This window comes from Callospermophilus lateralis, chromosome 1 (genome assembly GCF_048772815.1).
Source record: "Callospermophilus lateralis isolate mCalLat2 chromosome 1, mCalLat2.hap1, whole genome shotgun sequence".
NCBI classification, from domain to species: domain Eukaryota; kingdom Metazoa; phylum Chordata; class Mammalia; order Rodentia; family Sciuridae; genus Callospermophilus; species Callospermophilus lateralis.
Window position 1 is genome coordinate 205,703,119 of NC_135305.1, and position 65,790 is coordinate 205,768,908.

At 40.0% G+C, this 65,790-nt stretch overlaps 3 protein-coding genes across 4 annotated transcripts; all 3 read left to right on the forward strand.

The window, feature by feature from the left end:
* The first annotated feature begins 698 nt into the window (after positions 1–698).
* Positions 699–28,203, forward strand: Zkscan7 (zinc finger with KRAB and SCAN domains 7). The gene is made up of 8 exons (XM_076844454.2): positions 699–923; positions 1,940–2,477; positions 6,273–6,438; positions 8,021–8,106; positions 8,421–8,547; positions 10,352–11,722; positions 27,380–27,755; positions 28,005–28,203. The coding sequence occupies exons 2-8, from the start codon at positions 2,055–2,057 to the stop codon at positions 28,201–28,203; spliced, it is 2,748 nt and encodes a 915-aa protein (XP_076700569.2). The 5' UTR covers positions 699–923; positions 1,940–2,054.
* A 5,393-nt stretch (positions 28,204–33,596) lies between these two features.
* Znf197 (zinc finger protein 197) lies at positions 33,597–49,395 on the forward strand. The gene is made up of 7 exons (XM_076844438.2): positions 33,597–33,682; positions 37,591–37,660; positions 38,350–38,819; positions 40,033–40,192; positions 40,769–40,860; positions 41,148–41,274; positions 43,655–49,395. The coding sequence occupies exons 3-7, from the start codon at positions 38,430–38,432 to the stop codon at positions 45,973–45,975; spliced, it is 3,090 nt and encodes a 1,029-aa protein (XP_076700553.2). The 5' UTR covers positions 33,597–33,682; positions 37,591–37,660; positions 38,350–38,429; the 3' UTR covers positions 45,976–49,395.
* A 261-nt stretch (positions 49,396–49,656) lies between these two features.
* On the forward strand, positions 49,657–65,578 carry Znf35 (zinc finger protein 35). Of its 2 annotated transcripts, XR_013090289.2 has the most exons (5): positions 49,657–49,746; positions 52,350–52,668; positions 53,815–53,959; positions 57,656–60,291; positions 61,468–65,578. XR_013090289.2 is itself a non-coding variant. In XM_076844464.2 (4 exons), exons 2-4 carry the CDS (start codon positions 52,477–52,479, stop codon positions 58,900–58,902), a joined length of 1,584 nt encoding a protein of 527 aa, XP_076700579.1. In that variant the 5' UTR covers positions 49,657–49,746; positions 52,350–52,476; the 3' UTR covers positions 58,903–65,578. The 2 variants fall into 2 exon arrangements, 1 of the variants encoding a protein (XP_076700579.1); XM_076844464.2 differs by having other exon boundaries at positions 57,656–65,578.
* Positions 65,579–65,790: the final 212 nt, after the last annotated feature.

The window sequence follows — 65,790 nt, forward strand, 5'->3', positions numbered from 1 at the left end:
TCCTTCTCTCCATGCCATTGCACCCAGCGATTGTGCCTCCAAGGCCTGCTCCATCATGTTAACAGCAAGGACGTGTTTACATCCCTAGTTTTATATGTCAACTATTCTTCAAGGTGAAGAGTACATCTGGGTTAACATTTGTCCCCCAAAACAAGACAACTGCATCTCAGATTATAGATTGTCCTCATACCTTCCTACTTTTTATCTGCTCTTTGTCCTTCTCAGGCACTGCCTCAGGAAAACATTAACCACATTTCTGGGCCTATGTCTTTACTTATAGCACACAGTCTAACTGGTCATGCTGAGAATATGCCAGCCTTTCTGTTTTGTCGCGAGTGTACTTGTGCACTACTCCCTGCCCCGTAAGGCATGAGTTATGTTTTGCACTTTTCAGATAGGGTGAACAGACCCAGCGACTCTTTCACCAAGGTCATCAGGAGAGGAAGGGCCACAACTGGGGTGAGCAAAGGTCTGCCCTACACTGAATTCCTGAGAACCGGATGTGGGCAGCCTGACGCCTCAAGTGAGCCAGGTTCTGGCTCCAGTCGCTGGCGGCCCCGCCCCACTCCACCCCGCCCAGGACTCCCCCAACTCTCGCCTGGGAGGGCGCGCACACCTCTCAACTAGACTTCCGGGATCGCTTAGAGGCCGGAAGCGGGGCTGTCTCACTTCCGACTCGGCCATTATTTTCACTTGTTTGGGCCGGGGAAAGTGTACCGTGTCCGCGCTTAGTAGTCGCGTATGTGGACCGGTGCGGAGACAGAGGGTCGGCCGCCGGGGTCGCCGGACCCGCGCTGCGGTGGCGAGAGCCTGGGGCGGCGCGATCCCTGCGGCGCTCCGGAGGCGCCTCTTTGTCGCGGTCTTCTGACCAGCCGCGTCTGGCTTGGAGCCGGCGGAACGATGAGCAGGGCAGACGTGGCCAGGTGAGCGGCGCTGCAGAAGCCTGGTCTAACACGAGATGTAGGTACTGTGTGTCCAGCCCTGCACCGCGAGACGTTAAGGAGCGTCAGAAATGGGTCCGACCCAGCCTTGGCATTTCAAACGTGAATTGTGACTTGGAAACGCAAAAGCCCAATTTGAGATGCGCTGCTGAGCATTCGAACAGTCAGGGAAGCAGGAAAATGGCCTGCACTTCCTACCTGTGTGGAATCTCAGTAGACTTCACAGATAAGTCCATCTTTGTCTTTTTGAGGAAATTGAAGTCCAAAGAAAAATAGCTCACCCAGGGATTCGGGAGCTGTTGATTGGGCAGCAGAACATCCACACCCTAGATATCACCCGGGTGCTGGTTTTCAAATAGCCATTTTACAGTGTATAAACTGGACAAACGTTTTCCCCAAACTTCAAAATCAGCTAAATGAACCTCATTCTTTGTTCTACCAGATATGCGCTCCTATGAGAAAAGGAAAACAGGGAAAGTGTATGTGGCTTCAATTTGTTACTCCACAGTGTTAGCCCCAAATTTTAGTGGGCACCTCTATCAGTAAGTTTTAACATGCACTCCCAGCAGGCTTATTCATAATTTAAAGATATGTACTACTATACAAATTTCAATACATATTATAAAGCTTAAATAAATAGAGGAGTTAAATTACATTTTAGCTTCCCCCCCACACACACACACATCCTTTGGGATATCTTGCATATCCCACATTGGGGACCATTGCTGTTTTTCTAGTCTGCCTACATGGGGAAAAGGCAGGGAGTTGGCTGGGCTGCCAAGAGTTGTGAATGCCAGGCATAGACATTGAGATTTTATCCTGTAGATGATGAGATTAAAAGTTTAATAAGGTAAGTAGGTCCCAAGAGATGCACAGAGAGATGGCTCTCATTGTGCTCTTTTTCCTGGAACTTTGTTTTTTAACTATGTGGAGGATCTGTCATCATCCTGGAATTAAATACTCTGAGAACTCTGATTTCTTTCTTGATGTTTTTGTAGGTGACACTCCACCTTCTTCCCCAACCCTGAAGAAATATCTCCTGAGATCTGAACTGTAGTCTGTCATTTTAATTGGACTACCTGCAACTGGAACAAGCTTCTCTTTGGAATCATAATGACCACAGAAGGCAGGGGAACTTTAGGCCTCATCCCCAGGAGCTCTGTTTTCCAGAAGCAGGCTGGGTGTCTGACTGTGAAGCAGCAGCCAGGGAACCAGACCAGGAGACTGAGCTGCAGTCTCCCGAAGAACCACCCTCCTGTCTGTGAAATCTTCAGGCTGCACTTTAGGCAGTTATGTTACCATCAGATGTCTGGGCCTCAGGAGGCACTAAGCCGGCTCAGGGAGCTTTGTCGCTGGTGGCTAATGCCAGAAGTTCACACCAAGGAGCAGATCCTGGAGCTACTGGTGCTGGAACAGTTCTTGAGCATCCTTCCTGTGGAGCTCCAAACCTGGGTGCAGCTTCATCACCCTGAGAGTGGTGAGGAGGCTGTGGCTGTGGTGGAGGATTTCCAGAGACACCTCAGTGTACAGGAAGAGGTAAACAGAGGAATCTAGAATAGCATCTGGAAACCATTCTCTAGTGCTTGAGTTAGCTTGGGGAATAGGCATCCTCTGTTCCTTAGGTTCTAGGCTGATTTGCCTTTAGGATTTCCAAACCTATTCCATGGAGAAAGGATAAATAATTTTGTGATCCAGTCCATAAACAAAAATGCAAATCCCAGCTAAGCCCTGAATGACTTTGTGAAATACTATGCTGTGAGCCTGGCTATAGCCTAGAGATCACACAGGACTCCTGGCAGGCAGGGGCTCTGCACAGTGGTTAGAATATGGGGATAGATGAGAAGGGGCCTTCATTTGAGAAGTTCTCATTAGTTTTGTGAACTTCTCAAAGTCAGTTCTCTCTCTTCCTGCCTCTTAGGTCCTTTATGAGAAATGACGTTTCAGGGCCTCCTGATTAGTTCTTCCTTTTGCTAGCTTTTCCCAGCCCAACTGGGGACTTTTTTCTTCAGTACTAGGGATTAAATCCAGAGCCTCATGCATGTTAGGCAAGCACTCTACTACTAAGTTACATCACCAGCCCTTTTAAAAATATTTGAAACAGGGTCTCACTAAGTTGTCTAGGCTGGCCTCAAACTTATTATTCTTCTGCCTTAACTGGGATTATAGCTGGAATTATAAGTGTGTACCAGTGTACCTGGCCCAACTGGCATCTTTTTACCTCTTTAATTCTAATTTCAGTTTTCTTTATTTCCTGGAGTTCCCTCAAATTTAAGGCCAAGGTAGCTTGAACCAGAGGAATAGTTGGAAAGAGTCAGAAGTATGGTACATTGGAAAATCTGACTTGTACATCTGTAACCGTGTGTATTAGTTAGGGTTCAGCCAGAACAGCAGAACAAGTAGAAGATGTTTGTGTGTCTGTGAAGAGATTTATTGCTGAAAAGTTGCTAATGTGATTGTGGCTGGCTAGATAAGTCTGAAATTCACAGGGAACCTATCAACAAGGGCAAGCTGGAACTCTCCGGTATAGGCTGAATGAAGCTGCAGTGCACAGGCAGAGATTTTCTTCATGAAACCTTCAGCTCTGCTTTTAAGGCCTTGGAACTGATAAAGTCAAGCCCATTCATCCATCATCTAGGGTAATCTCCCTTATTTAAAGTAAACTGAGTGTGGACTTTAATCAGATCTATAAAATACTTCACAGCAACACCTGGATTAGTGTTTGGTGAATGCCATGTTGACATATGACACCATTAAGTTAGTTTCTCCTATTGAGCTTCTAGCTGCTACCCTTCATCCCTTCAACATTACCTCTTTGTACTTTACCAGGGAAAACTAGTACAAAAAATTTCCCAAATATCCAGCAGGCCATTTTAGTCAGTGCTTTTTAAAAAATAATTGCATATCTATAAATATGTCTACCTAATCATCCCAAGTGATTGGAGTCCTGGGACTACATGTTGTCCAGTCAATTCATATTTGATTGAATTTATTGTCAGCTGTCATTTCCTTTGTGTAAACAAGTAAGCATACATGAATAAACCAATCATCACAGCTCAGGTTAACAGGTAAGGAGCAAAACACTCATGGCTCCAGCCTAAGCCTGGGGTCCCTGGTCAGTGTTATATTTTCTGACATGAACACATGAGGGCAAGACTGTCTTTCTTAGCAGGCTTTCATAAAATGTTTATAGAATGACTAAAGGAATAAATACACTTTTCTAGGGTAGTTTGCCAGGAGGAGATTAGGGAAGTTTAGGGCAAATTAGAGCCATTCTTCCCATCAGGAGCAAGTCACTTTATTGCTGGAGGAAGAGCATGGACATGAATGTCCCTGGAACCTGGAGAGAGTTATAGAGTAATTCCTGTGGAGCAGCAGAATCATGCAATTAACAAAATGTTTTTGTGTCTTGTATCTTATTTCAGCTCCTACGAGGCTTACAAAATTGGTGTTGTAGCAGTCATTATCTCCATTTGAAAAATGAAGTAAGCCCAGGGAGATTGATTGGCTTATCCAGATTAAGCATCTAGTAAGCATTGATTTTAGCCAAAGTATTGTTATTGCTGATTACCACCAAGTGTCAGGACCAAGATTTTCTGCCTCCCTACATTCTAGGCCACTACATCTTCTCTAGTCTCTTGCTGTAGAATACCAGTTTAGAATGGAAATTGAAGTGAGATTTTCATGCTTTCAAGGAAAGAAAACCAATTCATCCCTGATAAGGAATTGGATGTGTACTAGAATTTAATTGTCAGCAAATCACAAGGTTGTGTTTTACACAGTGCAGTTAAGTTCTATCATCTGCCCATACCCATAGCTACTGTACTGAAAAGCTGTGAATCCTATTTGTAAGAACCTTCCAGTGAAGAACTTGGGAACCACACTGTTGAGATGTATTAAAGGACAAGTCCCTTGACATCTCAGCAGATGTTGCCAAGAAGCTAATCTGGCATGGTTCATTAAAGAAGTTATTTTCATTTCATGCTGTCTCATACATGTCAGAGCAAGTGAATTTCACTTTTTAAAAAATTCACTTTTCATTACTGGGTATCAAACCAGGGCAGTTAACCACTAAGCTACCTCTCCATTCCTTTTTACTTTTTATTTTGAGACAGGGCTTCACTAAGTTGCAGAGGCAGGCCTTGAATGTGTGATCCTCCTGTGTCTACTCCCAAGTCAGTAGGATTATAGGCATACACAACCACACTCAGCATAAATGTATTTTTTTTTTTATAGATAATGATTTGTGTTTTCTGCTCCAAGTACTGCTAAAAATAGTAACCATGAGATTGTGGGGAGCTGGTTTGGTGACTAGTGCAGGTTAGAAATAAAATGGCTACGTTCTAAGGTGTCTTCAAGATCTCTAAAGATGGATGTTATCTGACCTTATTTGACTTTTTAATATCAATTTTTGGTGAGAGGTAGAATATATTGAAAACTGAGTTTGTAGATAACCCTAAAGACCCTTAGCAACATTTCAAGGGGAAGTCAGTCAGCAAATATTAATTGAACACTAGTGTTGGGCCAAGCATTTCTTTAGGAGCTAGTGATCAAGACAAAGTTCTTTTTTTTTTTTTTTTAAAGAGAGAGGGAGAGAGAGAGAATTTTAACATTTTAGTTTTTAGTTATCAGCGGACACAACATGTGGTGCTGAGGATCAAACCCAGGCCGCATGCATACTAGGCGAGCGCGCTACCGCTTGAGCCACATCCCCAGCCCCAACTCACAAAACTTAATATTCCAGTGGGTAAAAATGACAGTAGGGATGTAAATAAGATAAAGAGTATTACATATATCTGGAAATTATAACTGGGTAATTTAAGAGAGAATGGCTATCCCTGCTTTGTTAATGTGTTCAGGGAAGACTTCTCTGAAGAGGAAACACTTTGAAAGAAGTTGGAAAAGCTTTCTTAAGGTTTGTTGTCCAGTGTTCTGGGGAATTGTTTCATCTGTCAGCTTCAGTAACTATTTTGCGTAAACAGGTGTCATATGCCTGTTATTTCTTACTTCTTCTGTACTTCTTATTGTTCTCTTATGTGGTCTAAGGCCCTAGAGAATGTACTGCTCACATTTCTGGATGGTTCTTTGTAAGCAAATTTGTGTCTGAAGACCTAATACCGAGTGGAAATGGTTATAGAATCTGTTCCTCAAGCTCGTACCAAGAGGCTCAACAGAGGGATGGCAAGTAGGAGTGCAAGCTTCAGATTTTGTCAGAAGAACACCGTGGCTTTTCTTTCCCTGGGTTTCTTCCTAGAGGGGGCTTCATAAAGGTTTTGGGTTCTGTACCTTCAAGGATGCTTTTTTTGAACCCAAATTATATTTCCTTATCTCTAGGTTTCAGCCTCAGCACAGGAGCAAGAAGTACATATGGAGGAGACAACAGTTCTGGGTCCAACAGTGGAATCTCCTACTTCACCTCTCAGTGGGGGTTCAGCCCCTGGAGCCCACCTGGAACCTCCTCATGACCCAGGGGCACACCACCTCCCCAATGGGCATTTCGGTACTCATATCCCAAACTCAGACCTCAAGCTACACTTCTCATCTGTCCTCTGGGGTCTCCTTTCCTTCATCTTTATGTCTCATACCTACTGGAATCCTGCATTGCCCTGCTATCTGGCCTCCTTCCTCTAATGACCTCATCTGATCCTTTTACTTATTCTCCAATCATGTGTGCATTTAGCAAGTTTTTTCAAGCATATGGGAAACACACTGCTGGGGACCAAAGAGATACAGTACTCTATCTTTAAAGAATTATGTATACTGTCATGTGTAACTAATTAAAACAAATTAAAAAAAAAGAAGAGTTATTATGTAGCTAGGCGTGGTGGTGCACGTCTGTAATCCCAGCGCCTTGGGAGGCTGAGACAGAGGATCAGGAGTTCAAAGCCAGCCTCAGCAGAAAACAAGGTGCTAAGCAACTCATTGAGACCCTGTCTCTAAATAAAATACAAAATAGGGCTGGGGATGTGGCTCAGTGGCCAAGTGACCATGAGTTCAATCCCCACTACCCCTCCCCTCAAAAAAGAGTTATTATGTATGTAGCAAGGAGTTAATCGAATGTGTAAAAAAAGTCAACCTTATAAGATATATATGAATGATATACATGAGTGATATCTCTGGCATTTGATCCTCTCACAAATGAACAATGAAGGCAAGAGGAAAGTGGAAGACTGTTAGTAGAGGATTTAGGCACAGACCCTTCAGCAGTCATTGAGGTGGAGTCAAGGAGAGCTGTATTTGGGATTCAAAACCCTGCTTATATCGGAATTTTGACATCGAGGCTAGCAAAATTGAGGGGTGGTTGAAGAAATAGTTTCTCAGGAGGATTACACAGCTGCAGGGGAATATTGTGTATTGAATTATATGGAGCCTCAATAGAGGACTAGTGCAGTAAAATATGCAAATAACTACCTGAACATGGTGGGTAACATGGAAAAGGATAGGTCTGAGAAATACAGGAATGGACAAATTCATAGATGGGGGAATAGTAGGCTTTTTCTCAATGAAGAACTTATGGACACAATGTGGGAAATCAGGAAAGGAAGGTGGTAAGAAACTGCATTTTAGAAAATCAATTTAAGGTATCTTCAGAGATCAAAGTAAAATGCCCAATACATAGCTGCGATAGGGGTCTAAAAGGAGAAGTGAGAAGTATGAGAGCCAGTGAGCTCATGGACAAAATGAGAACACTGGGCTGGGCTTCCAAGCGTGTCCATAATGACATGGCAGGAACAGGAAGAGACAGCTGGACATGAGGAACCAGAGACCTGAGGGGAAATCAGGTTTGGCCAGTGATAGGGAAGCCATTGCAGAGAGAACATGGTCAGACACGGCTTCCTTCAGAGAGATTGAGGAGAGTGCAGTCTAAGAGCAAACCCAGTTCTTAGTTTGACTAGGGACTTCTCACTGTGCCCTCCAGGGAACAGCCACAGCACACTTGGGATAAAGCCTTTAGGAGGAGGGCCAAGAGTCAGTGTGCATGGAGCTGCTTGGGTTCTCTTGAATCCTCTCCTTGGGAATATAGTTCTTATGGGAGCTGAGGGCTGGGGTCAGCCCACTCAGTGCTTTCTTTCCTCCCTCAGCTCAACTTGCATCTATAGTTCCGGCTCATTCCCAGATGGGAAACTCAGAAGACCAAGCAATGGCCACTGTGATGGTCAAGGCCCAGGTGAGTGTAGCTCTTTCTCTTTTTCCCAAGTTCTGTGCCTTTGGCCCAAGAATGTCTAGAGCTTATCTGTGAGACTGCCACATAAGAGCCAGCTACTATAACTCTTGCCTAACTTGTTATATTGGAGCTGGGTTCCTACTTGTAGTTAAGGAATTTTTGTCTTGCCCTGGACTTGGCCTTTCCAATGAGTCATCCAAACTCCTTTCCCCTGCCCCTTTCCCCACCAAGAACCAGTACCCTGTGACATCTACACCCTGATGACTCTGCCCTTCAGCCTGGGACTGTACCTGAGCAGTAGAAGCTTGTTATTCCAGGAGACTGCCACAAATGAGGACCTGTCAGTGGACTGTATACAGAAGAAGTGGAAAGGCCCTGCTGTCAGGCAGAGAGCCCTGTACCGGAACACAATACTGGAAAACTACAGCATCATGAACTCACTGGGTAATGATTTTCTTTCCTATTAACTTAAGAGTCTGCATTTTGTACATTTTCTTGGCTAGGTTATTTTTCTTTTATTTGGACTTTTATTACAAACATTTACATTTCCAAACAAAGTATAGTGAACCTTGCTGCACTTACCACCTAGCTTTAACAATGATCAATATTTCCGTTATATCATGTTTGATGTCTATATGGTGGCTAGTTTGGATTTTCTAAGTTGTAAGGAAAGGAGAGTCACTCAGTCTATGGTCAGTAAAGAGCTATGTGTTTTAAGGCTTACAGTAATGGGAACCTAGAACAAATTGATCAGCTAGACTAGAACGTAGGAAACAGCCTCAAGAAGAATGAGCTACATCCCAGGACAGCCCAGAAGCCTCAGCATCCAGGCAAATAAATTTTACACGAGTGTTCCAATATGAATGTAACATAGCTGCTCCCAGTGTCTGGTTCCTCTCTGCTTCTCCCACTATTACCCATTTATTTACTCTAAAACTTTCATCCCCATCATAGTTCCTCAATTCTATTTTTGATTTCCTCAAACATTCTTATTGTGGCTTCTAATGGTTTGACTTGGCCCATGCATCATTTCAGCCTTAGGTCTTACTTCTAATTGCTATAATTTTGCCCAGTTTCCAGGACAAAATTTACTTAGAGAGGGTTCTAATTGCTACAGCCACTAAATAGCATCTGTACTTTGGTAGTCTGGCCCAGCCGCAGCAGAATCTAATGACTAACCTACAGACAGATTATACTTGGGCCTAGTGCCTGGCCTTGGTCCGATCATCTGGGGTGGAATGCACAGGGTCACTTGCTGCAAAGTATGGTTGCATGAATTTCTCTCTCTGCAAAGACCAGGGAAGGTTAGATCCTGTGATTTACAAACTTATGACACTAGCCAACTTGTCCGAGGGTGAACATGAGAATCATCTTGTGATTTTCTATATGCTAAATGGTGTTATAGCCTAACCATAGCTAAAAGAGGATTGAAGGGAACCCACCTAGTTTTTAGTGATAACCTATACTACTGTGCCTTTCCCAAGATTTCAAGGCAAATGCTCAACTCTTCAGTTTCCTTATTCTAAAAAATCAAGATCTTTAAGACATTTAATTCATATTTGAAATTATTGATAATTTTTGGTTTTATGGGAGTACAGAACTTTCTCCTAGCATTCACTGCTTGGGGACCCAGCCTATCCACTTTTGAGTTCTGCCATCTCCTTCAACACTGTTCCACAGTATTTCTGAACCCATACCCACATCTTGTCACTGTCCTGTCATACAGAATCTCTCCTTTTTATAAACTTTCCTAGTCATATTCTCACAACATAATCTCTCACCAACTCACTCCGATCTTTGCCCTCTCTCTTGTATTTAACTTGAAGTGTTTGCTAGCTTTCTCTCTCCCAACATCTTTTCTGCTAGCCATGGTTGGAAAGGAATGTAGTGTTTGTCATTTTACCCAGGAGACAGTATCATAGTAACTTCTGGAAGAGTGCACTTTGCTTTGCCACCTCAGCCCTTGCTTTTTGATTGTCTATCTATCTGTTCTGGCTCAACATCTTGTCTGTCCTGGTATCTCTTTTTCTACTCTCTTCCACTTTTGTTTATCTATCCTGAATTTAAAAAAAATTAACAATTGAGATATTTCCTATTTCCTCTTCCCTTCTCAAGTTGTTCTTTTGTTCCTTAACCATAAAGGTGACTTTTTTTTTTTTTTTTTTTTTTTGACACTAAGCTCTTGGTTCTGTTTCCAGAACAGGACATGAAGTGAGTAAAGGTTGTTTTCTTATTTCTTTTGGCACAGGTGAGAACAGGATGGAGAATTCTGAATTCACTCCAAAGCAGACCATTTCTAAAGGATCAGAGTCATCTGATAGGTCATCAGGGGGACTCTTTGGGGTCACTTCTATGGGACCAGAAGTTGAAGATGTCTGTGAAGATATTTTGAGGAAGTTGGAAAGGCAGCCCTCAGATGAAGAGGGGAACAATTTGAAAATCAATTTCTTGGAAATAACAGATAAGGATAAGAAGAACTCCACAAAAGACAGATGTGAAGATTATAAGGAAGTAGAGGAACATCCAAATCTGTCCCCCAGTCCTGAGGAATATCAAGGAGTCCAAAAGGGACAGAAATTCTTTCAGTGTGACGAATGTGGCAAAGTGTTCTATCGGAGTTCACACCTCATTGGCCACCAGAGAATCCACACTGGTGAGAAACCCTGTGAGCGTAATGAGTGTGGTAAGACCTTCAGGCAGACCTCCCAGCTAATTGTTCACCTCAGAACTCACACTGGGGAAAAACCCTATGAATGCAGTGAGTGTGGGAAGACCTATCGGCACAGCTCCCATCTCCTTCAACACCAGAGACTTCATAATGGGGAGAAACCCTATAAATGTAATGAATGTGCAAAAGCTTTCACTCAGAGTTCTCAACTCATTGATCACCAAAGAACCCATACTGGGGAGAAACCTTACGAATGCAATAAGTGTGGAGAAGCATTCATTCGGAGCAAAAGTCTTGTCCGACATCAGGTCCTTCACACTGGTAAGAAACCTTACAAGTGTACTGAGTGTGGGAAAGCCTTCTGTTCTAACAGAAATCTTATTGACCATCAGAGGATCCACACTGGAGAGAAGCCTTATGAATGTAATGAATGTGGCAAGGCCTTTAGTCGGAGTAAATGTCTTATTCGACATCAGAGCCTCCACACTGGGGAGAAACCACACAAATGCAGTGAATGTGGGAAAGCCTTCAGTCAGATTTGTCAGCTTGTTGACCATGAACGAATTCATACTGGAGAAAAGCCCTTTGAATGTAGTGAGTGTGGTAAGGCTTTCAGTCTAAGTAAGTGCCTTATTCGGCACCAGAGGCTTCACACAGGTGAAAAACCCTATAAATGCAATGAGTGTGGAAAATCCTTCAATCAAAACTCTCACCTCATTATACACCAGAGAATCCACACTGGTGAAAAGCCCTATGAATGTCATGAGTGTGGGAAGGTGTTCAGTTACAGCTCCAGCCTTATGGTACATCAGAGAACCCATACTGGGGAAAAGCCCTACAAATGCAATGATTGTGAGAAAGCCTTTAGTGACAGTTCACAGCTTATTGTGCACCAGAGAGTTCACACTGGAGAGAAACCTTATGAATGTATTGAGTGTGGGAAAGCTTTTAGTCAGCGTTCCACTTTTAATCACCACCAGCGAACTCACACTGGAGAGAAACCCTCAGGTCTGCCTCACTCAGCATCGTAAGGCATGGTTTTCTTGAAAAAGAGATTAAGGAACTTCAGTGAAATTTTTTTTTTTTTTACCTTGGTGATACTGGGGATTGATAATGATAATAGGCCTTTCACATGCTAGTCAAGCATTCTGCTACTGTGCTGTGTCCCAGCCGTTTTTCAAAATTTTTATTTTTGAGACAGAATCTCACTAAGTTACTCCCACTGGCTTTGAACTTTCAATCCTCCTTCCTCAGCCTTTTGATTAGCTGGAATTACAGGTATGCACCACTGTGCCCAACTTGAAGCTTTCTTTTATAAGAATCATGTTCATCCTGATCTCCCCTGGAACCTTTGTCAATTTTCATTGAGTCACCAAATTGGGAATAACTTATTGCAGTCCCTCTCCATTATTGGAAATAACTTACTGCAGTCCTTCTCCATTATTGGGAAAGTAAGGACTGTGCATTTCATTTACTTGTTGGTTTCCCTATTCCTTTATTATTTTGAAACTGTTTTAATGTCTATCTCATTTTTTATTTATCCATCCCACAATCAGAAACTGTGTGCTTCTCAAGGACAAAGGTAATATCTGTGTATTTTAGGTCCCCCATTTCACCATTTCCCAAAGGCATTCTTCAAGCTATGATTCCTTCTCTTCCTCTTGGCTGTGGTCTCCATGTACTGTTTAAACTTTCTGCCATCTGTAGCTTATCATCTGTGTTCTCTGCCTAGAAAACTTTTTTCTTCCTGTTTGATAATCTAAAATTCTTTCATAACCTTCAAAAATCTATCTCATGTCTTAAGGAGTTTCTTCACCTGCTTCTTTATTCCTCTTAAACATCTATTGATTTGACCTCAGTGCTTTAAATGACTGGTGCTATCAGGTGTAACTGTGTTAAATCTTTTTGTAAATGTTTTCAATGCACAGTGTTTACTTTCATATCCCCTTACTTTTGGCTCACTGAGGTCAAGTATACATCTATATCTTTCAGCATATAAATAATAGTTTGTATATACAGGTGTTAAATAAATAATTTTTAAACCTCAACTCTGAATTGAGTTATGCAGTTTCTTCTCTCCTTCAAGCTTCTAAAGGTGGAAGGGCATCCTGTCATGGACTATTATATACAAAGGTCTCACTGATATCTCTGTATATGTTCCTAGAAATCTTATTATTACTGGTATTTCTGCCTCAAAATTTTGTGTGTGTGTGTGTGTGTGTGTGTGTGTGTGTGTGTATGACAGAGTGTCTAGGTGTTGTCTAGGGCAGTCATGTCCCACTGAGATATATATTGCCCTACATTCTGACTGCAGTTCCAAACTGTTGACTGCATCCTACTTCCTCAATAAACAGGTTAAGAACAATACAGAGAATTGAAAATTCAGTGAGATGCATTCCTAGATGATTGGAATTCACAATGAAGAGTTTTTGTGGTAAGATTATATAGTAGAGTCAAATGGATAAATTTTTTCCTTATCAACCAGACCTGTTTAAATTCAGTTGCCATCCTCATTTCAAGATGAAAGCTATACATTCAGACAATTTTAGGTCCATCTTTCATTCCTCAAAGACATAAGAAACAAAAAGTCTCAGAACTTTTTTCTGTAGTCATTTACCAATCATGAACTTTATTGTCTTTTCCTTTCAACTGTTACCCTGGGGCCCTAGTGCCAGAAGACTTTCACCTCCAGTGTCTCTTTCAATTTCCATCCTCCAAATTTCTTCTTAACAGAAAGAGAGTACTGGCAATATAGCAGAAATGGCTGAAGAGGCTAGACGTACAGTGTCAGATATACAGTCTGAAGGGGAGATTTTGTGAACTGTGGTTTATGTCTAATACTGGAAAAGAAAGGGAAGAGTTGATGTTTAAGAAAATAATCAGATGTGATTCTGGGGGAGACATCTCAGACAAACTTAAAAAAGATTCTTGGAAGTATAAATTTTTTTGGGGGGGGGACTTAAAAAGATTACTGAATTCAGGATAAAACTTGAAATATATAATTTGTGAATTATATTTGTTTTTTTAATATTTATTTTTTAGTTTTCGGTGGACACAACATCTTTATTTTATTTTTTTTATGTGGTGCTGAGGATCGAACCGAGGATGGAACCCAGCGATCCTCAGCACCACATACCAGGAGAGTGCGTTACTGCTTGAGCCACATCCCCAGCCCATTGTGAATTATATTTGTTTTCAACTTTTTTTTTTTTTTTTGCAAGCAGGAATTTTCTTAAAAAGCAAAGTGAACGAAACAATCAGAGCTCCCAGTGCAGTGCCAGGGAGGGGCAAGAGTGCCTCAACTATATTTTTGGTATTTGTTTCCATTTTCCTTTGAAAGTTATGAAAGAGTTCTGCACATAGGAATGTGTGTGTCAAGAGAGTTACTTTGGGAGCTTCCAGATCCAAAGAAGAGCTGACCCTGTACCACTACATAGCCACGTGGGCTGCACATGGGCAACCTTCCACCTCGAGTTGGCCTTATTGGTTCTGTCATCCGTAGAACTGCCCTGCTTATTGAATACTGCAATTTTATCATCTGGTTCTTATCTATTCATCCTCTATCACACTAAGTCTCTTGGGGGTGAGGAACAGTTCTAGTCATAATGTTATTTGCCCACTACCACCATCCTGGTGTCATTGTTAAATAGAAATGAATGTCCTAACTTCCTGGGAAAGCCTCAGGCTTTTGGGAGGGGAAGGGATGAAAAGTGGCTACATTTAAAAGTCATTCCTCTCCCTATTAGTTATTGCTAATGTAAATAAAATTACTGTTATAAGTTGTTTGGATCCAGTTATTTGACTATATTATCTTTTCTCAGTTTTATTTCTTAGTTTTGTAGGTATACAATTTGTTAAATATTCATTTATCTCATTTTCCAATCCATTGCTTATGCATCAGTAAGAACTTCAAAATGTTGAATAGTGCATAACAGGTATTCCATGTCTTCCTGTTAGAGGTAATGTTTTTAGCATTTTACAGTTCATTTTGGGATTCATTTTGGGTTGATTTTTTTCTTTTAATTGAATTTAGTAAGTTTCCTTCTGTTTCTATTTTTAGAAGGAGCAGTGTAGTGGTTAAGAGCATAGGTTTGGTTCCTGGCATCATGCATTCAAATCCTGGCTTCATTGCTTTTTTAGGTGTGTGATCCTGGACAGATCACTTTGCTTCCATGTTTCTCAGTTCCTCCATCTATAAAATGAAGCTATTTCATAGGATTGTAAAGTTTAAATTAGTTAATACGTGTAAGATACTTAAAACAGTGCTCGGCACACAGTATACAATATAGCAATTATTATACTTTGAATTTTTTCTAGTGGTGCTCTATCTAAATTTTGCTAATATATAACAAGGAATCATCATGTTTACTGTCATGTGAAACAGGCATAAATTTGCACCTAGTAAACTGTAAAATCCTTTATTTCCATATATGTGGTTAAAATTCCTTTTTCATATATGGTGTTTTTCATCTTTGTTTCCTTTCAGTTTCTTCTCTGTTGGGATTTCCAAGTGCCACTCCTTTCTTATTTTAAATTGTATTTTTTCTTGAATGTATTTTTTAAATATGTTCTCTTTTTGCCTCAAGTTGAAGAATATTTTTATTGGCCTTGCATTACATTTGTTGTTTCCTCATTAGTGAATGATGAGAGCTTTCCCATCCCGAGGTTGGCCATAAAACAGGGAAAATAGATTTTCTTTGAATCCCTTCATAGTCTAATTGGATGTTTAGATTTGAAGCTAGAAGATTTAGTGGTGAATTTGCATAATTATATGCTTCAGCAATGAAATGGTTTCCCATTTGGTGAGTTGGCTAAAAACCATCTAGGACCAGCTTTTATATCTAGCATGCTTTTGGCTCAGCCTCTACACTAGCTATCCAATGGAGCCTGTTTCCAAGTTCTCTACCTCAGTGGGAATAAATAGCTTTATTGTGAAAGAGCTCAATATGCAAAAGCCTTCAGTTAGACTTTATTTTGCTTTTGTGGCTGTACATTGGGAAAATAACCTATTCTTAGTGTGTGTGTGTGGGGGGGGGCATTTGATTATAGCAGATATCATCCACCAAAGACTACACCTACAAGAAAGTCTTCTCATTTGTGGCTAGCAAAGCCTTTGGTTGTAGGTCGTTTCTTACTTGACATGGGAATATCTATGGACCTTTTTGATTTTAAGAAACCACTCATCACGGGGCTGGGGTTGTGGCTCAGCAGTAGAGCGCTCGCCTAGCACGTGTGAGACCCTGGGTTCAATCCTCTGCACTACATAAAAATAAAATAAAGGTATTGTGTCCATCTACAACTAAAATAAATATTTTTTTGAATATAAAATTCCATCTTCCAATATACAATGGCACAGACTAAACATTCCCATTCTAAAAGTGAGGAATAGGGGTATGAAAAGAAGGGATTTTTTCCAACACAAATGTAATCTAGCAAAGCAAACACTAAATTCTGTAGATCCATGTTTAGATCCATGCCACAAGATGGCATGAGGTGGCTCCAAAGGACTATAGCAGCCCACCCCTATGGCCATGTTGGCTATCCCACATGACTTCTCTCTTGGGCTAGCTCCACTTTCTGCCTGTAACTTTCCTCTGCAGACATTCCATATTCCTGGCATCCCTAACTTCTTGGAGTCTTCATTGCATCATTGTCAGCACTTTCAAAGCTTCACACATTGCTCTCTCAAGGGCTGCAGGGATTTCTGACCCTGAAACACATTGCTTGGCCTCTCAGACCCTCCTTTGAAATCTTGGTGGAAGACTCCATGACTCCCAAATCTCAATAATTTGCATTCCTACAAAACCAGCACCAGAATAAAATAGACATTATTATTGCTGTGGGTATATACGTGACTGCATGACCAATGGAATTCTGCAGACTGTACTCTCAGAAAAATGAGAAATTATATCCCATCTGATTCAAATGTATGATATATCAAGATCATTGTACTGTCATGTGTAACTAATTAAAATTTTAAAAAATATAAATTAAAAAAAAAAAAACAGCACCATGTGAACAATGCCAAGGTATCCCACCAACTCAGGAAGTAGCCAGGCCCCATCAGATGATGGCTGCAGCAGCCTCTGAATACCTGCGGGGCTTAGCATTGTGAAACAAATTCTGTGGAAGCAGCTTCCTAGTCTGTCCTGTGTGAGCAGGGCTTCCTAGTGCTCTCTTCTCAAAGGGATGTCTTTAAAGTGAACTTTCACTTTTACTTCTTTAAGATTGTGATGGGTAGAATCTTGCTGATTCCTGAGATGCCCTGAAGGCATTTCTTCTATGGTCTCTTTGCAGAGTACTTGGTTTCTCCTTAATGGTGCTAATCTTCTCAGGGCCACATCTTTATTAGCCTGTTTCACATTGGCTTTTTTTTTTTTTTTTTTTTTTTTTTGTCTACACTGTTAAGTTTTTCAATTTTTTTCTGCTCTGCTTTTTGCTTGTGGTTATCATAGAAATTCTGACTAAAAGCTGCCAGCAATAATCATGCCACTGCCCAAATGCTGTGGTGCCTTGAAATTTTCTCCACTAGAATAATTATTCTGTCACCTTTCAATTCAGTCTCACACAAAGTATCAGGGCATGGATAAAATGTAAAAAAGTTCTTTGCCAGAAAGTGGCATATATGGCCTCTATAGCATTTCCCAATAGAATGCTCATTCCCGTCTGAAACCTTATAAGCATGGTCTTTACTGTCTTTATTACTTTTGGCACTATGGTCTTTTGAAATTACATCAGAATTGTCCAGTAAGCTGTTTACAACATGTTAAGTCTTCCCTATCCTGCACCTCAAATATTTTCCAAACTCCTCCCACACACTAGTTCCATATGCTTCTGAACCACATTGTCAGGTATAATCACAGCAACAACCCCATTTCCTGGTACTAATTTCTTGTGTTAGTCAGCTCTTTGCCACTGTGGCAAAAATATTTGACACAGCTTCAAGGAAGAAAGGTTTATTTTGACTTACAGTTACATAGGCAGAATATTTGGTTTCCCAAATGGTACTATTGAAAAACCAGCCTCTACCTCAGAGCAAAGCCTGTCCAAGGAAGGGACATGACCTTTGTCCTTGGAAAGACCCACAGAGCACTCCTAGGCACATTCCCACCCTGCTAAGTTGTTTATCTATGAATAACAGGAGAGATCTGCTGCGCCAGGTGTCCCTGACTCAGTCAGGCTAAGTGGAGACCCATAGTAACCCCCTAGCAGCCACCAATCAGCATGAGACAGGGAAATACCTGGGATGCCAAATGACCCTCCCAGTAGTTTATGGTGGTTTATAACGTGTTGGGAAACCATGTAATTCAGCATGAACACCCCTGTTGGCTTAAACCAATTAGTTCAAATGAATCCCCCTTCTGTAGTAACCAATCACCCCTACCCAACTTGTTCCCACCAGTGAATGTGCTAATCATGTTTTAGAGTTGTTATTTGATTTTCCCATGGTGTGTGATGATTTGCTAAGAGATGCTATGAGGTATGTGGGGGTCCCTGCCTTCTCCAAAGAATGTATAAAACTGCTGCAAACCCTGGACTCAGGGCCTTTCAGCGTCACCAGTTACTGTGTGTGCGCGCGTGGAGGACCGAGCTAGCTCGCAATAAACACCTCTTTGCTGTTTACATCAATCTTGGTCTCTGGTGGTCTTTTGGGGGTCCTGAATTTGAGCATAACACTATGTGGATTGTAGATAGAGTTGCAAAGAGGCTAATTATTTCTCATGGTTTGGATTAAATGAAATCACTGAAGAGTAATCCCAGGACAATATATACTTCCCTTAGACTGAATAAGGAATGACAGCTACGACTTCATGTTTTAGGCCATTTGAACATATCTAAACACCACATGGAATACATTAAATATACACTTTAATTCCCATTTTGAGAGATTGAAAAATGCTCTATCCCTCCTGTAAGACTATATAAAGCTCACCAAAGGAGGAGCGGTCAGAACAATTGCAAGGATACTATACCCATAGCAGCCCTGGTAAGTCCTGATGTCAGGAAGAGACCATCAGTGAAACCTCTCCAGTCAGCATTCAGGCTGCCTTGATAATGAGGAGAAACTGACATTGCTTAAGCTGTCAAAAGGGAACCACTAGTGTCCTTAAGTTTGAGATGTAAGTATTCTATTATAGGGGCCACATTTGGAGAAGGTATTCAAGGCAGTTGCTACCATGCTAAGCTTAAAACCACCAGTAATTGTATTCATTCCAGTTTAAGCTCTGCATTTAATAATGGCTATCCATTGTCAGCATCTATCCTTACAAAGTGACTCAGAACAATGAGATAGTTATAGTTACTTTTAGAAAGTCTTTCCAAAGACAGCCACATTTGGTCTTCTCTCTCTTTTTTTTAATGATTATTTTTTTTAAAGAGAGAGAGAGAGAGAGAATTTTTTAATAAAATTTTTTTAGTTTTTTCGGCGGACATAACATCTTTGTTTGTATGTGGTACTGAGGATCGAACCCGGGCCGCACGCGTGCCAGGCGAGTGCGCTACCGCTTGAGCCACATCCCCACCCCCGGGTCTTGTCTCTCTTGACAGAACTGTGGGTCGCAGAGGCTCTTCGAGGACTCCACAGCCTCTGAGTGTTTGGCTCTAATCACCAGTGGGATCCCAGCTATTATCAATGACTTCACTGGGACCTAAAGAAGAGGTTAGAGGCACAAGGTCATTTGTTTATTTGCTCACTCAACAAATATTTATTGAACACCTACCCAGGAGTGTGCCAGAGCCTGGAATTCAGTTATGTACAAGGCAGAACTGTGTTCTGGGAGGGAAGAGATGAGACATGCTTGAAGGGTTAGAAGCAGAGCTTGGGCATCTGGAGGGGGAAACAAAATATATTTTGAGGCCTAATAATTATAAGAAATGGGTAATCAGAAAAAAAATTTTCTCCTTATCTAGCAGTAATATAAATTGGTGTTTCTCAAGCGACTCTCTTTTGAAAGACTTAAAAATGAATTTCTGTGCAAACCACAAGAGTTGCTTTGTTATGGCAACCCTAGCAAATAACGCCTGATTTCCATTGAGGAACTACTATTTGGTGGTGACTACTTTATGATTCTCTCAATGAGAGGATAAAAGTTGGTCTAGAACCTGGGGATGCAGAGAAAGTGGCATGTCGGAGCATGGCTTTGCCCTTGCTATCAAATTCAGACAACTTCTTGGGGGAAGGTTAGGTAGAGCATCTTTTACCTCTGTCCCAAATACAAACTATCCATAACTCTCTTTCGGGTGGAACACTGTGGCCTCTGGCTACTGGGCTGTATTCCAAATGGATAGCCAACATGTTAAGTCTATATATTTTACTCTCAATGTCTTAGGTGAATTTTTCAGCACCATGTCATGAATGGCTCTCCAATGGGGCATGGTAGGCTCCCAGTACATATTTTATATACTATTGACAATCGATAGCTAACCCTGGATTTGAGATTGAAAGACGTAGTGTGTGGACAAAAATTTAAACTCAGCTCAGCAGCCAGAGCCCACCGTCGGTGCGACTTCAGGGAGGGGGCAGTCCCAGGAGCTAGCCAGCGGAGCAATTGACAGGTTATTCTTCCCGCGCTGCTGGAGCTGCTCCCAGGGTTCCACCCTTTCCAAGCTCTCCTCTCATTGGCTGTCCTCCCGTCCTCGCAACCAATAGTAGCGCAAAGCCTAGTCTGGAGGCGGAGTCGTAGTGCGGGTGGGCTCCGCAGGGCTTCGCGGCCCCGGAGGACTCCGGCCTGGGGGCACTGAGACGCGGAAGCCTCCCAGAGCCTAGAAGGGCCAGAGGGTCGGAGGGTAGTTAGTGGATAGTCCTTGACGCAGTTCCTTCGCTACGGTGTTCCGAGGTGTGCTTCTGGCGCTTTCGGTGAGGGGTGCGGCGCGCCTGACGAGGGGCGAACCGGGTTCTGGGAGTGTGTGGGGCGCACAGACCGGGAACAAGGCATAGTTCGCGGCTGCCGCTCGGCTGCGCGCCGCAACGGAGGGCTCGTGGTGGGCCGTCTTCTTCTCTTGTTCCGCGATGCCCCTTTGTCTTGGGTCTAGTCTCTAATTCCGCACAGCTGCTCCCTCGGAGCAGGGGGGCTGGTGACAGAACTGTGTCATCCCATATCCTCCCATCCTGTTGGCTGCTGGGGCTCTCTGAAGACTCCACAGCCTCTGAGTCTTTGACCTCGATCACCAGTGGGATCTCGGCAATTACCAATGAGTTCACTGGGACCTAGGGAGGAGGTCAGGGTTTTGCACAAGGTCATTCATTCATTTATTCACTCCACAAATATTTATTGACCACCTGCCCATGAGCGTGCTAGGTAGATGCTGGGGATACATTTGTGTATAAGGCAGATTTGTGTTCTGGGAGGGAAGAAATGAAACGAAGGGTTAGAAGCGGAGCCTGAGCATCTGGAGGGGGAGACACAAAACATTTTGAGGCCTAATAATTTTAAAAAATGGGTAATGGGGGAGGATGTCTTCTAGTGTCCTTTGGGCTTCATTTTTTTCTGTCTCATTAAAAACATTTAACTCAGCTAAGGTCCCCTTTCATCCACTGCCCCATCATTACACTACAAAGAAATTCCCAATTGGAATGCATTTTGTAGGTAGACTATATAGAGGTTTTTAGATAGCAAAGGGTGATGAACGGGTGAGAAGCAGGGCTTTGATAGGTTAGAATTAGAACATCCTTCAGACACACAAGGCTTGTCACTAGTCATACAATCTTGGGCAAGTCATTTAATCCCCGAGAACCTCATTTCCTCTTTAATATGGGAGTGATCATCCTGTTCATAGTTCTATAGGAAAGGAAATTACCCAAGGATAGGATACTGCCCTGACTAGCCTTAGAAAGTTGAAGTCTCAGAGAACTCCATCATTTATATCTGTTTAGGGTGATTCAGGAACCCATTGGGAACTTCCTCACTGAACCCCAGGAGATGATCTGTCCAGATCTATGCTGGGCAGGCCCTTTGGAGTGAAGCTGCTGTGCACAAGGAGTAAGGGGAGCCCTTCCCTTCTCTTCTAAGCAGGTGAGAGCCAGACTGTGAAGTTAGTCTGGGGACAGGAATCCGGCCTGCTAAAGGATGTGGGGACATGGGATGAAACGGAGTATTACTGGATGGGTTATTTTTCAAATGGGGATAAAAATACAGAAATGCAAGGGGGAGCTCTGGACCCCGAGGAGCAGAATTTTGGGATGATATCAAAGGGTGATGAAGTGGGACTCAAATTTGGTTGTCATGAAATTTAGATTTCAGTCCCAGCTCTCCTCTAAGTTCCAGTTTCCCCATTGGCATATTTGGTTATGAGTCCAAATAGCCTGGGAGGTCCCTCCTAGCTCTTACATTCTGAGAAGCTGTGACTAGTGGGACAGGTCAGTTTCTTAGGGAATTTAGGCCCTTGGATGGCCATATTGAGATAGAGTTGACAAGGATACAAATATACTATCATGGTGTTTATTAGACAATCTGAAGCACAAAAGGATGAACAGGCAGAGGAGGTAATGTTCAGTGGACTCACTTCTCACCCTCCTGGTATGTACTCCAAATATTGGATAGAATTTTGAAATTGCTGAACATTGCAAATTAAGCAATGTTTACTGAGCTTTCTTCATGTCAGGTGATGTATGGTATCCACAGACAAATATCACGAGCCCTGCTCTCTTGTGACTTAGTGTTTAGTGTAAACATGTGAGTATGAGGGGCACAGACATACACATGAGCAATTCTAGCATAAAGCCTAGTTTATATTGTATATCTGTTATGGTCAGGGTTTTTTTTTTTTTTTTAAAGAGAGAGTGAGAGAGGGAGAGACAGAGAGAGAGAGAATTTTTAATATTTTTTTTTTAGTTATCGGCGGACACAACATCTTTGTTTGTATGTGGTGCTGAGGATCGAACCCGGGCCACACGCATGCCAGACGAGCGCGCTACCGCTTGAGCCACATCCCCAGCCCCTGGTCAGGGTTTTTTTAAGTGTAGAAATTTTTATAATAGTCAAATATATCAGCTTTTGCATTGTGGATACAGCCTTTATTTTATGCTTGAATCCTAAAGGCTTGTCTTTACCTAAGGTCAAATACTCCCTTGATATTTTCTTGTTATTGTTGTTATTTTGTGTTTTTTTCCTTCCAATTTTCATATTTTACTCATCCATTTTTTGAATATATTTTCATGTATTTCCTCTCATTCCTTTCCTACATTGCAGTTAATGACCAAGGACCATGTGACCAGTACTCAGAGGGACAGATGACACGAGTGAATTAAAGGAATACAGCTTCTCTGGGTAAAGACACTTTTGCTCTTGCTCTTTGTGGGAAAAGGACTCTGCCTTTGTAAGTTCCTCATAGCCTGAAATGGATGGTTTTCTTGGGATCAGAAAACTTACCTACCAGTCTCAGAGATTAATAAGTAGGAAATCTGTTCTGTCTTCTTGGGCTTTATCCATTTGCTGGCTGCCCCAAACTGAGTTTATGTGCACAGTTACCTAAATACCCATAGTGTCCTCCTAGCCCAATGGCCTCATCTTCCCCTCTTACTGCTTCTCCAGTAAGCCCGCACCTCTCTCATGCCTGGAGGTTCTTCTAGGACTTCTGAAGGAGTTTTCCATTCAGCTGGGCAAAGGGCAGCCCGTAGTTAGGTTTCCTTTTGATCAAACTCTCTTTAGAGTGACCCTCCTTGATCTCCTGTCTAGTCCTGTTTCCTACTGTGGTCCCGCAGAAACACCCTGGACCTTCTCATAGCGTATCCCTGTGCATTTCTTTTCCCCTACCTGCCCCTTCTAACCCAATCCCTAGCTTGTAAGATTATACATTTCCATGATTTCCTCTGTTTTCTGTCTTATTCTCAAATTTGCATCCTTGACATTTTTCCATTTCTTCTCCTTTTGTCTAAAGTGTTTTCCCGTTTCCCAATCTTGCTTGGCAACACTACCATTCTTTTTTTAGATGTTGATGGACTTTATTTTATTCATTTATTTTTATGCAGTGCTGAGAATCGAACCCAATGTCTCACACATACTACACATTGTTCTACCACTGAGCCACAACCCCAGCCCCCAGTACTACCATTCTTGATACATCAGATATGCATCAGATGACCTTAGATTGTTTCCATCAGTCATCCTCTGTATCCAATCTGATGTATGTGGATGCTTTCTTGGAATAGCTGGATTTCATTGTCCTCTGCCCTGTCACAATCTTCTTTGTTGTCTCATTCATAGTTCATTCATTCAACAAACATTTACTGAGCACCTACAAAGTGCTAGATCCTGCATTGGTCATCCATATCACATTTCAAAACATTTTTCCTAATTCAATTCTCTTCCTCCATTCTTCTTTCCCCCCTTTAAGTCATCTGGGCTAAACTTCCTAGAATATTCTTTTCCTATTTTCACTTTTGGAGAGAGTGATACAAAGTTTATTATCCAAACTGGGATGTTTTAGTGAGTTAAAGAGAGGAACTATTAAATATGATATTGGAATAGCAGTTATAAACCAGCATGGTTCTGGGAAAACCAAAATATATGATCACTCTAAGGCTACATCTCTTGGACTCTTTCCTTTTTATTTCTCTCAGTTTACTTTCTGTGGAATACCTCAGTTGCCTGTCTCCTCTGCTTTCTGCTTAATAAAGCTGAGAGAAACATGAATGTTTTCAGAGGTGGCAGAGAGGAAGGAAATATGAGCCTTAGGGGAAATGAATAGTAAGACTTAAAAAACTGAATTTATAAGTAAGAAAGACAAGAGTAACAGGAGAGGAGAAAAACAAGATAGAAAAACAGAATATAAAATTGGGAAAGAAAATTAAGAGTAGATTTCATTCTTTGTTTTAGAACTTGTTTCTCATTGACCATCAAATTATATTCATATATATAATGAATATATATATATATATTGTGTGTGTGTGTGTGTGTGTGTGTGTGTGTCTTGCAGTTTTAGTGTTGTGACTGGATTCACTATTCATTTCAGGCAACTTGATTCTTTCATATATTCATTTTGTTGATTGAGCAACAAAAGAATTTTGAGTGCAGACTAAGTTCTTATATCTGTTCTAGACCCTAGGAAATACACTTGTAAACAAAACAAAATCCCTGCCAGATTTGGTGGCACACACCTGTAATCCTAGCAACTCAGAAGGCTGAGACAGAAGGATCCTGTGTTCAAAGCCAGTCTCAGCAATTTAGCAAGGCCCTAAACAACTCAGTGAGACCCTGCCTCTAAATAAAACACACAAAAAGGCTGGGGATGTGCCTCAGTGGTTGAATGCCCCTGAGTTCAATTCCAGTATATATATTTAAAAAAAGTTTCCAAAACAAAATCCCTGCCAGCATGAAGTGTATGCTATAGTGTAATTTCCCACTTATTTGTGAGTACACCAACCTGTGACACCTTCCTTTTGAGAAAAAAAAAATTCCTGTTTCTCTTCTGAAGCTCAACTAAAGTTCTGCCTTTTGAAGACCTTTCTCCTAGCATTCTAGGTCCCAGTAATTGCTCCTCCCTTCCCCTTCATCTCCCACTTGGGTAATTTGTAAATTTGTAATTTACTTTCTTATTGTTTTATTGTAATACTCCATTGAGAGCTTCTTAGAGGTAAATATATTTTATGCTTATATTAGCTTACTTCAGCCACCATTATTTTGTTAAAATTCTGGAGGCTAGAAGTCTGAAATCAGTCAATTTGGTTTCTGTTGAGGGGTCACATCCTGGTTGTGAATGGCCACTTTCTGTGTTGTTCACATGGCCTTTGCTCATCTGAGTACAGGAAAGCGAGAGCTCACTTTGGTGTTTCTTCTTATAATTTATGACACTGATTCTTTTGGATAAGTGGCCATCCTTATGACCTCATTTAACCATAATTATCTCCTTAGAGGCCCAATCTCCAAATATGGTAATGTTTCAGGGATCAGGGCTCCAACTTAGGAATTTTAAAAACACATACATTCAGTTCATAACAATGTTTCTTTACATTTTCTTTGGGTTAGACTCAGAACAGTGATGGGTACAGAATAGAGTGCTAAATAATTATTAATTTAAGAAATGTATGAAGAAAAGGTAAATTTCAGAGACGCTTAGAAATGGAAAAGAAGCTGGGTATGATGGTGTATGCCTGTAATTCAGCAACTCAAGAGGCTGAGGTGGGGGATGGCAGATTTGAGGCTCACGTCAGCCACTTAGCAAGACCCTATCTCAAAAAAAGGGGGTGTGTGTGCTGGGCTTTTAGTTCAGTAGTAAGAATGTTCCTGGGTTCCATCCCCAGTACTGCAAGGGAATTAAAAAACAAACAAACAACAACAACAACAACAACAAAAAAAAAAAACAAAAAAACCCTTGTCTTGGGCCCTCTTGGTTGTCCTGTCCCCTACTCTCTCCCTTTTGCCATACTTAGATTCTTAACATGCAAGGTCCTATCAGAGTTCCTCTGTCATGTTGTAACTAATCTTCTTTCCCAGTTTAGCCTCTCAGGTTCATCCAGTAGACCAATCTTCCAGTGTGGTAAATGGTGAAAAGCAGACACATAAAACTAGCATATTATGCTGGCTCTAGCTACAGATCAGCCCCTACAAAGTAGGCTGTGATGTGACTAGGATTCAGTATTGAAAGAATGTAATAACATTTATCAAAATAGGACTTAAATCCAGAGACCTAGACTGGAGCCTAGTACCTGTACCTAGAGCAAAAGATGAAATATTAGTTATATCCTAAGACAGAATTTCAGTTGCTAAGAGCTGGGGATGTGGCTTAGTGTTGGAACACTTGCCTAACATATACAAGGCCTTGGGTTTGATCCCCAGTGCCACAAAAAAAAAAAAAAAAGAGTCCCAGTCACTATCCTATAAAATAAATTTTGAGTGCCTATTGTATGCCCACCAGTATATCACTAGTACTTAGGAAATATGTCAGCAAGGACTAAAAATCAAAGTGATCTGACAATTAATCATTTCAGTTACTGAGCTAAGGATCTTTCATTTTACTTTTTCTGGGTACCAGATTATACTTGAGCCTGTCATTAGGAGTTAAATGGCTACAGTTCTGAAAGTGAAGCAAGAGGAAAACAGGATACATTTTGTACTGGTTATTGCCAAGAGGAGCTCATGATTTTCCAGAACCCTTTAACTTGGTCTTTATTTCTAAGTTTTCTCATCTTTTTGATTAGTTCCTCTGCCTTTGAATACTTACCCTTCCAGGTAAGACCCTGTGATCTGCGATCTACCACATCTTACTGTCCTTAGCACAGAGAACAGGTGACGTGTACAATTTCTGTTTCTCCCAACAGATGCTGAAACTGGGACTGAGGAGGTGTTGATTCCAAAGCATCAATCCCGGAAAATCAGAATTGAATTGTACTCTCAAGAGAATTTCACATAGGTGTTGCCAAGGAATTCAAAATTTCAAAAGCTCCTCTGAAGGAAAAGAGAAGACTAGCAAGACTGTTGGAATGTTCCAAGCAATAGAAAATGAAGAGAAAGACAAGAAACTTCAAACATAAGGCAGTTAAAGATAGTAAAACATTCACAGAAGTGAGTGATCAAGAATCTGAAAAAGATGGTAGTCGATGTTATGACTCGGCAACACATGACAGAGTTCAGGCTGAAAAGAGGCAATATGTATGTACTGAGTGTGGGAAAGCCTTTAGTCAGAGTGCCAACCTTACAGTGCATGAGCGGATCCATACAGGGGAGAAACCCTATAAGTGTAAGGAGTGTGGGAAAGCCTTCAGTCATAGCTCCAACCTTGTGGTTCATCGGAGAATCCACACTGGACTGAAGCCTTATACTTGTAGTGAATGTGGGAAATCTTTCAGTGGTAAGTCACACCTCATTCGGCACCAGGGAATCCACAGTGGGGAAAAGACGTTTGAATGTAAGGAGTGTGGGAAAGCTTTTAGTCGGAGTTCAGGGCTTATTTCACACCACAGAGTTCATACTGGGGAGAAGCCCTACACTTGTATTGAGTGTGGGAAAGCCTTTAGCCGCAGTTCAAACCTTACACAACATCAGAGAATGCACAAAGGAAAAAAAATTTACAAGTGCAAGGAGTGTGGGAAAACTTGTGGTTCTAATACAAAGATTATGGACCATCAGAGAATTCACACGGGGGAGAAACCCTACGAATGTGATGAATGTGGAAAAGCTTTCATCTTAAGGAAGACCCTTAATGAACATCAGAGACTTCATCGAAGAGAGAAGCCTTACAAATGTAATGAGTGTGGGAAAGCATTTACTTCTAATCGAAACCTTATTGATCATCAGAGAGTCCACACTGGAGAGAAACCCTATAAATGTAATGAGTGTGGAAAAACCTTCAGGCAGACTTCTCAAGTTATTCTACATTTGAGAACCCACACTAAAGAGAAACCCTATAAGTGTAGTGAGTGTGGGAAAGCCTATCGTTACAGCTCACAACTTATTCAACATCAGAGAAAACATAATGAAGAGAAAGAAACCTTGTAAATAACAAACATTGGCAGTAATATGGCTAAATGCTTCTAAAAAACAATTTTTCAGTGTTAATTTTAACTCTATTTCTAAGAATCCATATAGGGAAAATAATAATAGACAAAGGTTAACAAAAGGGATATTCATGCTAGCATCATATATAAATGTATGAGAGGGAGAGAGACCTCAGTTTTCAATAGGATGGGGTTACATGAATGCTGCTCTATCTATATGATGGTTCTGCAGCCACTGTAAACATAATAGCCCTAGAATATGTGATGTCATGGGGAAATGATTTGGATAAAATAGAAGATAAAGCTGGACATGGTGGCACATGCCTGTAATCCCAGGGACTCCGGGGCTGAGGCAGGAGGATCACAAGTTTGAGGCCAGCCTTAGCAATGAGGCAAAGCCTAAGCAACTTAAAGCGACTGTCTCAAAATAAAAAAATAAAAGGGCTAAGGATGTTGCTCAGTGGTTAAGCACCCCTGGGTTTAATCTCTAGTAAGAAAAAAAGAAAAATTTCAATGAAATATCAAAAATTTTAAAACCTTAAAGCAAACTAAAATGTTATTTCTATTGATAGAATTGTAGATTATTTTTATTTTCTTTTGTATACTTTTCTATGCTTTCTAGATTTTCTACAATGAAAATGCTCTACTTTTATATTTAGGGGAAAAAGTATAGTATTTTTTAAATGCAGTAAGTCCATGCTCATTTTCACTCAACTGTTCTGGGAAAGGCGCATAGTATACAGTCTAAAGTCTCGGAATTACATCTTAATACTGGCTTTTAGCTGTAGTGGAACCATGAGTGAGTCAATTCCTTCTACAGGTGATTTCCTGATAGTAAAATTATACTTTGTCTTTTGCAGTTTTAAGATAAATTGACTATAGAGTTGTCGACAAAGTATGTGATCGCTGTTAGGTGAAAAGAGCAGGAAAATATTTAGGGCATCTTACTTTCCGTCAGTAGTGGAAGGATCTGCAGATGATGAAGTACTATATAGGCTCCATCTTTCCAATATGTGTCTGGGCAACTAGAAAAACATGTTCCTTTATGAAATTGAATCAATCCTAGGTTCAAAAAGTATAAAGAGTTCCAGGAATCATTACATAATAAAAGTAGTGAAAGACTGCCTTCACATCTTATATAGAGCTTAGTAGGTGATCTGTGTTCTAATATCAAGTCTGCCAAGTATTCACTTGTCAATTTTAGACAAGTCAATTTAAACGCTCAGACTTTTCTGTAAAAAGGGAATAATTCTCTGCCTCATAGGATTGCTGTGAAGATTAAATAAAATGGTGCATGTAATGGATGACAAGCCTGATACATGGTAAATAATAATAGCCCAAGAGTAGGCTATTGTAGTGGTATACAAGTATTATAGCAATGTTTTGAAACACTTGACAGAACTTTTGCCAAAGGTAACAGTATGTTTTCAGGTAATGAACAGAATACCAAGTGTAAAAACTTAAGAGGAAGTCTAGTAGTAAGCAGTTCTGAGTTTGGTATGGCAACTCAACAAACTTTCAACTTAACACCATGATTTTTAGCCATATTGGCTCATTTTTCATAATCTTGGTTGCTGCAAGTTTCTTTTCTTCATACAACTCTTATAAAGCTAGGAATTGGGGAAAGGAGCTGAGGCTTTCCAATCTGGTTTCTTTCTTTTATCATTGAGAAAAATCTTCCTCAGAAGCAGGGAGGGAAGAATACTGAGTAGTCAGTACTACAAACACATGCTCACCAGCTTTCTCTGCCTTCTTTATGGCCAACACTTTAAGAAGGCCTATACCCATTTTCAACCAGTATTCAAAATGTTTTAGGTCCTATTCAAAATGCATCCGGCAACAGTTAGACTCTCTCCATTCTTTTTTTTTTTTTCTGCCATAGTGGGGGAGCAGCCCTGGGGATTGAACCCAGGGATGCTTTCCCACTGAGCTCCATCCCTACTCCTTATTATTTAGAGACAGGTATTGCAAAGTTGCTGAGAGTCTTGCTAAATTGCTGAGACTGACATTAAACTTGCGATCCTCCTGCCTCCGCCTCCCGAGTCACTGAGATTCTGGCATGCACCACCATCATGCCCTGAATCTCCACATTCCTTTTCTTTGTATATAGTAAGTTCCGAAGCCCGTTGTCATTTGTCTTATACATAGTGATTCATTGTTTTAGGATGTTATCTTATTCAGTCCAACATTTTGTACAAGAAAATTTGTGAGGTTAGGTGACAAGCAAATTAGTGCTTGGAGCCAGGATTTAAGCCGAGATCTGACTTTGAAGTCCATAATTTCTTCATTATACCAAAGTGCCTCTGCCATGGTGATTCTGTGTATGAATGGGGTTCTCCTGGGCATCCACCTCTATGAAAGGTGGTTGCATCTGGACAATTATTTGACATTGGTTTCATAAGGAAGATGCTATTTTTTTCTGAGATGTATGGCCCATCTCTACCTCATAATTTAGTTTTAAAGGGATATATATATGTACACACATGCATATATATATCTTCCTTGAAGTTACTGGAAAGAAAGAAGTGAAGAGTGTGAAAGGTGTATATTTGTGTAAAACAGGATTCTTTGGCTTTGTCCTGATTTTGGATAGTGGTTTTTACACAATTTTGTGACGTAATAGTCCTCTTTGCATAGTCAAAGCAGGTTTGTGCAGCGTGGAACAGATTTGCTGCATTCAGGAGCATTCATTGCTGAGCAGCTATTCTCTGATCATGATGTCATCATTTTCCCATTGCTATGTCGTGTTATCTAGAATTCAGATAGGCTTTCTTTTACATCGAGAAAGACTCTGTGATCTTTAAGATTAAATACAGCAAATAGAGTATCCTTCTAGGATGGATATTATGTTATCCAATATCCAGGATCTGAATACAAAAGATGACTTTCTTGGCCCAGGAATGTTGGGAACATAGTCCCTTGAAACCCTTAACGTCAGCTCTTGCCTTGGAGTTTAAACCTGCAGCTAGGACCATTCTTAAACTCCTCTCATAATATCCTCTGAATTCAGGGGCTATTTCTGAGTGTGTTTTCTTCACATTGTTCCAGTGGAACCTGGCTATTCCGTAGGGCAATGCTTCCTCTGAAGTCCCTCAATTACTAGTTTTTGTCTCCCTCAAGCCGTTTACCTCTCTGTACTGCCATTTCTTTCCTATTCTCCATCAGAAACACTGCCCTCTTGAAATGTACATCATGACAGTACTGTGTATTATCCATCCTTGTTTTTGTCATCTGCTGGCTTCCTGTGTTGTCACCTTATCTCATGGTTTTAGTTCCCTGAATTTTCCTGAGGCATATGAAGAGGTACTATTTTTAGCCACTATATCCTGATTATGTAGAACTGCTCTCTGTGGAATAAAAATGTGTGCTTTCTTAGATGAGAGGAAGATGTGAAATCTCATTTAATATAACTGCAATTATAGGGAAACACATAAAGAACCTGCTTAGAAAAATGTTATTTCCCTGGATTTAGAGGTTTCTTTCATAGATGGTGTATACTATGTTATGTCTTACTTGGTAGAAAATTGAAACCAAAAACTTGATTTAGTTGAGTAATTGTATTGTATGTAAATTCCATAAGACTGGATTTTATTGCAGGTCTATAGCTTCAGTGACAGACTTCCTTTTTAAATTTTTTCCATCCAGTGTAAATAAAAGGATGCTCATATTAAATGGTTTTTAGTTACCAGACTGGTTTTAGTCACTTCTAATATCATTAAACTGGAGTCATAAAATTGTTTTTGCAGGAAATAGTGGTAATTCTTCCAATAAACTTCTGCTATTCTTATATTACTGGCCTTTTCATTTCCACCTTCTTTCAGAGTAGGAAGAAAACAATTCAATCTGCTTTTCTTCAAGGAGCTGACTTTTTAGAATAAAGTGATTCTGACTTCCTTCTATATGAAGCTTGTTATTTTCATACTCGTATAAATCAGAGCTCTATAGCCATTTGATGGGTAGAGTGGTAAAGGAACAGATAGATGAGGATGGAGGGAACACGAGGCTAAGAGAACAATCCTATAAAATGAGCCCACTGTGCTGATCCCTACATACACACACGTGGGTTTTCCAGCTCTGAAGCCCCCTTCTCTTCGGAGAAGTCAGTCGCTATCACTTTCTTAAATACAACTTGCTTTCTATGCTTGCTTCAGCATTTCTCAGGTTTTTCATCTTCAACACTGGGGAACAAGGATCCATTCCTGACCCAAGATGGGTATCAGACATTTCTTCACAGCTGTACAAAAAAATTAAAGGATAGGAGAGCTGACCATGTAATAGAGCAAAAAGGGCATATTCTTTAAATAGCAAGCAGAATCTACTTTTAATATCTGTCAAAGAATTCTAGTGTTTGAAAATATTCCCTTTCTATGTTGTAACTTGATCCATTGTTTTTCCAAAACCCTAAAGCAAGGAAGGGTCTCAGTTAACATTTTCTTTACTATACCTTTTAAGAAAATTTTTTTTCAACCCACCACTTTTGGGCCTCTCCAGAGCAGAGTGTATTCAATAGTTATAACTTATATGAAAAATCCAGTTGGTGTGAACTCCAGTAGCAACCTCCCTGCTTTCTACCCCACATCAGATTGTCACAAACATTTAGATGGATTCCTTGTGAACAGGGCATATTAATGAAGGTTTTCATTCACATTGACATGAGTTCTCTAAAGCCCAACCATGGATAAAACTTTCACACTGGTTTTCCTGACTTTTCTCCCCATCTGCGTCTTGCCTTCCAATCCTGAGTGGTTTGCATGCCTCAATGTGGACAAAAGCCTACATATGTTGGTAGAAAGAGCACTTTCCTTGAATTTCAATAACTTTCTAGTTATTAGGCAGAAAATTATGAAACACTTTCAGTGTCATTAAAGCTGTGACAATATTATCTATTTCAAATGACTAATGTAGGAAGTAAATGAAATGTGAAAGAGGGTGACCCACAAGTTATGTTTATATTCTTTTAGTGATATCCCAGTTCTGGTTTGAACTTTAGCTTCATTCAATTTAAATGTTCTGCATTTGCTGGCCATATACAACTGAAAAGTGTGTGTGTGTGTGTGTGTGTGTGTGTGTCTGTCTGTCTGCCTGCCTGCCTGCCTGCCTCGGGGGTGGAGATGCAGGACGCGCAGTCGGCTAATTTTGGGGACCAGCAATAGACATCTTTCAAGGGTCAAACATCTTGTGATTCCTCGAGGTATCCCCAGCCTTGTAACAGAAAATTGGCCTACAGACTAACAATCTGTAGACCCATAGGCCTAGAAGCTCCGCCCCTCTTCGCCTCTTCTGGGGAAAACCACGGACCATAGAGACGTGGCTTCATAGAGAGTCGGCGATTGGGGTGGTGAGCAACCGGAAGTCGGGATGTCCCGGGCTCGGCCATTATTTTGGGACTGGTCGGGTGCCGCGTTGGGTTCTTGTGTCATCTCCTAGCGGCCTGCTACCGAGGCGACAGTACCCAGGGCTAGACTTCGAGAGGAACCCTGGTGAGCGGGGTGGGGTCGGGGTGGGGTCGGGGCGGGTGAGCATGCGCGGAGGGAGGTTCGCGCCTTTGCCCGCCCTCCGGAGCGCTGACCCTCATCCCAGACGCTCCTCAGCTGGATGCCGGGTCAGCTCCGGGGTCAGCGCCAGGGTCAGCGCCGTGGCCTGACTTGGGCACACGGCCGGCGCGGGAGAGGTGTTGACGACCGGACCTGGGTCTGTACGTGGTGATGGACTGGTGTGGAGTCAAACAGGACAGCTGCCTCAATAGCCAGGTTCCCCAGCTCAGGCCTTTCTGCTCTTGCTCAGTCTTCTCTGAGGCTGATGCTCATTAACAGTTTGAAACTTCCCTAGAGCAGTGGCCGGCCACTGCTGGAGATGCTTTTGTTTTGATTTTTAGGCTGGACCAGTTGCCATCTTTTACTTTTGTAATATATCGGTATTGGAAGAGCGGAACCGTGTATACTGCTGTTCTTTCAGAGAACACAAATACTAAGACTGTAAACTCAGAATACATGCTGACCTTTGCAGAGAAAAACAAAAAGTCACTGCCAACCTGTCAGTGACTATGTATGGCCATTGCTTTTCTCTTTTTGCAGCTTGCCAGATTAAAGTTTTATCATGGATTCATGTTTGGAAACCATTGTTTTAGAACAGCTGTTGTTTGGGTTTCATAAGTAGATAGAATTGTTTTGGACTTCGGAGTTAGGTTCCTGAATTCACAATTTGCTCCCAAAACTTAACTGAGAGGACATGTGTGAATCCTCTGTATCTTTTATTTGTAATTTCTGCTTCATAAACCTTTTGTGAGAAGCAATGGAAATCTGTTTAAAATAAATTATTTTTATTGGTAAAGTACATGTGGATAGAGTACTGATAACTTACTGTAGGAAATTATTTAACATTCTTTTAAAAGACTCCATTACATCACTCTTAGATTGATCACCAAACACTGCTAAGTTTTCTCAATTGTTTTATCCCTGCTGCTGCTGCTTTTAGAATTTAATCATTTGTTTAGACTGTTGCAAAAACCTAACTGGCCTTCCTGATATATGAACCTCCCTCCCCCATCATTCCTCCCTTATCAATTCCTGACTTCATATAAGATTCCCTTCAGGGCCCAGAGTGGGAAAGTCTGTGTAACCATGGCATAAAACCCAGAAGCAATAAAAAGAAAAGATTAGTTGCATGGCAAAAACATGATATGTAAAGTCACATGATCTGTGACAAAGTTGCAAAGACACAATTTGCAATTCCCATCGTAAGCAAATAAATGATTTTCCTATGATACAAAGAGTACACGAATTAACAAGATCCAGCACTCAATAGAATCATGGGCAAAATATGTGAATAGTTAACAAAACAAAATGACTCTTCACCCAAAGGACCAGTTAAAAATTTGGCAGAGATCCCAATCTTTGACAGTCACATTGGTGAGAGAGTGAGGAAGCAGGCATTCCCTCACAGTTCATGCTGTGAATTGTAAATTGTGATTTGGTACAATCCTTATGAGGCCTAATGGTAAGATCAGAATTTAAAATGCACACAACTTTGGACCCAGTAATCCTGCTTCGAGTAATTTTTCTATGTGTGCCTACACACATGCAAATTGATGTGTGCCCTCACACGTGCAAATTGATGTATGCCCAGGGTTATTAATGATAATATTATTGGTATTAGGAAAAAAATAAAAACTGCCTAAATGTCCCATAAGTGGATAAATAAATTATAGTGCATCTACAAAAACGAGGGGGAGGGGACATGTATGGACAGGAAAATTGAGAAAAGGAAAACAGCACATTATTCATGGTATTCTACCATTGTGAAAACAGGGAAATGCAAAATCTTATGTGTATATGTGTATGACACAAATAACTAGAAAAACTGCATAAAAAACTAACAGGGAGAGGGAAATAACACAGCAAGTGTTTTGTAATTTTAAACCAAGTAAATGTTTAACCAAGTAAATTTGTTATGTTTTTAAGAATAAAAGGGGAAAATGTGGGATAAATTCTAATAGTTGCCCATTGCTCATAGGACATGATCTCTCCTTATTCTGCCTCTCAATACCTGTAATCTTTTTTTCCTGCTCTATACCTGTAATCTTTTTTTTTTTTAGTTTATTTTTTAGGTGTAGTTGGACACAATACCTTCATTTTATTTTTTTTATAAATAAAAACCCAGGGTCTCGCACATGCTAGGCGAGCGCTCTACAGCTGAGCCACAACCCCAGTCTATATCTGTAATCTTGCCTCTGAAGTTTACTTTACTCTTCTGGTTTGCAAAGCCCATTTCTTTCTTTCTTTTTAAAATTTTTTTAAATATTTTTTCCTCTTCTTTCTTTTTTTTTTCCACCTCTCTCTTTTTTGTGTGTTTGTGTGTGGTTCTGGGGATCAAATCCAGAGCTTGATCAAATATATGCTAGGTAAGCACTGCAAAGTCCATTTCTTCCTTTTTTTTTTTTTTTTTTTTTTTTTTTTTGCTGGTACTAATGATTGAACCCATGGCCTCACACATGCTAGGCAAGTGCTCTACCACTAAGCTATTCCTAAGCCCTATTAAAATTTTTATTTTGACACATTTGCCAGGTTGGCCTTGAAATAGGCAATCCTCCTGCACCAGCTTCCCCAGTAGATGGGATTACAGGCATGTGGTACAATGCTCAGCTCTGGAAAACCCATTTTTAATAGAGGGATATATGCTGTTACTCCTTGATTTTGAAAATGCAGTATCTTTCTTCCTGGAATGGCTTCCCTGATTTTTTTTTTCTTCATTAAAGCCCAATCTAAAATTACCTTTCAAAAATACTTTCTGTCTTTATTCTATTAGTTGTATTTACATATTTAATTAAAATTGTGTTTATATTTCTGCCTCCCTTGTTTAGTTATTTTTAAATGTCTCTGTTAAATAAAATCGATGAAAATGCTTTCATATGTCACTGGTGGTGATGTAACTGCTATCACCTTAAAAGATTAAAAACATTTGTATCTAGAAATTTTTCCTGAAGAAATAATCAGCTATGAAACCCAAAATTCATCAGCAAGGATATTCTTTGTAGCCTTATTTGTAATAGGGGAGAATTACAAATAATCTTAAATATCTAGTGATCAGGGAACTACTTAAATGTGATTGGACTCATACAGCTCTCAAAAGCAACAAGCAGTACTTAATGTCTTTTTCACAACATACTGTGTAAGAAAAGCAAGTTGTAGAGTAATATAGTCAGATCCAGTCTTGTGATACAAATTGGTACGTTGAAAAAGGCCATACTCCAGAACAATAGCAATTATTATTTTCAGGTTTCTTTTTTTGCATGTTTCCCAGTTTTACAAACTTTCTGTTTTATAATCAGAAAAATAAATAATAGTTTTAAAGATCAGGTGACTTCTAGAGAGCAGTAAGCCTAAGTTCTATATAATGAAATTTTAATCAAAGTTATCCAAATATTTTAACTGAATAAATGATTATCAGATAATTAATTAGGTAGTACATACAGCAAACTACATAGAAATCAATTCAGCCTTTTTTGTTAATTGAATTTTAGAATTTTTTTCCATTATAAGAGTTAAAATCATGATTACTTGTTGACTGTATAACATAGGAAGGAGTGCTCGTTATAGAAAGATAACTAACATTTGAATCTATGTATCAGGTATTGTTCAAAACTTGAAATGAGGGCTGGGTATGTCTCAGTGATAAAGTGTTTCTCTGGCTTCTGTCTCCAGTATCACCAGAGAGAGAGATAGGGAGGGAGGGAGAAAGGGAGGGAAGGAAGTGGAGAGAGAGAGAGCGCTTGAGAAAGAGCGTAAGATTAGGGAATGAAATTGATCAAATTATGTTATCTTTTTTTTTTTTTTTAAAGAGAGAGTGAGAGAGGGAAAGAGAGAGAATTTTTTTAATATTTATTTTTTAGGTTTCGGCGGATACAACATCTTTGTTTGTATGTGGTGCTGAGGATCGAACCCGGGCTGCACACATGCCAGGTGAGCACGCTACCGCTTGAGCCACATCCCCAGCCCTCAAATTATGTTATCTGCATGTATGAGTATGCCACAATGAAACCTACTATTCTGTCCAATTATGCACCAATTAAAAAAACAACTTGAAATGTATTTAGACATCATATTCTCACAACAACCCTGCAATGCTGTAAAGTAGGAATGGCTATTATCCCTGTATTACAAGTCAAGAAACTAAGGCTTGGGCTGGGGGTGTAGCTCAGTGGTAGAGCACTTGCCTAGCACATGTGAGGCACTGGGTTCAATCCTCAGCACTGCATAAAGACAAATAAAGGTGTTGTGTTCATCTACTAGTAAAAAATATTTTTATATTTTTTAAAAGAAACTAAGGTTTAGGAGTGAGGTAATGTGTTCAGATTACAGAAATATCTAAAAAGATATTACAGAAATATCTAAAAATCTAAAATGGTAAATAGTTTATTGTAATTAAATGGATGAGCTCTTATGAATAAAGACCAAAGGAATTCCAAGTGTTTGGTTTCAGGAGTATTGTGTCCTCTGGCCTTAGGCAGAGGGTTTGTATTAGAGGAAGCACTCTCTGGAGCGTAGCACTTGCTTTCAGGATTCTGTTTATTACTGGGAGTTGATGGGGTCTGGAAAACTTGGTTGTTTCTGTGGGCTAACTTTAACAATGATTTTTTGAGGTCTTATAGATGATGTTCTCCAAGTTCTAAGGAAGAAATCAAGCAAGAATTAAGGGGACGTGGAGAGGAACCTTTCTAAAAAGGCAACAATGACGAGAGAAAATTGGGCCCACAATGCTCTGAGACAAGAGGGTCTTGTGAAAGGGAAGGATGATACCTGGAAATGGGGAACCAGCTTCCAAGGGAGCAGCTCCTCTGTTTGGGAGACCTCTCACATGCACTTTAGACAGTTACGTTACCATGAGACATCTGGACCCCAGGAGGCTCTGAGCCGGCTCCGAGAGCTCTGTCGCCGGTGGCTGAGACCAGAAGCACGCACCAAGGCTCAGATCCTAGAGCTGCTGGTGCTGGAGCAGTTTCTTAGCATCCTGCCTGGGGAGATTCGGACCTGGGTGCAGCTCCATCGTCCTGGCAGTGGCGAGGAGGCTGTGGCCCTGGTAGAGGAGCTGCAGAAAGACCTTGATGGACCAGCACTAAAAGTGAGAAAGGCTGGCAGTAGGGAGTGAATGGAGGGAAGAAAAGAATTGAGGTGGGGCTGGTGGGTGACCCTGTAATTTTCATTAATAATTAGCAACTTAATACAAATTAAAACAGGTTCATATGCTATTCAGATTACAGAACATATTTGTAGAGAAGTGGATTTATGATTGAGGTTTTTGGATCCAATTCAATCAAAACAAAAGCATTGTTTCTACTTTACCACCCTAGATGAAACCTGCTCATGCTGAGTCTAGTTGAACACCTTGAAGAAGATGATAGTTATAAGTATTCCCCTAAACAGAAGCATATGAGCATATGTGCTATTTCTATAATTCCAATTGAAATGGTGGTAAAAGCTTAGAGCATAAAAGGCATAGGCAGAACGAAGCTTTCCAGATCTAACCAAACCTCCCCTTGTGTCCCTCTTACTGAGAATTCTGCAAGACAAGGGGATAGGTTGAGATATTTGTTTCTGATAAGATTTTACATTCTTGACCTTTAGATTGGGACTTTTAAGATAACCTCTCGTGTGTATAATTTTTTTTTCTATAAATCTGTAGCCCACTAAAAATATTTCTGTGAAGAAGTCTGAACCATAACTCAAACTTGGCATTGGCCACAAGGATAGGCTTATTTGTTTTAATCATTAAAATGAAGAAGTTTAGAGCTTATATCTTTACAAATTATTAACCCATCCTTTTTCATTTGAGAGACAGGAAAACTGAAACAGAAAAAGATTCTGTGGATTGCCTTAGGTCAGACATTGAGCTAGCAGCAAAGCTAAGTATCTAGCTGCCTACTCCAATGTTACTTGTGTTGGAGCAGGAAGGAATAAGTAAAGGGGTAAATAAATAGAAGAGATGTGATTGAATCCAATTCTGATAAAAAATTAAGTCTGAAGCTAAATCCATGCTCTTAATTACTGCTTGTTACTTCCATTCCCTCCTTAACCCACACCCAGGTCTGGCTTCTGTTGCCACCGTTCTGTACAGTCTCCTGTGGGAGAGGTCACCAGTGCCGTGAGGGGGCTAGAGGGCAGCTCCATTGTTCTCAATGCAAAGCTTTACTGCTGGTTTGATGCTCCATATTTGAGGTGGGTCTTTGTGATCTTGCAGTTCTAGATTGAGGGCAGAAAGAGGTCCATAATGGTTAGGTGAGTCCCTTTTCTAGAGATACAAGAAGAACTGGCTTATTTTATTTTGCTTTTTTCAGGGTCCATTCCTTGTCCAGGACCAGGACATTCTCCAGGAGGGGTTGAGTACTCCAGGAACAGCATTTGTTCCTGCATCTCCCAGCAGCCATTTATCTGCTGAAATTCATCTGAATCCTCTTTCTGACACAGTGGTGTTCAACCTCCAGGATCCTCCACATGGTACTCATTTTTCTAGAACCCTTTGTGTGGCTCATCTCCCTGCTTCCAGAATGTCTCTCTGCATGATGCTAATGCTGAGTTTGGTTGAACACTGTAAAGAGGAGAATATTTTTTAAGTGTTTCCTAAACAGAATTCCTACCCTATAAGGGAATCCCTTATAGTGACAGTCTCTTTCTGCTGTTCTGATGGTTCTCTCTCTTGTCCCTTCCTAGGTTCTTCTGACTTGTATCCATTCTTATTGCTATAATTCTGTTTTTCCAGCCCTGGACATGAGAGTCACTCAGAAAAGGGTTGTAGGTCATTTTGTAGACATCATTGCTTAGACTTGGAGTTCTCGATCATTCTGGTTTTTATTGTTTTTTGTTGTTGTTGTTGTTTGTTTGTTTCTGTTTGTTTGTTTCTTTTGTGGTGCTGGGGATTGAACCAAGGGCCTCATGCATGCCAGGCAAGCACTTACCACTGAGCTGTATCCCCACCTCTCTGGATCATTCTGAATTCCTAATTTGTAGAAGATATTAGACTGGGGTGGTAAGCCAAAACAGCAATATTCTTACATGAAGTTTGTTCTTTCTCAGATTCTCCTGCCCCTGAGGCTTCTGCCCTATCCCAGGAAGAGAACCCAAGAAATCAGTTAATGGCACTTATGCTCCTAACTGCCCAGCCCCAGGTAAAGTTTGCCTCCTCTTTCCTTCTTGTCTGAACTGCGTTAATTGTTGCTGAAGGGTCCTCTCTCATCATGGTGCTGGAGTGTCCCATCATTTCCCATATCCAAATCAAGATCCATGCTTTTGGAAAACCGACCTTGTGGGGTCGCTTTATGTTTCCCTGATATCCAGGGCTCTCCTCGTGACCTGACAATGTATATCTTCCCCAGAAGTGAAAGGAACCTTTTGATAGGGGAGCTCCTAAACATTGGAATCTACTCATACCCATAACACAAACCTGTTATTTCAGGAGTTGGTAATGTTTGAGGAGGTGTCTGTATGCTTCACTTCAGAGGAATGGGCATGTCTGGGCCCAATTCAGAGAGCCTTGTACTGGGATGTTATGCTGGAGAATTATGGAAATGTGACCTCTCTAGGTAAGGACGTCTTCCCATAATTCTTACCTTTATCTTATCTGTTTTGATTATAAAAGTAGTTTATGCTTATTTAAGAAAACAGACTATTAGTCCAGCAGCTGGGGAAGCTGAGTCAGCAGGATCGAAAGTTCAAAGCCAATCTCAGCAAAAGCGAGACACTAAGCAACTCAGTGAGACCTTGTCTCTCAATAAAATATAAAATAGGGCTGGGGATGTGACTCAGTGGCCAAGTGCCCTAAGTTCAATCTCTGGTACCCCTGCAAAAAAAAAGAAAAAGAAAAAGAAAACAGACTATTAGAAAGAATATTCACTTCAACCTCATTATTTGCAGACAACTGCTGTCAACATTTTGATATATCCCATGTGTTTTTTCCTATGTGTTTAGAGGGTTTTTAAATATGTTGTTCAGTGTATATTGAAAAAATACACACACACACACACACACATACATGTATATACATTTTATAGTTTTCTTTCTTTGCAGTCACTATATTGGCTACATAATTTGTACCATAATTTAAATTTAGTTAGCCATTTTCTTATTTTTTTCATATTTTAGATAATTGCTGTCATAATCCTCACCTTTCTTTATTCCTTCTTATTTTTTAGAAGTACAATTGCTGGGCCTATGTGATTGATTTGCTTTAAGGCTTTTGCTTCATACTACCAAATTGCTTTCCATAGTGACCCATACCCTCTCTACTCTTCTCAGCAGTTCTTACAAATACTCCTTTTATTCTGCTCTCATTTGTACTTAGTAATCCCATTGTTTAAAACTGTTGCTAATTTTTTAAGGTTAAAAAATATAAAGTAGATTTCTTTAATTAGTAATAAAATAAAAATATTTAAAAACTTTTTTGCTGGGTGCAGTGATACATATCTATAGTGCTAAATACTTGGGAGACAGAGCCAAGAGGATCATTTGAGATCAGCCTAGGTAACAGAGAAATCCTGACTTGAAAGAAAAAAAATTCAGCCATTTGTGCTTCCAGCAAACTTTAAAAACATGTATCTTGTGGTGTTCCTGTGAAAATGATATGATTCTGCCCACAAATAATTTATCATGGTTTGGGAGATGATTATAGAAAGAATAAACAATACAAGGCAGAATAAAATAATTGGTGCAATAGTGACATAAATCTGATATGTGGAAATACAGAAGATAGAGCAACCAAACTCATTCCTGGAAACCAGGAAAGGCCATAAAGGAGGTAGCATTTGAGGTGTTACTGGAAAAGTAGGACTGTACAGAGAAGTAGACATTGAGAACTGAGAATCAGCCACACAATTGAATTTTGCCTGGAATATACATTATCTGTAGTACTAGTTTAAATGGCTGCATAGTATTTCATTATCTGTTGACAGTTTTATTCTGAGTGTTTCCATTCAGGAATCTTACATACCCTTTCATTTTTTCTGTACTGCATTTTTCTCTGTGTTTCAGGCATATTTTAAAATCACATTTGTCTAGATCTTATATACTTCTAGTGATATTTATTCTTTAGAATTAGTCTTCTCTAATATTTTCTAATTGACTTCATTTGCATATAGAAAGTGCTGATGTTTTTGTATATTAATTTTGTATCTAGCAGCCTTATTATTTTATTGTCCATAGTAACTTATACTGTGTACTTTTACACTTATGAAAACATATTCTTTTTTAAAAAAATATTTTTGAGTTTTAAATGGGCACAATATCTTTATTTATTTATCTTTATGTGGTGCTGAGGATCAAACCCAGTACCTTGCATATGCTAGGCAAGTGCGCTACCGCTGAGCTACAATTCCAGCCCTGAAAACATTCTTTTTTGGGTGGTGGTACCAGAGATTGAACTCAGTGGTGTTGCATTTCTAACAACCAAAACACTCAAGGTCACTCCAAGTGAACTAGGCTGCATGAAATAATCACACAAGAGACAGAGATACCTTTTTCTTTGGGTCCTGTGATGGCTCCAAGGGGAGAAGCCATTCAAATGAGGCAATGGGTCAGGTTTCAGGGGGTTGAGTCTAGCATCTTGATGTCTGCTGTCAGCAGGCTGACTGAACATCTAGAAAGACCACACCCAAAGGCAGAGCAAGAGAAGGGGACACACAAAGGGAGCTTCCATGGAACATTCTATCCTAAACAGGGCAAAGGGGTAGTATTACAAAAGAATAGGTGAGTGTAGCTCAACCCCATGGGTGACATACCTACCACAGAGCTACACCCTAACCCCTAGATGGATACTTTCTTTGCCCCAGTATTGGGAATCAAGGCCAGGGTCTCACACTTTCTAGTCACTCACTCTATCACTAGAAACATGGTTTTAAGAAACTTGAAGATCTTATTCTCATAAATTTAGGAACCTGATAACATTTGTGTTTTAATTTCTTTTACCAGAATGGGAGACCATGACTGAGAATGAGGAGGTGACATCAAAGCCAAGTATTTCTCAAAGAACAGATGCTCAAAAAGGAATATCAAAAAGACTGCAAGGCTGTGTTTCTCAGGTCCCTGGTTTTGAGGAAGAATGTGAATGGCAAGTTTTGGAAAGTCAGTGGGGAAATGAAACAGGAGAAAGGGTAAATGCAATGAAAAAAGGTTCCCTGTGTGAACAAGACAAGAAGAAAAGGACTTTACCAGAAAAACGGGGCCAGAAGTGGAAGGAATTTGGAGAAAGCTTGACATTAGGTTCAGCTGTTTCTGAAAGTTTAATAGGTACTGAGGGAAAGAAGTACTATAAGTGTGACATATGTTGTAAACATTTAAATAAAATTTCACATCTCATAAACCATCGGAGAATCCATACTGGTGAGAAACCTCATAAATGTAAAGAGTGTGGAAAGGGCTTTATTCAGCGCTCAAGCCTTCTAATGCACCTTCGAAACCATTCTGGGGAGAAACCATATAAATGTAATGAATGTGGAAAAGCATTCTCTCAAAGTGCTTACCTTTTAAACCATCAGAGGATCCACACTGGGGAGAAACCTTATAAATGTAAGGAATGTGGAAAGGGCTTCTATAGGCATTCAGGCCTCATTATACATCTAAGACGCCATTCAGGGGAGAGACCTTACAAATGTAATGAGTGTGGGAAAGTTTTCTCTCAAAACGCTTACCTCATTGACCACCAGAGGCTCCATAAAGGAGAAGAACCTTATAAATGTAATAAATGCCAGAAAGCTTTCATTTTGAAGAAGAGCCTCATTCTGCACCAGAGAATTCACTCTGGGGAAAAACCCTATAAATGTGATGAATGTGGAAAAACCTTTGCTCAGACCACCTACCTTGTCGACCATCAGCGACTCCATAGTGCAGAGAACCCTTACAAGTGTAAAGAATGTGGGAAAGTTTTCATTCGAAGTAAAAGCCTCCTTTTACATCAGCGAGTCCACACAGAAAAGAAAACCTTTGGTTGTAAAAAATGTGGGAAAATTTTTAGTTCTAAGTCAAACCTCATTGATCACAAGCGGATGCACAGCAGAGAGAAACCTTACAAATGCACTGAATGTGGGAAAGCCTTCACTCAGAGTGCTTACCTTTTTGATCATCAGAGACTCCACAACGGAGAGAAGCCCTATGAATGTAATGAATGTGGAAAAGTTTTTATTCTGAAGAAGAGCCTCATATTACATCAAAGGTTCCACACTGGAGAGAATCTCTATGAATGTAAAGACTGTGGTAAGGTCTTTGGTTCTAACAGGAATCTCATTGACCATGAGAGACTCCACAATGGGGAGAAGCCATATGAATGTCGAGAGTGTGGGAAAACCTTTATTATGAGCAAGAGTTTCATGGTCCACCAGAAACTTCATACACAGGAGAAAGCCTACAAATGTGAGGATTGTGGGAAGGCTTTCAGTTACAATTCAAGCCTGCTCGTACATCGAAGAATCCACACTGGAGAAAAGCCTTTTGAATGTAGTGAGTGTGGAAGAGCTTTCAGTTCCAACAGAAACCTCATTGAACATAAGAGAATCCACAGTGGTGAAAAACCCTATGAGTGTAATGAGTGTGGTAAGTGCTTCATCTTGAAAAAAAGCCTCATTGGACATCAGAGGATTCACACAAGGGAAAAGTCTTATAAATGCAATGACTGTGGGAAAGTCTTTAGTTACCGCTCAAACCTGATCGCCCATCAGAGAATCCACACTGGTGAGAAGCCCTATGCATGTAATGAGTGTGGGAAAGGCTTCACCTACAACCGAAATCTTATTGAACATCAAAGAATTCACAGTGGGGAAAAAACATATGAATGTCATATCTGTAGAAAAGTTCTTACCTCTAGTAGAAATCTTATGGTACATCAAAGAATACACACTGGAGAGAAACCTTATAAATGTAATGAGTGTGGAAAAGACTTTAGTCAGAATAAAAACCTTGTTGTACATCAGAGAATGCATACTGGAGAGAAGCCTTATGAGTGTGAGAAATGTAGGAAATCTTTTACCTCCAAGAGGAATTTAGTTGGTCACCAGAGAATCCACACAGGGGAGAAACCCTATGGGTGTAATGATTGTAGCAAAGTTTTTAGACAAAGAAAAAACCTCACTGTACATCAGAAAGTTCATACAGAGGAAAAACCCTGTGAATGTGGTGAGGCTGAAAAGGAATTTTCTCAGACTTCAAAACTTCATTTTCAACAAAAAGTCCATACTGTGGAGGAATTCTCTTGGCTAAAAAATGCCAGTGAGTCTAAGATAGAGATTCAAAAACTCTAGTGGAGATCTGGCATTGTGGCTAAGTGGTAGAGTACTGCCTTGCATGTACAACCCCCACCACTGCAAAAAAGAAAAAAAATTAGTGTCATTCGTACAATGGAATAGAATCCTATTTAACCATTAGATGAATGATATATAGTTTTATAAGAAAAAAATCATGACCATTTCTTATGGACAAGTGAAAGAAAGTTAACCTAGACCTTCAAGTGTAGAAAAACGTAATCCAAATTCTAGTTCAAGGATACTGTATTCCAGATCATTTATTATGACCTTGGAAATAGACCTTGGAGCAATTGAAGACAGAAGAAACTGGATTTGGGTCTTATAAGAGATAATGGTGCAGTTGTAAGTGATAGCAAAAATGTCTTTATTAAAGTGGACATTATTTCTGAAAATATGTATACTATACAGTTTAAAGATAGCATTTCTGCTACAGAATGTCTGTATAGATAGTAAAATCCAGACACTGAGATGTGGAATTCAGTGGGCAAGAGATTACCTGGCTCATCCTTAAGACTAGATGTAAAATTAGAAGAGCTAGGTTTGGATTTTCTTTCCCTTACTATGTTAATGTTAAGCCCACATCTAAGCCTCAGAATGCCTACCTCACAGGGTTGTTGTGAGGAGTAAGTGAAAGGATGTTTGTGAAACCATTTTACAATAAAGTTAGATGAGAGAGAGAGGTATGGCCAGAGTCTAGGACATGGCATAATCTAAGTTTGTTCATTAAGTCAATATTAGAATGAAGAGGATTCCTTGAACCTCAAAGATAGTCATTTTTATGAGGGGAAGTATGATGGATAGCTAACTTTGGGATTTAGTACTCTAAAGACTTTTGAAAAATACAATTTTAAAAGGTCTAAGGGAGTTAATGTATAAAATGTCTACTTTGTTTTTATGGAAAATATATTATAGCCAGCCATTAACAGTGATGCCAAGGAAAGCTATTTGTTTTTTGATCTTTGAATATGGAACTTAATAGAACATCAAAATTGAAGGACAGTCCTATGTTGCTTTTTCTTTTTTATTGGGAGAAATACATAACCCCATTAGCTGAGCTGATGATCCTTGCCACAGCCATTTTCCATTGTAGTCAACATTTAATTGTTGCTGTCATGTGATAAATTGTCACTTACAAAAAGACTTTCTGTCCCAGCACTTAATTTACTATCTAAATTTTTACACAGCCAAGCCTTCAAGTTCTGATTAAGCCAATGCAAAATCCACTTCTAGGCAGCCACTGCCCTTTACTCCCTGTGAACCAGTTGTTCATTCAGCTCGTGCCCTATTGTACATTTATTTGGGTTAATTCATTCTGCATTCCTATATTTTATCTTCTAATTCTCCAAATTCCAGTTTTGCAGGTAGAATGTAAATATATATCAGGATGGTGTTTTCTAATACAAGCAATATCAAAGTGGTATGTTGATTATGACATGTTATTAATTCAACCCCAAAGCTCCTTTGAGGGCTGGTTCCTCATTATACTGAAATGTATACTGAAAACTGGAAGGGACCCATAGTTTGAACTCTTTAAGATCTGGATGAATCAGGTTCTGCCACTTGCCTTGGACAAATCACTTCTTGGAGACACGATTTCCTCATCTGTCAAACAGGAGGAAAAATATCTACCTCACAAAGTTGTTATGAGGTAATGAGTATGAAAATTCTTCCTATTAATGCTATAGAAGAATCACCATAGCTTATATAATAATTGCAAAAGGACATATTTTAACAAAGGAGAGAGCTAGCATTTACCTTGTAACCAAGTAAAAATACAATATAGCTAATTGAGCCCATATGATGTGCCTCCTCTTGTAGTGTAATAAGCCAAAAGATCTTTAGCCTGATTTTAATCAAGTTTCTTAAACCTAATTGGCAGTTTGTAGGAAATACAGAAAGCATAGGGATAATATAAAAGATGCCATAAGAAACAGAAAATTTCAGAACATGGGATATTAGAAAATTGCCCTGGATTCTTCAAAAAGTCGTGATATAAAGAAGAGTGATCATTAATGAAGCTATCCATAAGGGGAAAACCCCTCACAACTTTGAGGACTAGGATTAAGGAAAGAACTTGCAGATGTCATCAAAAGCATGTTTTGTAAAAGGGGAAAATGATCAATCGGACCTCATCAAAATTAAGATAACTTTTCTCTACAAAGATACTTTTAAGAGGATGAAAAGACACTACAGACTGGGAGAGAACCATTTGCAAATCACATATCCATCAAAGGATTTGTATCTAGACTACATAAAGAACTCTGAAAACTTATTGATAAGAAAAATTAGAAATGCACAAGATACCAACAGACATTTCACTGTAGATGGCAGATAAGCAAATGAAAAGATATTCGACATTGTCCATTAGGGAAATGTAAATTAAAATCTTGAGATACTTCTATGCACCTATCAGAATTAGCTAACTTTTTAAAATAAAGTGATTACACCAGTTCTGACAAGGATGCCGAGAAACTGGATTTCATACATTGCTGGAAATGCAAAATGGCACAATCACTTTGGAAAACAGTTTGGCAGTTTCTGATAAAACCAAACATGCACTTAACTATATGCCTCAGTAATTCCATTCCCTAGCATTTGTCCCAGGAAATGAAAGCTTATGTTCACAAAGACTTGTACATAATGTTCATACAATCTATATTAATATTCAAAACCTTTAGGTATCAGGTGGTTAAAATAAACTATGGTATGTCTATACCATGGAGAACTTAGTACTTGGCAATAAGACAGATGACCTACAGCTTGTCACAACTAGAATGGATTTCTAGGGAATCCCATATATTAGGGATGGTGTGAGGGAGAGGATTGGGATGTAACTATAAAAAGGGTAGCACCAGGGAAGTTGGTGATGGAATAGTTGTGTAATAGTGGCAATTACACAAATCTCATGCAATTCAATGACAAACGCATAGGCACACACTGTACCAATATATGCTTGCCGATTTTGACATTGTAATTTCATAAGATGTAACCATTGGGGGGGAACTCTTTGCAACTTCCTGTGGAATTGTCATTTTAACATAAAATATGAATACACAAAAGAGCCATAACTAAAATACAGTGTTGTGAAACTGAATTGGAAAAAAAAAACAACAAAACAACCTTTGAAATGTGTTTCAGTACATTAGGAGAAATTTGAATACTGACTGTATATTAAGTGGTTTTAGAATATTACTGTTTTCTTACGTGTGATGATGGTGGTGTTAGTTTGGAGAATATTCTTAAGGGATGCATGCTATTTGGAATGAAGCGCTTTGATGTTTACAGCTTTCTGAAAAGATAACCTTAAATAGAGATAAGGCAAACATAGCATAATGTTGTTGAGCCCAGATGGAAGATACGGGTATTCTTTATATCATTCTCAACTTTTCTGTACCGTTTGATATTTTCAAAATAAAATGTTTTGGGGAAAATTATCCGGTATTTCTAGATTAATCATTAAGCATCAGACTCCCGGGTGCCATCCTTGCACGAGCCACTTGCCCATCCTGGGAAGGTCCCATCGTTTCGTCCCAAAACAAAGGGCTTTAGAGCGCCCTTTCTCTGTCCAGGACTGAGTTGGACGCCCATCGAGAAGAAGGCTCCTCCGAGATTCCTAGAGAGGCCGGTCTGGCGATCTGGGAGCCGGAAGCCCATCCCGAGGCACTTCCTGTCCGGTTATTGTTCTAGCGCCTGGAAGGGCAGGGGTCCTGCAGCGCCAGCTTCTTACTCTGAGTCGGTGCGCCCGGCCAGGCCTCTTCACTGCGTACGGTGAGCGGATTTACGGGGTGGCCAGGGGCCACGGGGAGAAGGGCGGTTCCCCGAACGACGGTCCCGAAGCGGCCCAGGAGTCTTTGCCTCGGGACTTAGCCCCGGCAGTCCCAGAGCGGCTCCGCGCCCCTTCGCTTCGCGGTCCGGGTGGCCATCTGACGGGCGCTTAGGCGGGCGGAGGACCGAGGCGCACCGCCGAGGGGCCAGGAGGATCCCGGAGACCCGGAGCCAGGGCATACAGGTGGAGGGAACGGATTGTCACGTTCGGAATTGGAAAAAGGACATTAAAAAGGAAGCCTTTGATAGAGGGCTCTCTGTCGCCTGGGGTTGGGGGATCCATTTGAATCTTACCAGAAGTCTGATGACAGTAAGCGAAGTAGACAATTCTGTCTACAAAAGATGGAACGGGTCTTCAAAGCCGTCCTTGAATGTTTTGGGGAAAATTTTGAGGTAGAATTAAGCTAGTCATGGAAACCTCCAAATCTACTAGTCATGGATACCTTAAGCTTCACAATTAAGAATTAGTGTAGGAATGTAAGTGTATTTCATTACTCTAGGAATTCAGTTGTGCAAAAAATTGCCAGAAATTAACAGAAAAACGAATGTGATCATTTCAGCTGCAAAAGGGGATTTAGTAAAAATCAGCAAATCTTTTTTTTTTTTTTAGTAAAACTTCCAAAGAGAAATAGAAAAATATCATTCTCATATTTATCTAAAATAGTTCGTTATTTGTCTCACAGAAACAAAAACCCTGCTGGCTCATCTGTGGTCAAGGGGTCCTGCTAATTAGTCTCGGAGTGACTTGAGTTGATGTGGTGCTTCTGGAAAGCATTGAAAAAATGTTCCAACTACACAGTCCTTAAGATAGTGATCCCTCTCCTTATTCTAAAGGAATAATGGAGCAAAAGAAAAAACTTTGCTGTAAACATTTTGAACGTTTTAGTAAGAGAATACACTGAAAACAGTTAAGACTCCTTTTACTAAAGGAATGGTTCGTTAATGGGGTAAATTATAGTATAGCACTGATTCAGAATATTCTGCCAGAATGAGGCATGTATGTACTATGTATTGAAGGATCACCAATACTTGTGAAATAAGGAGATTAGTTCAAAAGACAAATAGTGCAACTTGCTGAACAGTGTACAGTGAGTTTTAAAGTATGATTTAGAAAAATAAGCAGTGAATGCACATATGAATGTAAATAACAGAAAAAGGACTAGGATGTCCATTCAACTAATGACTAATTTCTGTGTGTACATATGTATAAGGAATATATTTAGGGCTGGGGTTGTGGCTCAGTGGTGGAGCACTTGCGTCTTATGGGTGAGGTACTGGATTTGATCCTCAGCATCACAGAAAAATAAATAAATAAAGATTGTGTCTATCTACAACTAAAAGAATTTAAAAAAAGAGAGAGAGAGATGGGGGCCCTAAGAACTCAGGGAGACCCTGTCTCTAAATAAAATATAAAAAAGGGCTGGAGGATAGGGAGTTCAGTGATTAAGCCCCTGTGGGTTTAATCCCCAGTATTAAAAAAAAAAAAAGAAAAAAGAAATACATTTAATGTTTTATGTTTATGAATAGGTCCTTTTCAATGAGAGTGAAAATTTGTCAATACCATAGATTGTTTTTGCCTTGTCTTTTTTTTGGGGGGGGGCCAGTTGTTGCTCACTTTTTCTCCCGCAGTGCAGGGGATTCAACCCCACCCCTTGTGTGTGCTAGGCAAGTGCTCTGGCCACTGAACTAAGTCCCCAACCTCAATACTGTAGGATATTGTGTGGCAAATCAAAATAAGCATGAACAATGACAATGGAAAATGATTTCTTTTTTTAAATCTTAAGACTAATACTTGGTCTTACTGACATTTGGAAAATGTAAAAAACAAAAAGAACCTTGAAACAATTTGTAATTCCACCACCTGGAGCTATCCACCCACTTATTCCTAACATGATGTCTATACACTTCCAGTCTTTTGCTTGGCACTTCTTTCTCATGCTAATTTTTCATCCTTGACAATATAGAAACATTTGTTTTGTAATATTCCTATTTTTAAGACCACTGGTAATAATTGTGAACATACCTATCAAAAACAAAATGTTTATAAAGTCATAATTATTGTTAGTATGTTTGAAGATTTTCCCTTAAAAAAAATTTTCAGTTTACAACACATGGTGATTATTCCTTTGGAGATAGTCGGGTGAGTTTTCCTAATCATTCTATAGTTTAAACGTTTTTATAATTAAAAAGATAATGTTTAGTTAAAAAAAATCAATGATTGATGTATTCAGCAATTTGCATTTACATATATATATTTTTAAAAAATGTTTATTTTTTAGTTTTAGGTGGACACAATATCGTTATTTTATTTTTATGTGGTGCTGAGAATCGAACCCAGTGCCTCATGCATGCCAGGCCAGTGCACCACCACTTGAGCCACATCCCGAGCCCCAACATATTTATATTTTAACTCTTTCCATCTATAGAAGTAGAATATTCTTTGCACTATAGTGATCACTGGCCAGTCATTGGTGAAATTGGCTTGGAGACTGAGTGGCATCCTGACAAATCTGTGCTCATTGCTAACAATGTTTTTCATTTCTCAGTTGACAGTACTCATCTTGGCCCTGAGAATAAAATCAAGAAGAAGCTTTTGAAACTTAAGAGATTAGATGGGGCTTGACCTCTGCTGGGCAACCCTAGTTATAGGAGTTGTTCTGCTGTGCAGAGAAGATGACTACGGAACTGAGAGAGGCCTTGATTCCAGACCCTTGGGGCCCAGTGAAGGTGAAAAAGGAGGAGGAAGAGGAGGACAATTTCCTAAATCAGGAATCCAGCCAACAAACACATTCTGAGAACATCAAAGTCTGGGCCCCACTTGAGGGGCCTCAGACAGGCCTTGATATATCCGAAGAGGAGGAGAAGGTAAATGATGACCTGGGAGGAAAGAAGGAGAGACCTGAAGACCTCAAGTAGTTTCAGGAAAACTGCTTCTCTGCTTTAAAACCCAGCATCTTATTTCCTAGCTAGGTCTCTGACCTTAAGTCCTTTGGAATATAATTGAGATGTTCCCTTCTGATTGATGCATTATTCAGTAATTTTTATAACCATGTAGTTCTCAAACTTTCCTATAAAGAACATGGGGAACTTTTATAAAATCTTTCTGGCCATGTTGTAGATTATTCTAAGGAAATCAGAATCTGGGGATAAGATCTGGGTTTCTGTGTATTTAAGAACACTCCTCAGGTAATTCCAGTTGTATTTTGAAAGCTCTCAGTGCTTCTCAAACTTTAGTATGCATTGGAATCATTTGGGGTCTTACTAAAATGCTAATTCTGATTCAGGAGGCCTGGGGTATGATCTGATATTCTGTATTTCTTACAAGCTCCCATAGACCACGTTTTCAGTAATGAGGCTATAAATGATACTGTGTTCTTAATGTTTTTAAACACACCCCTTACCAGCACGAGGCAAATCAGGGCAGGACTGGTCCCAGAAAAGTTTTATGAGAACACAATCAGGCTGGACACAGTGGCGTACACCTGTAATTCTGGTTTCTCAGGAGGTTGATGTAGTAGGCTTGCAAGTTTGAGGCCAGCCAGAGTAAGTCAGTGAGACCTTGTTTCAAAAAGAAAAGGGGAGGACCGGCTGAGGAAATAGCTCAGTGATGGAGCACTTTCCTAGCATGTATGAGGCCCTGGATTCCATCTCCAGTACTGCAAAGAAAAGAAAAGAAAAAAAAAAAAAGATTATGATTAGAACATTGCTTCTTTGATCTTTAGGACCCAGAAAAGTTTCCTTTGAAAAACACACCCTCATGTGCTTTCTTGTCACATACTCATTGGTAAGTTAGGTTTGGCTGCTGGAGTGAGTGATGGGATGAAATCAAAATAGCAGATTTGTTTCTTTGTTTCTCACCTTGGGGAAGAGGAAGATTCTGGCTTCCTTTTTTTTTTTTTTTTTTTAAGTGTTTTTTGACCTCCAGAAATAGATGATTGTGTATGCATCCTCAAAGCTACAATCACAGTATTCCTACCATCAATCCCTTCATAAATGCCTGCTTGTCTATAGGATCCGAATATGTTCTGGGACATGGCAGTAGTCCTAAAAGCAACACAAGAGGCCCCTGCTGCTGCACCACTTGGCAGCTACTCATTACCAAGGACTCTGGCCAAGAGGGAGATACTGGAGACTCATGAGAACCTGAACTCTCTGGGTAAGGTTTAACTCCCTTATTCAGATTCTGACCATTGGGGTTTAGAATCTTTTCAAGAGTGTGGGTGGGTATCTGGTTTCTTTGTGTGAGCAACAAGAATATTGAGGTGTTGAAAGTGCTAAGGAGAGCTGGAGAGGATAGCTGAGAGATGCCTGTGCAGTTGTCTTAGGAAATGTCTTATTTGCACACAATCTGAAGATACCAGACATAAATTCTGAATTCTCCTTTTAATTATATTTATTGCTCAGTGAGTTTCATATCTATGCATATGCATAGACACGTGTTTTCTTCATATTTTTTATGGTTATTATAGGTTGGTGAGCCTGCAGAAGAAGCTAGCAAAGGTAGAAAAGGTCAACTTTTGTGCTGATTTTGAAAAAATGTCCTGGAGATGTTCTGTTTTCATAGATCTTTGTGCAAATTCTGGAGGATTTTGAACAGCTGTGTCAACCATAATTATGGTCAAAACTAGGTCTTTGTGGAGGATACTGATGGCTTATCACCTGGTCCTCTCCAAGCTGGACTCAGCAAAGGGTAGTATTTTCTAAATGTCTTTGTGTGTGTGTGTGTGTGTGTGTGTGTGTGCGCGCGCGCGCACGCGCGCACGCTAAAAACAAATACCTTTAACGTATGAAGAGCTATTATAAACCATTAGTATGAAAAAAAAAAACCCAAACTGCTGGGCACAGTGGTACACACCTGTAATCCCAGCATCTAGGGAGGCTGAAGCAGGAGGATTGCGAGTTCAAAGCCACTCTCAGCAAAAGCAAGGCACTAAGCAACTCAGTGAGACCCTGTCTCTAAATAAAATACAAATAGGGCTGTAGATGTGGCTCAGTGGTTAAGTGCCCCTGAGTTCAATCCCTGATGCCCTCCCCCAAAAAAGAATGAAAAAAACTGCCCTATTTAAAAATAGCTGTGCTGGGCACAGTGGCACATGCTTCTAATCCCAGCGATTTGGGAAGCTGATTCAGGAAGATGGCAAATTTGAGGCCATTCTGGGTAATTTAGTGCAAACCGATCTCAAAATAAAAATTAAAAAAGGCCTAAAGATGTAGGTCAGTGGTAAAGTGCCTCTGGGTTCAGTACCAGTACCCCTGTCTTCCTCAAAAGGAAAAATAATTAATTAAAAATAGTTATAATGCATATGGATATTATTCTTCCAAAATAACAAAAACAAAAATATCTAAGAAGTAGATGAAAATATTTAACTTTGCTGATTGTAAAAAGAAAAGACTAATTAAAACAATGAGACATTGCCTTCATTTATCAAATAAATGTCATGATTGTGACAGAAGCTAGCCTGTGGAGGAGTGAAGTGTAACTATGGGTCAAAACTTTGGTAGCCATGAGCCCTGAGATGCATAAGCAATCACCTGGATGGCTTTCAGGTCCCTAGGTGCTCATGTTTTATGTGTCTGCCTGATAGAGACTAATATCTGAACATTTCAAACCCATTCTCCTCCCTAGACAATGCCTCAGGCATTTGCAGACCAAGTTGTTTTCTTAAACCAAGGCTGTGGAAACAGTTAAAATCTCCACCTTTCTTTTTTCTTGTCTTCAATTATTCCCTACACTCTCAGCATTATCCATACTTCCTGCTTTCTGTTCCATTCTTTCTGGTGTATTCCCCCATATGTCTCTTCTGTCTTCTTGCTTTATTATCTGTTCATAGTGGGCTCCAAGAGCTGCACTCATTCATCAGGAACAGCCAGTTTTCCTTCTCTGCCTCTTGACCCCAAGACTATTCCCACCCACCCAAGACTTAACTGTTTTGTGCTACAGACCATTTCCAGAGCTGCAGGTAATAGCAGGAACACCAAGCTCTAGGAATTGTGAGAGAGACCTGAATGTAGTTGTTGCCCTGCCTTTAGTAATTCTGATCTTGATTAAGTCCCCTTGGGACCTGTGTTTCCTATTCTACAAACTAGGGTACATTGATTGAATAAGGTACAGGGTTTGTTAAAAGGCCTACTTCCTGGGTGATGGGCAGTAAAATAAGGGCTGGGGAAACAGAATTAAATAAGACACAGTCTTATCCCTTTTTAGTTCCCACACAATTGAAGAAGAACATTTTCATCTCAATGATAAAATTGAACTTCCGTAATCCAAAATTCCAAAATGCTCCAAAATCCAAAACTTTTTGAGTACTAGCATGACACCACAAGCAGAAAATTTACACTTTCCTCCTATGAGTGGTTCTAGTCAGAACACAGGTATGGTAAAAAATGTACAAAATTACCTTCATAACATGTGTATAAGGTGTATATGAGCCATAAGTGAATTCCAAGTTTATACGTTGGTCCCATCTAAGATATCTCATTGTGTGTGTGTGTGCGCGCGCACACGTGCATGTCTCTAAATATTCTAAAATCTGAAAAACCAAATCACTTTGGGTCATAAGCATTTTGGATAAGGAATGTTCAACCTATGATATACATGAAAATATTTTGGAAGAGATCACTGGGTTTTAAATGTCTCAGTTTTAATTAATGTTGAATTAAAGTTTATTCACTTAAAAACCATTTTTTACACCTTTAAACATAACTTACTGTACTTTCATCTGCACATTTAAAAGTACTTTTATAAAAGTGAGAACACTTATACTTTTTCCTTAATTCATGTTCAGTTAAGTTTCAAGTTTTATAGATTATATATTTTTAAACAGTTAACTCCATCTGAATATCAGCTTTCCTTGATGAAATACTAAGCTGTTCCTTGACACAAGGAACATAGTAAAGGTTTACTATGTTCAATTTCTTCTTTAATCCCTCCTAATGTAGCTGCTTGTCATCATACCAACTCCCATCCCTTAAGGGTTCATCTTTCCTCCTGGCCCCTAACAGCACCATCCATCAGACTGAAAGTCACTGCAGACATCAGAATACTTGATGTGTCCCATGCACTGTTCTAAGCAGTTGACAGAGTAATTGCATTAATCCAATCATAGCCTTTTGAGGTAGATAGTATTATTATCCCTGTTTAAGATATTAGGACACTGAGGCATAAAGAAGTTAACTAGCCCAAAGTCATAGCTAGTGAATAGTAGAGTAGGGATTTGAAACCAGGCGGTCTGGCTCCAGAGTCCATGTTTTTAACCTCTGAGCTATACAGCCTCTTCATGTTTCAGATGCTATTGACTTCTTTGGACTTCTTGACATCCAGCATGACCTTTCTGTCCATGTTTACTCTGTCTATGATATTCACCATCCTCACACGGTAAGGCTCAACTTGGTAGGTTCTTTGTTCACAGGGGGAGATTGTGTCTAATCAAATGGTGAATTGGGAGCAAATCCACACCAGTAGCTCAGGTAAAAGGCAAGCTTAGGGAGAGGCTGGTGTCCTTCATAACCAGTCTTAGTGTGAGATCCATACAAAATTACCTTCATGCCGGTGTATAAAGGTGTCTGGAGTGCATGGGCTTCTCTGTTATGAGGCAGTGGGTTAATATCTCATAGAGGTAAGTGGAAAAGCCAAAAAGAGCATGAATGAGCACATTCAGTGCCAGGTATGGGGCAGGACATGGTCCCTGCAGAAGAATCTACAGCGGAGGAGTAACATGAAGGGATTCCTTCCTTTAATGAAGCAAATTTGTAAAGGTTCTGAAGTCATATGCTTCCTGGCCTTTTTGACTTGATATTTTTTTTATCTAGGCCAGACTAAGCTAACATTTGTATTTTTCTTTTTTCATTTCAGATGCTGAAACCAAGAATCTACAGTTATTTGTTCCAAAATCTGAGATATGTGATGAAACTGAAAAACCCCTTGTAATGTCAGGAAGAATCCAGAAAGTTGACACTCAAGGACCTGAATTAAGAGAATCATGTGAAACAGGAAACATGGAAAAAAGGCAGAAAATAAAGAAGGAAAAGAAAGATTTCAGACAAGTGATAGTGGAGGATTGTCACTTACCTGAAAACTTCAAAGAAGAGAAAGACCAAAAATGTAAGAAATCTGGGGGTAAATACAGCCTTAGTTCTGGCTGTATGAAAAATCAGAAAATCCAGCCCGGGCAGAAGCCTTTTACATGTAGCGTATGTGGGAAAGGCTTTAGTCAGAGTGCAAACCTTGTCGTGCATCAGCGAATCCACACTGGGGAGAAGCCCTTTGAGTGCCATGAGTGTGGGAAGGCCTTCATCCAGAGTGCAAACCTTGTTGTACATCAGAGAATCCACACTGGACAGAAACCTTACGTTTGTGCAAAATGTGGGAAAGCTTTCACTCAGAGTTCAAATCTGACTGTCCACCAAAAAATTCACTCTTTAGAAAAAACTTTTAAGTGCAGTGAATGTGAGAAAGCCTTCAGTTACAGCTCGCAGCTTGCCCGGCACCAGAAAGTCCACATTACGGAAAAGTGCTATGAATGCAATGAATGTGGAAAGACATTTACTCGGAGCTCAAACCTCATTGTCCACCAGAGGATCCACACTGGGGAGAAGCCCTTTGCTTGTAATGACTGTGGCAAAGCCTTCACCCAGAGTGCAAATCTTATCGTCCATCAGCGAAGCCATACTGGTGAGAAGCCATATGAGTGTAAAGAGTGTGGGAAAGCCTTCAGTTGTTTTTCACACCTTATTGTGCACCAGAGAATTCACACTGCAGAGAAACCTTATGACTGCAGTGAATGTGGGAAAGCCTTCAGTCAGCTCTCTTGCCTTATTGTCCACCAGAGAATTCACAGTGGAGATCTTCCTTATGTGTGTAATGAGTGTGGGAAGGCCTTCACGTGTAGTTCATATCTACTTATTCATCAGAGAATCCATAATGGGGAAAAACCTTACACATGTAACGAGTGTGGCAAGGCCTTCAGGCAAAGGTCGAGCCTTACTGTGCATCAGAGAACCCACACTGGGGAGAAGCCCTACGAATGTGAGAAGTGTGGTGCGGCTTTCATTTCGAACTCACACCTCATGCGACACCACAGAACCCATCTTGTTGAATAAGAAAGGGTGAGGAAGACATTTAGCAGCTGGTCATAACATGCTATGTTAAATTAGACACCTCTTTGCGATTTTCTTTCTCCTTTGTAAAAACAAGTTACAGTTTTCAGGAAAACAGCACAAATAAGCATTTTGGAGGTTTCTTTACAGAAACTAAGCAAAAGAAAACTAAGCACCTAAAGGCAAGGGCTCTATCCTAAACAGTCATGTTTTCTGAAATGGAATGTGGCTTTTTAAGAAATGGGTCGTACAAAGCTAGTTGATAACAAGCCTATTTGGGGAAAGGTCTTTTTTGCTTAATTTTGTTTTTTAAAACTCTGGTATTTGCTTGAGCAACAGGAAGGTGTTTTTCCTTTTTTTGAATTCTGGAGCTTTGACCTTTGTATTATAGTATTCTGGGTTAAGTGATAGCTAGTTAAGGAAACCATTTGGGGTAGGCATTCAACAACAACTCATCTATGAATATAAGCTTTACGCTCCCTAGGTAATTTAAAAAAAAACAATCTACAGCTCCTAAAATGAACAGAAATATAAAACATTAGTTGTGTATGCCTCCTCCTCCTGAACCTTGGTATAGTAAAGCTCTGGGGACTTCCTATGAGTCTGTTCTGACCATTCCCCAGTCTGCAAGGCCAGGTGCTCAAGGAATGATGGAGACAACACACAGCTACATTCATTTGCTAAGGTTGACAACTCCTTTCAAACAGCTCCACCAGCCCCCTAATTCCCATTGTATTCCTTTTAGGTGAGATGCAACTAGCATGCCCTTTCTCTGATAGAGGAGTCAAAGAATAAAGCTTGCCTAGAGATATGTCCCAGTTGCTTCTGCTTTTATTCTGCTCAAGCCCAGCCAGGATCTCAGTATGGGTTTCATTCTCACATTCTGGATGATATTTAGAAGAAATGGTAAACTCTTCTAATTCTGACAAGACCAAAGAGGGGAGTGAAGGGAGAGGGAGGAAGCAGAGTGGGATTCCTAAAATGTTAATTCGGTTCTTAAGAAGTTCAGAAGTGTTGGAATGTGAAAACTTCTAGAAGGTTGAAGAAACTGGCTCAGGTAAGATATCTTTGTTGCTGTTCAGCCTTGATTCCTGGAAAAATGATTTATAAAACTATGCAATAGAGTTCTGTAATATCATTGCCTTGTATTTATATAAAACTTCATTGTTGTTTGCCTTCATATATCGTGATGATACCTGTCAGTGATTTCATGTTTTCCCGTAGACCATTATCATCCTTAGAACACTGCAGAAGTGTTTTCTCATTTACTTGAAAGTGGTCATATAACATGAGGCCAAGTAAGAAGTGACCACCTGTAACCAATCCTGGGACCTGCTGCTCTTCTAACCATCTGTAACCTTCATCCAGACCTGTGAGGGAGCCTAAGAAAGGGTATGTAGTCTCATTTTTGGGTGAAGAAACTGAAGTGATAGATTTTGGGGTGTGTTTTTGGTGATGTGACCAGGAGTAGCAAATCTAGTACTAGAATTTTGGTCTCTTGATTTCTGGGTCTGTCTCCTGACCCCATTCCAGTGACATCCCAGTAGCGTGTATTATAAACACTGAGCCTGGTGATAAGCAGTCTGGTGCAACTCTTTGAAGAAGTTCCATGCTTTTATTGTCTTTTTTCTACAAGACTAAATAATATAAATCACATAATGTTTTCTAATTTACACAGCATTTTCATATATAGAAGAAAGCTTATTGTTTTCCTCCTTCGAGAAATCTTTTGTGAAAGTACATGCACCATTGTTTCCCACTTTCACTCTAGAGATACAAGTACAAGAAATCAAAAGAATTCAAAAGTAGGAATAAAAAATACTCATGTCCTCACTGACCATAACGGTGACTGTTCCTGCTCTTTGTCTAGGAGCAGACCCCCAAGAATAAACCAAGTTTCTCTGCTGAGATTAGGAACAAGTTAGTTTTTTCCCCCCTGCCTGATCAGGAAGCTCAGAATGTCAAGAAAGCCAGTCTGTGGGTTTGAGATGGCTTTGTGAACTTGATCCAAGAGACCAAAGGGTACTTTATGACAATTAAGACAAGTTCAAATCCTCTATTCATGGATGATTATAATATCCTGGCTAAAGATTTCCATTCTTAGGTAGAAAGTCACCCAAGTGATTCTGATGCAAAGCTAGGTTTGGGAATCCTGACTCAAGTTTGAAATAAAGCAATGGTTTTCAACCTTTGTCGCATGTTAGAATCACCCAGCATACTTTAAAATTTTGCCATGTCCATGCCTCATTATTTTTTAAAACCCTGGAGGGGAATGCAGTGTGCTGCCAAAGTTAGGCATATAATGTATGATCAAAGGTGGGAAGGAGGCTTCAGTGTAAGGATCTGCATGTACAGTGTTAGCAAAACAGAACACTTACTCTGCATTAGCTCAATTAGGTGTCCTTCAGTGCCCCTGCCAAACTTCAGTTGCTTGGATTATGTGACCTTATTTGTATTTAAGAGAATATACCAAACTTTTTTATTTATATGTGAAAACCAAGCGTTGCATAACACATTTTTATGTATATATTATGACTTCTTATGCTTCTGTTTAAATTTCATGTTCAGATCTGGCTTTCCACAATCCCACATCCAGCTTCAAGACCTTCAATCCTACCCAAATGGTGTGAGCCAAGTATATTACTAATAACAACTCTTCCCAATTTACTTATAACTTGCAAAATAAATTATAACCTGCAATTTTCCTTACAGTTTCTAATAGGGGAAGAATGATCACCCTTTGTTGTTGAAGTTGGCTTAGGTTTTTCTGTTCCCTTCTCCATTAGCTGGTCTTGTTAGAATTGGTTGAGAATTCCAAAGTTCCATTTCCCAAAGTTGGTAAGAGTTATCATACTTTAATTATTAAAAGCTCTGTGCCTTGTCTGGTGATTGACATGATGATTGAGCAAGAGGCTCTTCATGGAGGCACACACATGCAGTCCCACTACTTGGAATCCTAGAGGCAAGAGGATTGCAAGTTCATAGCTAGCCCAGGCAATTTAGTGAGACCTTGTCTCAAAATGAAAAATAAAAAGAGCTGGGGCTGTAAGTTAGTGCTGGAGCACTCCTGGGTTCAATCCCAGTACTGCAAAAGCAAACAAAAAGCCAGGAAATCTGTCACAAAGGAGACCAATAGATGTGTCTTAAGTGGAGCACAATGATGAAAGACTGATAATGAAATCACTAAAGGTAGTTTGAGAGCCCAGGAGAAAGACTTCGATAGCCCCTAACATGCATACGCTTATACACGTACATTTACTCTCAGGATCATTAACCATGGATTCTTCCAGGGTCCAGAAGAGGTCTTTGTTCTGAGTATCCTTCCCTGCCTAGATAGTTATCCCTCTCGTACATCTGACAGTTCACTTGCTCTCTCATCCAGTGTGCCTAACCTTCCTGCAGTTGCAGCTCCTTTGAGAATCTCATAAAGGTTGTGAATACTTTCCCTTAAAAAATGCTTGTTGAACTTCATGTTCTTTTGTAGTGTCATGCAGGCTCCCTGAAGGAAATCCATGGATCTGTAGGGCTTAACATATCACCTGAAGTTGCACTGCATAATCACCTGTGCAGCTTTTTAAAACGGAGGTCAGATTATGGTTATCTCTTAAGACTGTTGCCAAATACAGCCTTTAAATCTTGCTTCTCCCAATTTCCTTCCTGTGGCATTACATCCGCTACTTGGAGCACCCAGATGAAATTCTCAGGAGACATTCTGGTTTCCTATGTACCACTTGTTCATTAAGGAAATACTGTGTGTCCTTTGACATACCTTCAGAAGATCCTGGAGTGCCAAAGCAAATAAGGTCTACTAACCCTGGTGTGTCTCATGTGAAAAATGTCAGGTTACTGTGACATCATTTATTGAGCCCGTCATAATCTCTTTCCAGCCTTATCTCTGTATGTCCCTCATACCTTTTAAAGCCTAGAGGCATTTGCTTGCTCTTCTCTGTGCCTTTGCTCACACCTTCCACAGTGCCTCTAACACCCTACCACCTCTTCTTCCTATCCAATTCCTCCTGCTTCCCTAAGATTTGGTTCAGTTCCCCATCACTGGGAAACCTTTGACTGTCTGTGAACAAGGGCATGTGAAATATATTTAGAAGTACAAAAAAACATGATATGGTATGTATCCAGATTTTACGTTTTTTTCATACCTTTATTTCACTTATTGTTTTATGTGGTGCTGAGGATTGAACCCAGGGTCCCAAACGTGTGAGTTGAGCGCTCCACTGAGCCACACCCTAGCCCAGATTTTAAGTTTTAAAGAGAAAAAAACTCTGCTCAGCAGATCAAGAGTCTGAGGCAGAGGCTAGGCTATGGCTCAGTGGTAGCCCGCTTGCCTAGCATGTGGGAGGCACTGGGTTCGATCCTCAGCACCACATACAAATAAATAAAATAAAAGGTCTATCAACAACTAAAAAATATTTAAAAAAAATAAAAAAGAGTGTGAGGCAGTAGGATTGCAATCTCATAGTCAGTTTCAAAAATTTAGCAAGGCCCTAAGCAACTTGGCAGGACCCTGTCTCAAAATAAAAATTAAAAAGGGCTGGGGATGTGACTGAGTGGTTAAGGGTTAAGTGTCCCTGGGTTCAATCCCTGGTTTAAAAAAAATTTTTTTTTGGATCTAAAATTGTATGTGTAGTACACTTCTCAACTTCTGTTATTACTTATACTGACTAAATACTATTAAAAGTATTTAGACACATTATCTGAATGAAATACAAGAAAACATAAGTGGTTCAGTGACTTTTTTCACAGCCATACAGATGGTAAATTTTAGAGGGTAGACTCAAACATAGGTCCCTGGATAACAGAAGTATGGGTAATTAAACGGTTTTTTAAAAAGTAATTTCCATATTTTCTATAAAAAACAACTTTATAGTCAAGAAAAATAAATTATTATATTTACATATTTAATTTTATTGCATTAATTGTGAACTATCTCAGTTCCCCATTGCATTCAATGTTGGATGTACTCATCCCTTCTTTCCTCTTCCACCTCCTTGCCTCTGACATTGTCAAGTCTGATAATTCTAAAGTACTGTTCTGTAACCATATTCTTTTATGCTTTGATTTGTCTAAAAGTTAAAAATAAGCAGTATGAATGTTACTATGATCATGTGAATATTATTCAGTCTAGACCTTTGTATTTCCTTTTGGGGCAACTTTTTGTTTTCACTGAAATTTCTAGTTGACTTTCTTTTTACTTTGTACTATTTGCTTTTAGCACATCTTCAGTCGTTTACAAATTTTCCAATCAATTAGATATATCTCTTAAGTACCCCCCCACTTTCCTCCTGTTTATTTCCCTTCTAGGTACCTCACGCCTCCTGCTGTAGTTTGGCATGGATGCCCTCTTTGCTTACCATCTTCTACTAGGCTCCATTGTTTCTTGAATTCCTTATCATCCTGTCTTTACTCCCTCATTTCATTGCAGCACATCTTCAAGTAATTTGGCAAAGAGTATACGGAAGGCAAAGCTGTTGAGTCCTTGTCCATATCATACTTCTAAGACCTCATGCTTGATTGGTAGTTTGACTGAATCTTGGATTTTAGATAGAAAATTTCCTCAGAAGTGGTCATAACATCACTGATTTAGAGCATCCACTATTGCTAATGAGAGGTCCGAGTCCAGCCTGATTCTCATTCCCTGGAGAATCAATGGTATTTATAGTATAGTGATCTGTTCCCACACTCCCATGCCTCAAAATTTTAGTCTTATCTTTTCCTTGGTGTATTCAGTTCCCTAATGCATTGAGAAATTTTAATATAGTAACTTGGGTACTTCTCTTAGAAGACTTCTTGTTATTTACATGATAATTCCCTCTTCACATTTTTTTTTTTCCTGTTTTTACTCCTTGAGGATTCCTGTCAATAAAATGTTGGGCCTTTTGGATTGATCCTCACTGCTTCCTTTGTTTCCACATCCTTGTCTTGTGCCACTTTCTGGGGGCATACCTTGAATATTTTTCAGCATTTAAGATTTTTTTTTTTTAGTTGTAGTTGGACACAATGCCTTTATTGTATTTATTTTTATGTGGTGCTAGGATTGAAACCAGTGCCTCGTATGTGCTAGACGAGTGCTCTACTACTGAGCCACAACCCCAGCCCCAGCATTTAAGATTTTTTTTAAAATATTTATGTCAATAAGTTAAATTCCTAAGAGCCTTTTCTCTTTCTTTGTTTTTTGGTAACATACTGATCTCATTTTAGAGAACCTTTCAAATTTCTCTAAGGTTTTTTTGTTTTCTTTGGCAGCATTAGGGATTAAACCCATGTCTTGGTCATGCCAGGCAAGTGCTCTACCACTAAGATATACCCCCTATTCCGTCTCTGAGTATTCTAATTAGAAGGGTTTTCTTAAAAGTCTTTTCTGTCACTTGTACCCACTTTATGTATCTTCCCCTGAGTCCTTTTTTTGTTTAGTTTACTCTCATTGGGGATTTTCGTTATGTATGTTCTGGTACTTACTGATATACACATATTCTCTCAACGTGCACGTGTCAGAAGTTCAATTGAAGAGTTGGGGCTGGGGCTCAGTGGTAGAGTGCCTGCCTTGGACCTTTGAGGCATGATCTTCAGTATGACATAAAGATAAATAAAGATATTGTGTCTATCTATAACCCCCCCCCCAAAAAAAAAAAAAAGAAAAAAAAAGTTCAATTGAAAGCTAGGCATGGTGACACACATCTGTAATCAGCTACCTGGGAGGCTGAGACAGGAGAATTGCTTGAGTCCAGAAATTCAAAGCCAGCCTGGGCAAGACCCCATCTAAACATTTAAAAAAAAAAAAGGCCAATTGAGACCTCTGTAGAAGTAGGATTTACCCACTAAATAAAGGCATTCTTTTAGAGTGACTGATAAAGAGCAAACTATTTCCCTGAAGACCTC

Coding starts and splice junctions, on each gene's coding strand:
- Zkscan7 (XM_076844454.2), top strand. CDS start 2,055: ATGACCACAGAAGGCAGGGGAACTTTAGGCCTCATCCCCAGGAGCTCT. Junction 8,548..10,351: donor CAGCATCATGAACTCACTGG/GTAATGATTTTC, acceptor CTTTTGGCACAG/GTGAGAACAGGATGGAGAAT. Junction 11,723..27,379: donor TGAGTGTGGGAAAGCTTTTA/GTCAGCGTTCCA, acceptor AGTGTGGGAAAG/CCTTTAGTCAGAGTGCCAAC.
- Znf35 (XM_076844464.2), top strand. CDS start 52,477: ATGACTACGGAACTGAGAGAGGCCTTGATTCCAGACCCTTGGGGCCCA. Junction 52,669..53,814: donor TATCCGAAGAGGAGGAGAAG/GTAAATGATGAC, acceptor GCTTGTCTATAG/GATCCGAATATGTTCTGGGA. Junction 53,960..57,655: donor TGAGAACCTGAACTCTCTGG/GTAAGGTTTAAC, acceptor TTTTCATTTCAG/ATGCTGAAACCAAGAATCTA.
- Znf197 (XM_076844438.2), top strand. CDS start 38,430: ATGACGAGAGAAAATTGGGCCCACAATGCTCTGAGACAAGAGGGTCTT. Junction 40,861..41,147: donor TCCTAACTGCCCAGCCCCAG/GTAAAGTTTGCC, acceptor CTGTTATTTCAG/GAGTTGGTAATGTTTGAGGA. Junction 41,275..43,654: donor TGGAAATGTGACCTCTCTAG/GTAAGGACGTCT, acceptor TTCTTTTACCAG/AATGGGAGACCATGACTGAG.